We start from the raw sequence: 72,089 nt of genomic DNA on the forward strand, positions 1-72,089 counted from the left end.
TCAGACTTTGGAGAGGTTGACTTATCCAAACATGACTTAAATTGACCACTCATCATCGACGAATCCAAGCAATGACAACTTCTGCGAGATTCACATGGCGGTGCACAGTATTCGCTTGTCCAGATCACAACATTATACAAGGAGAGGTGGTGGTCACTGGGGCATCCAACAAAAGACAGGGATGACCACGAAAATCTAGCATGCAGGACCTTGTGATGAACAAGGGCATCTATCAATCAATCAAGCAAGGGGATATACTGCCCTCTGTCAAATGACGATTTGGGGGGATTTTTATTATTTTTTTTAACCATTTCAGTAGAAACAGAATATTCATGTTATGTAAAATAGATAGTCCCTCACTGAGTATTCCCATTTCAAAGATCCGTATCGTGGCTGGGAGTGTCGGTACCCCTGCACACAACTGAAACTGAAAAGCAGCCAAGCATCCCCGATACTTGGCCAAACGGCGTAAAATCAACTCGATCGCTGTCAATTCCTAATTTTCATTCAACTGTCTGTGCAGCTCTGATGGGATTTGACAAAGTTACAATGGTAGTGACACCGTCTTCCTCTTCCAATGAAGTACACAGAGGGTTGAGAGATTCCATACAGACTTATGGGCGTTATAATAGTGACAGGCAATATCCTGCTATCATAGTAAATGTCACTGACTTAGTCATTTTTCCTGAATTTATAAGGTATATGTTCTTTGGTAACTTTGATACAGAGTGACAACCTACATATACATCCATAAGTATAAAAGCATCTCTTTTTGTGCCTTTTGTTGGTAGCATTGTTTAACTTAATACAAGCCTACTTTGATACATTACACAGCGCGGGGCACGGTTTCACCCACATGATAATAAACGCAGATGTTTACACACTTCCCAACACATAGAGGTGGAGTACGAGATGGACCCCGTTACATAACAAAGTGGCCAAGCCCTTGGGCTGTGTCAAAGAAAGCACTGCCCCCACGCAGCAGCACTGCAGTCGTCTCACTTTCTGCCGTGGCAACACCATTAACATTAAAATAACACATCGGGCCTTCGGATTCAGGGGCGACTTGCAAATAGTTGTTCATACAACCTAATATGACAACACAACCACAGTATTTGTTCCCCCCTCTCATAATGCTGACAACATAGAGACAAGATAAAGAAATAAAAAGCACAATTTGCATTTCGCTTTGCGGCACACTTCACCACTATACATATGAACATATCCTCTGAAAGAGTACCAGACACTTTACACTGCTGTTGTAAGTCAGTGCCAAATATAATATCTTCGGGGAACTGATAGGGAAGGAAATCTAATTCTAGAAGAGAATGAAATACCTATGGGGACACTTCTATAAATGTTGCAGTGTTTTCAATTTGTTCCCGACTGTATGCTAAAATAAAAACTATATAATAATCCATCGGGCAGTCTACATTACAAACAACACGTGACTGACCCTCTTCTTCCATACAAACGTGCGCCTCTCTCTCTCTAGTGTGCCAGACAAAATTCAAATACTCATACCTGTCTAGTAGGATCAATACCCAATTTACAATCATATAAGAACACAATGGCGAGGAGCCTGTACACTGTAGCCATGCTCACTGTGCGCCATCTTGGAAAACCGTGCCATGCCAGTAATTGCATCGACAGAGCGGTGAGATTATCAACACACACACAAACCTATCTATGTAAATGTACTATTGAATCTCAGCAGAGTCATGACATTGTCGTAAAATTTGTGTAGGGGGAGGGCTCTTCCCAAAGATTGAAATGAGCCAATCGTGGACGACGCACACAGGAAAAGAGAAAACTAGTGAGCTCTACCATTATCTATCGTCCTAAAATCAGCCACTGGGGGCTTGTGTCACCACAAGATGTACATTTGAGAGCTGTACTCTCCAAGTATGATTACACGTTCAACCAAAACCTGGCTTAGCCTTCCGCGAGGATCCATAATCTAACTGTTCATCAGCATCTCTCTCTTCTCCCGTTCGAAAAAAAAACTCAGGAAATATAAAATGCCACAACGCTGTATCAGAGTTGAGAGCATTTTCTTCTCCCCCTTTCCAGACGGCAGGAATTCCAGCAAATGCATTTTTTTCCCCCTGTAGTCCGGAGGGCAAACTTCCCAACGTGGGTAGCAAAATTCGGTGCGATGTAAGTATGAAGGGGATGGGGAGGCTGTGGTGACCTATGGTGCCACGGCAGCTGCGGGGCTGGGGTTGGGTATTGGCGAAACTGTCTGGGCTGTTGGGGTCGGTATCAAGGGTGTGCCTTGGATGGTAGCGGACGGCCGTGCTTTCGAGTCGATAGCTGTCGGGAGGAAAGGGAGAGAATTCAAATTAGGCTTTACACCATGATGGACGTCATTTTGAAATAATTTACTTCATAGCAACATGCCCATGCTTGGAAGATGCTATCTCTTTGTAAATCACACAAACACAAACACACACACACACACACACAAACACACACACACACACACACACACACAAACACACACACACACACACACACACACACACACACACACACACACACACACACATATCGTTACTATTTCACAATCTGCCCCCAAATTGCCAGCAAGACTTGAATGTGTTCATATCACATGGAGACAAACAAGTCCACACAGAAGTCACCTTTCTAAGTACACTGTAAACGCTTTGGAAAATTGTCATATAAGTTTTGATGGCAGATTAAAGGAGAACTGTACGAGAAATCATCCAAGCATGTCGAGAACTCATGATTCAAATTGGTCTGTCATCTTGTCTCGAAACTCAAAAATTTGTCATATTCAACCAACTGCCGGCAAATAAGGCACTGCATCACTACCTCCCAACAAAGAATGAAATACGATGAAGTTTGAGGATGGAAGAGCTGATGAACAACATTTCAGAACATAACGATAACTGCATGATCGATCTAATGCACATGACCAGAGAAAAGCAGCAAATTCAAGTAGAGCTTGTGTTAGCATTCAGGATGACATTCAGAGTTGCAGTGAAATGAATGGATTAGTAGATATGAAGAGACATACCAAAGCATTAATTTTGAATATTTTTAAAAGGCAGTATTTCCCCTGTCATTACTCCAGCTATCAGGCATCTGTTATTTGAGGGTCATGGAGTAACCAATGATCGGGACAAGACCCTGCTACAGCCACTATAACTACTTTTACGCAGTCTATGAAGTATAGCTATACAGAGCGTATAAAAAAAAAAAGGTAATCCAACTTTGGAGGGCTTTCATTTCTTAATTGTCAGCTATGAAGAGCACAATTTTGGTTGTGAGGGAAGTGGAACTCTTCTTCTTTCCATTGATACCTAATTATGCTGACAATTGTCATGCATGACTGAGCACATGAACTTTAAAGACAACAATGACAAATTGCACTTTTTCCAAGTTTGAGTGTTATCGTGAAGGAACAATGCATGTCTCACTTATCATCATTATTGTAATAAAAATGATGATAGAAAAGAAGAAAAATAAGGAGAAGGAGAATATATAAGAATAATTACAATAATACTACCTACAATATCAAGAATGTTGTGAATTTTCAGAAACTTTTGACTGTCTACCAGTTCACTTGTATGTTCCATGAAATGACGTTAATTATGGATGGTGTGCAACATCTTGCAACTAGGAGTAGTGAGTGACAGAGTGACTGGTGACTGAACATAGTGTTGTCTGACACACTCTCCTTAAATTGATGCCCAAACGAGGCTTGACTCTACATGACGCTAAAGAAATGCTGCCAAGACATGAAAGGTTAGCAAAACATGTGATCATCTTTTGTTTTTGTTTTTTGTTTTTTGTTTTTTTGTCTCAATGACACCAATATGGAGATGAAGAAACGAGGAAATGAACTGGAGCCTAGTATTTAACCCTGCCGCTACCAGTAATCGTTCAGACTTCAATGTTGTGCCTGCTAAGTGACATATGAGCGACTTGGATGTAGTGCTTGATCAGAGTTCATTCTTGAGAAGAGCATGGTTTAGAATGCTGCTGATTTGGTTTTATGGTTAATGGAAAACAGCAATTTTTTTTTCTTTGAATATAACTCACTCAAACATTATCTCTGACCTATGGGATGATGTTCATCAAATCTCATACAGAAAGATTTCTAGGGGTGGAAAACCAGAAAGATACCACACAGGAGCCTTCATTAATTGAATTCAGTTTGACATCCCCGTGATGGGTGGATAGAGAAGTTAGATCTATTTGGCATCATTTAAAGCATGAAGATGCTTTGATCTGTCTCACTGTACACACATGACTACTTGTCACAAAATTAGAATCGTAATATACTGTCTATTTCAGTCAAATGAGCAGGTCTTCCAATGACATATTAGCAGTTTACTTTTTATGCAAGGAGCAGAACTTTTAATGGAAAAAATACAAATATCTAAAGAAATCTATCAAAACCACCATTAAGAAGCTATGAGTCAGATGCATTTTTAAAACTTTAACGTCTAATCAAATACAGCTCATCATAATTTTTTATCTTTTTTCCCTCTCAGTTATTATTCTGCTACATCTATTCCCCCCCCCCCCCCACATTCATTTGCTTTGTAATCAAACCACTATTGCACATGGGTTAGTGGATGATATTCATGCATACACATGCCCTTGCTAGAAGGTTAGAATTCCTATAATTACTGCGAGCTGGCTGAGATGAAGTGAACGCGGTCTTCCAGAAATTAATGCATTTATGGTAAAAAGTCCTCTCTTTTACCTTTACGAGCAGATGCTGAAAACAAGAGAATAAAGGCAAATTTGGTGGTGAGTTATAAGGAGTCTGGGAGAGTGAACGGGAGGGGTTTTGAAGAAGCCGAGGGTGCACAAATAAATACCAAAAGCCATGGCAAAGACAGTCATCTGGTGCTCAGTATATAGGGCGAGTGATATTGATGGGGTTTTTAATCACGGCAGCCAGATATATCGAGTACAAGTACATTGCATGCACCACAGACACATTAACAATTATCTTCATGATATTATAGATGATGCGCAAAAAGCACCAGGACTTCAGGGGCATGGGTTCAAATATATTTTAGTGTTTGCAGGCACCTCTCTTCTATCACCTTCCTGTCTTGCTCTGACAAGCAACATCGAATGCATCATTTACATGTTGACCATAGTACAGGGGCAATGGGTTTCATGTCTAAGCTAGCACTTTAGACAGCTTTCCAAACGAAACAAAACAAAAAAAAACACATATAAAAGCACTAGTGTGCTAATAGACACTACTAACTGTACATGCACATACTTCCTCCATTTGTAAAATCAAACACTACCCTCACCCCACTTCAAAAAAGAAGAAAAAACAAGAACAAAAATGACTTTCAAGATATTTAAAGTGATCTACACTGAGAGCTATGATAAATTGCTGTCAAATGCGAAGAGGTTGCGATGAAATTCGCCATCTCAATTAGCAACTGATTGAATGCTCACTGAAAGGAGAGTTTGATAATGATGTGTTCAACTCTGGCAAGTTCTGATTTGGTGCAAGGATGTAACTTGGACATCTTTTCAAAGTTCAATCCTGAATATCATATTGGCGTGTGGGGGAATGGGTGAGGGGGGAGGAGGAATTGAGGAGGGGGCTAGGGGTTGAATTTCTGATGGCGAGAATATGCTGATGAAGAGGCAACTGTCAGACATGAGGAAAAAGATAAGGGGAGAGACTACTCACATGCACTGCTTGAATTTGTGGCGTTGGTTGAGGCATTGGGCTGTGCACTCATCACCGGAGGTATGGACCTATTCTGCTCCTTCACCACCGGGTCTGCAGCATCGAAAAACAAAAACGGTCATTAAAGTCAAAGAAGCGAAAAATTATGACATCAAATCAAGCAGATGTCAGACAGGCAGATCAACAGAGATTGAAATAAATTGTCTCGCTGTGCCTGTGTATGTTACACTGCTTCAGTTCTTTAAAAACTTGCCCAAGAACACAATTTGTATTACCAACTTGCACACTGTCTTTCAAATGTTCCTTTAAAAAAAAATCCCACAAAAATTAACTTTCTTTCCTTGGGTCACACCAACTAATCAACTCAAGTACATATACACGAGTAGAATGAATGTACGCACATAGAAACACATATGTATGTCGGGGGGGGGGGGGGGGGGAGGTTGGAAAATCCAGATGTTAGGTTTTTCAATAATGGATTTGTGACAAATGGGCAGCACATAGCGTACAGCAAACTCTAAATTTATAAAATTATCAAAACAAGCAGAATTCCTCCCTGATCAGTTAGTGAGGGTGTATACTATGAAACCAGAAACATTCACAGCATGAAACTTTTGCAAATTGGTGCCGACAGCCCCTTTCCTGGTATGATACCTTCACAAATTTGTGCAGACACATACTCTCATGAGCATTTTACTTTTGTGAATCTTGAAAAATTTTCGCATGTAAAAATTTCTGTTATTACAGTATGTCTGAATAAGACGAAGGGGGTAACAGAAACAGTGGTTTCAGTGGTGGACGAGTTTCTTACAGAAATAAGGATGCTCCATGGCCTCCCTGGCAGTAAGTCTCTCTTGGTGGTCGTAACGTAAAAGCTTGTCGAGGAAGTCAAGCGCCTCCGGACTGACTAGGTGCTGGTTTTCACTGTGGACAAACCGCTCCCAGCGCTTCCTTGAATGTCTGCAAAAAAATTGCAACCAACCAGAGGAATGAAAATTGAATAATAAGGTATGGTTTATCACACAAGTGGCACTGCTTACATCAACACTGCTGTTCTAGTTGTTTTGTAGCTTTATATCCTATACCTTCTTCAATTACCCTAGAACAGTCGAGTCCTTTTACACACATTCATCGCATTGTTTAAGGGATCGTACAGTTTTGGTTGCGACCTAATTTAAGGTTTTTAACTTTTTTTGGTGACATAACGAGAAACCTCTTATGAAATATGGAATACCATGTAATTCTATGAGGAATTTAACATTTGACGAAAATTGGTTTTGAAATGACTGAGATATCCAATAAAGAGCGATTCTAATAAAGTGTGAGACCCACACGTTCGCTTTGTTTTACTTTGTTTTTGGATGCTTCAGTCATTCCAAACTCGATTTTCATCAAATAAACTTTGAATTCCTCTTAAAATGGTATGCTCTGTACCTTATTGTAAGTGTTTTCTCGGTATCTTGTGAAAAGTTAAAAGTCCAATTCTCATCTCCACCAATACTGTACTATCCCTTAACGGCCTGATCAACAGGCCTATTGGTTCTGATGACTCGTCTCAGAGCATGGCGATGATGTAAAAACACCTTTCCACAATGCCACATCGTGGCTCTTCAGTCTAATGATGTCACAGACACAGCAAGGCCACCATGGCAAATGACAAAAAATAGGACATTGCCTTGATTTGTGGTGTAGTGGTTGCTGTCGGTGAATGTATTCAGCGTGTCTGGGGGGTGGGTCTACAGCCCAGTATAGCTGTACTATTGGTAAAATGTGTATCAGCCTACAGGAGCTATATCATCTAGAACTGTTATGTAAAACACAGAAAGGGGGTTATTTGTTTGTTTTTGTTTTTTTCCAGTGTGATGCATTGTAGTTGTCATGCTTTTGTCTCAGGAGACAGTGAATGGCAACAACATATATATTACAACAGGTGGTAAAACTGGTATAACTTCACATAAAAGATCACAGTGATTTAACCAATGTTTCACAAGGTAACGATTCCAATGCATGAAACATAATTATGTATGAAACAAGTAATATAGACCATATTCTGTTTAATTAGACTGCAAATACATAGCATTTTCAAGTGTTGGTCTCAAATAGTGGCGTTTGGTAAAAATGTGACTAAGTTTATGGCCAACAGCAACATGCACCAAAGCACACTATTCTCTCCCTTTTGACTAATGGCAAATGTGCCCCAGTAGCTGCTGCGACGGACATCTCACCTTCCTAAGATGTCATTGAATCGGGGATCCAGCTCAATCTGGTACTTGTCGAGGTATTCGTAGAGTTCGTCTGTGCCCAGAACCTTGGCGATCCTCACCAGCTGGTCGTAGTTGTCATGGCCGTGGAAGAAGGGCTCCTTGCGAAAGATCATACTGGCTAGCATGCAGCCCAAACTCCACATGTCTAGTGAGTAGTCGTAGAGCTAGGGTGAAGGGAAGACAGGTGCACGGAAAGTAAGAGAAAATTACTCGGGATAAGTATTTGTCTACTATTGCACAGATTGATAAACAGTGTGTCTCTAAAAAAAGTAAACCCAACTTCAACGGCAAATTTTCAGAAAACTACAAAATATTTACACATCATTTTTTCATGGTTAGATAGTCCAATAAGTCCTCTGTCCAATGATACCACGTAGGTTATGTAACTCTCATGCATGACTGAGCATGGTTCAACTTAGTGAATGGGCGTGAAATCATCACTGTGGCAAGTTCCGTGATCAGCATACTTTCTCACATTGTACCAGATGGCTCTTTTTGTTGGAGGCTGCCTGTCGGGAAACTGCATCCAAAAAGCGTCTTGAACTTCCACGAAACTTTTTGTTTCCTGGTATCGAGTTACCAGGAATACTCTCTGCTATATTGTCAACTGTACCATGTTTGGAAAGCATGTGAAGTGTGAATGTGTCAGGAACAACCTTTGCTGAAGTTGTTATGTAATCATAGGCCTAACATGTGACAAAAATTTAACTTCAAATATGCTCTGAATACATGACAATAGCAAGAAATAACTTGCCACAGTGATGATTTCACACCCATTCACTAAGTTGAATCATGCTCAGTCATGCATGAGAATTACATAACCTACATGGTATCATTGGATAGAGGACTTATTTGACTATCTAACCATGAAAAAATAATGTGCAAATATTTTATAGTTTTCTGAAAATTTGCTGTTGAAGTTGGGTTTACTTTTTTTAGAGACACACTGTACAGTGTAATATGCTCATTGATAAGTATAAGGTGATATGTCATCCCCCAAGGCTCAATATGAAATTGATGCAAAATGCTACTACAGTAGTGTGTGAGTAGTTGCAATGCCTGAGGAATTGATAAGAAACAGTGTTACCAATTTGTCTACTTCTGACACTGACAATGACAAGCTACTACAGCAACTATTGCTACTACTTCTACTACTGCTATACTACTACTTCTACTATTACTACTACTACTTACTACTACTGCTACTACTATTGTTAATACTACTTCTACTACTTCTTATGCTATTCCTCCATTTCTTTACTCCGACTACCACTTCTACTATGAAATGAAAAAAAAAAATAGATGAAGAAGAAGAGAGAGAGGAGATAAAATGATATGTCATATCATGAACATCAATACTAATATATATGGATTAATACACTGATGAAAAACAGAAAATGAATACAATCCTGAGCCATGTTCAAGCACGGTACCTGGTAGTCAACAAGTAACTCAGGGCCCTTGAAGTATCTTGACGCTACTCTCACGTTGTACTCTTGGCCTGGGTGGTAGAACTCTGCGAGACCCCAGTCTATCAACCGGAGCTACAGGAAGGAACACAACCAAAGTCGGTGGTTATTCATTTTGTGCATATTACCATTGCATGAATAGTTTTTCTTTTCTTTTTTTTTTTGTTTATTGGGTGTTGTTGTTGTTGTTGGTTTTTTTTTTTTTTTGGGGGGGGGGGGGGGCTTGGGCTCAATTTATTTTTCGGTCTTTCGTTTTCTCCTTGTCTGATATTTCACTCATTACAGAAGGCACAAAACATTACTCCAAAGGCAAGCAACTCCTTACACAAATTTCTGCGCTGTCAAGCTTGAAGTATTTTCAGCACTTTTTTACCGTGTTTAGATGAACTTTTGTGAGATGTCTATTGATGAAACATCACAGCAGCTCACAGGTCAAACCAATATTACAGCAATTTGTCCTCTCACAAATATTCAACAGGCGATCATGTACACTGAGACCAATTCTGGAAAGGACGATTTTTATGCTAATTACAAATCTGAGATTTATATCATTTTCTTGCGTGTAATTCAAAGCCACCGTAACACCCGAAAACTTCAAACAGAAGCATTGTACGGTTCAGTTGCTACACTGCACAATGTTGCCTATCTATAGCTTACATATGACATACATTGTACATTGTAGAAAGTGTGGGTTTATGTAAGAGCATCGTATAATTTATGTGGCCAACTCCGCCGAGAGCTGTCATTGGCATCTCCAAACGCCACTTCCTGCTAGGCTGGGTAGAAACTCACTCTTCTGTTTTCGTGGTCGATCATGACGTTGTGCGGCTTGACATCTCGATGCATGATCCCCATGCTGTGACTGTAGTCTAATGCCTGGAGGAATCGAGATGGAACAGTGCATCACATATCAAAACCATCCAACAATTTGCAAATTTGCAATGCTATCAGTGTGTATTAGGTCAAAGAGTCTAAATTCTGGCAGAATAAACATCTTGACAGCCACATGATAGAACTTAATTGACACACAGCAAACAAGCCTCTCTTTTAAAGATTTGTTCAAAACAAAATGATCTTTTCAATGTAATAGATTTAATACTGCATGCGAAATATTTCACAAATTAATCCCTGTGACAGCTAGTCAAAATGTTACAAGACTGATTTCTTACGGTCGTATAAATGTTATATAAATGGTCACATTTAAAGATCATCTCTATGACATTTTTTCTTTTTTCTTTTCAACAAGCACATCAGCTTAAGAAGTAATGCGAAGTGATATACAAACCTTCAATAGCTCGAACAGGTAGTATCTGATTTCATAGTCTTTTAATGTTTGGTACAATTGCTGTAAAGAAAATGAAACAGAAGGAAAATTGCATTACCAACGAGCAGACCAAATATTGAAAGTAAATCATCACAAGTATGCACGTTATAGGGAATAATATTCATTTGAGAGTACTTGTTCTTCACTTCTGCAATAGTCATGATTGCTTTAATATGGGGCTATTTTGTGTGTTGACCTCTTGTAAATCTACAATGGTATTTTGCCATCAATTTACGACATAATAAGCTAAAGTGAATTTTGATATTGTATCAAACAATATGTACCATGCTTCTTGAATTATTGCTTGAACTGTGTAATATGAGCCTCTGACAGAATGTCCTTTTGACCCCTTGACATAAAATCTCATCAGTTCATATTTGTCTGATGATTAGATACAGACACCAAAACATGATAGAAAGCCTCCCAAAATTTGCACACTACCACAGTGACATGAATTAAGTTTGCATTGACTCATGCAGAGGGCCCTGAACCTTTGTGAGTATATGTGTGTATGTGTGTGTGTGTGTGGGGGGGGGGGGGGGGGATGTGGGGTGGGGTGGGGGTCAAAGTTAGTGCGCACACGGTCAGGTCAATGGTACCTTGTGTTTTCATTCTTCTTCTTTTTTTTCCAGTTTTTTTTTTTTTTTTTTTGGGGGGGGGGGGGGGGGGATGAAGCCAAAAGTGTGCTCCCGCCCCTCCCATGGCCCCTGTCACGGGTGGGGATACAAAACGAAAACAGAATGTTTCCTGCACTATCATTATGCAGGCTAAGGTATCTAAAATCTCATGTTTGGCCTTCAAACTCTCACTCTTATCTCCTTCTTCCTGCACTGTAGAGAAACCTCCCCAGTATGCACTCAGCACATTGTGGTGAATTCTCTCAAGTTGATAGACAAGAGCCTCAGAGCATTAAAAGGTATAGGTGTACGCAATTCATATTTAGTATAAAAAAACATTATTGTATGTACACACCGAAACATGGATAATTATGTTCTAGTTGCTATCGGAAAGCACTGATGCCTTTAATCTTTCATTTGAAGGTGTCAAGGGATAGTGAAATCTATACTACACTGCGGCTTAAAACTGAAAGTTTGATGCATGCAACATGGTGAACACATGATCTACATGGCAATTGCATATACTGTCTCACAATGCACATTGATGACATCTCGACATTGGATCCTTCTTTCAACAGTAAGTCAAATTGCTGACATTTTTCTTGCCTTATCACCATTTTTTTTTTCCAATAAAAAGACAACTAAATTCTCCCTAAACATCTGCCTTCACTGACAATTCACTAAGTCAGGACTTTTCCTTTCGTACAGACAATGAATAACAAAAACAAAACAGAATCTAGCTGTTTTACTTTATTGTAGGGTTCAATATATCCTTGTATGTCACGAATGAGTGAAAACTACACTAACCAGATTGTTGAGCAGGGTGTGCTACCTTTACTTCAGATCCATGGCATTCACTCTTATGACAGTGTGGGGGTGGGGGGTGGGTGGGTGGGTGGGGAGGGTACTGTACCCTACCATTTTATTATGACTGTTTTTTGTCATTATCATTTCTTTCCTTTGATATTACAATGTATATATATCAGTTTGCATGATATCAGCTAGAGTTTAGATTTCCTTGGGAATCACACTTACCTTGAAATCTGTGTTGTTGACGTACTCAAATATAAGGGCTGGTGTCCGTGACTACATAGAGAGATGAGAGAGAGAGATGGAAAATATCATAAACATTACTAATTTGCTAGTATGACAAATGACACTATTCTTTGAAGTTGGTTTCTGTTTTCAAGGAGTTTGCTAGTACCTTAAAAAGGCAAGTGTTGGACTGTGTGGGGTAGGTTGCCACCTTAAAAAGGCGAGTGTTGGACTGTGTGGGGTTGTTACTCAGGCGATGTTGCTTTCATCATTTGAAAAAAATGCCACTGCACAGGTTAATCCCAAGCATAACACTCAGTCCCAAGCATAACACTCCCAAGCATAACACTCAGTGAAATATGATTCTGCATCTTGCTATGACGACAGTTGCAATAAAGCAGAGATATTAACACAACACAACATGCACACCTTAAACAAGGAAGTTACACTAATCATACTGGAAAAGGAAAAGCCTTCCTATCATTAGCATCCTCTTGGTTAATATTGCACGAGACATTTCGACCTTGTATTACTATTGCAAATGCAATGCTCTTCCACCAGCACATTGCCCTCTAGGCTAAAATGAATTGTCAATCTTGTGACAAAAAAAAAAGAGAAAAAAATAAACTTCTTGAGAAGTCTTCAATTTATCCAAATCCCTGCTGACTGGTATGTTCTCTCTATATTAAATGTAATGACAAATACTGATTCTTTTCCGTAGATAAATTATGAGTGCATCGATGTCAACTGTCATATCATATGAAAATGAATTAGTCATAGTTCAAACATCATCAACATTAAAACCATCAAGAAACAAAAGCAAAATCTAGATCTGTTAACCTTCCCAGTCTCATAACATATAACACATATGCAACTCCATAAAGCTGTTCTCACACACATTCAAAGCAACACAGACTTTCTCTCAACAGCTGAATTCCCTGAATGTGATTGGCTCAGCCTGAATTATTGTGCATAATATGCAGTTAAAGACCTCTGAAATGCATCCACAGTGCATTGTACTCAGCTAAGCCGTCCTTTGCTTTGCTAAGCAAGGACATGGTCACAAAACTTTTTTTTTCCTTAAAAAGACAAGCGAAACATACATGTAAGTCAGTGTTACAAAAGGGCAGCAATCTATAAATCAGAACTGATTTTGCATTTCAGAAATTCTTATGGGAAGGCAAGGACCACTTCATCTTAGAAAAATGTTGCAAAAAAAAGTTTCAGACCCAAGCCTACATACAAGACAATGAACAGTTACAAAAAGCAGGAAATGAACGCAGTTGAAGTACAATATCAGAGAAGCTTTCTCCTTGTTCCACATTTGCTTGGAGTATGTTTGTTTACCTGCAGTATTTCCAACTGTGCTAAGACATGCATATTTGGCCCAGCTTCTTTCAGCCCCCCATACAAACAAACAAACAAACAAACATAGTATACAACAAGAAACCATGGAAACACAGTTTCATCTATCAATCTTCAAACTATTTGGAAAGCTGATACTACCTCGACAAAGTAAAATTGAGTCTTGAATTCCAGTGATAAAGGTACAAACAAACTGAATCTTGATGTTTTAACCTCTGGTTTTTGGGCACTCCACTCCACTGACAAATAACAGCAGTAGATAATAACACCAATAAATGACAAAATAAGTAAATGAGAACTAGAAATGTTGCTACAGCGACTGGTTATACCCCCGCCAAACAACATTTCATAAGCTTTGGTCAAAACAACATTTCATAAGCTTTGGTAAAAAACTGAGGAAGTAGTTAAATCCGCAAGATCTTTCCTTGATCTTCTGCCATTAATATGCCGTTACCATGGCAACGTACTTTCGGGTACTGTCGAAAAATGTGTCTTGCACATCTACAACCAAAGGCACACATCTGTACCAAGTTTCATGGAAATTGGGCAAAAACTGAGGAAGTAGTTTGCAACACAAAATTTTCCATCATTTTGGCTCATAATATGTAAGCTGTTACCATGGCAACATACTTTTTGTCACTGTCAAGAAATGTGTCATGCTGACCTATATCCTAAGACAAACATTCAATATGAATTCCATGAAAATTGGAAGAACACTGATGAAGCAGTTTTGCCATGAAGCATTTTGCCCTATATTTTACCAATAACATGCCGTTACCATGGCAACGCACTTTTTGCCACTGCGGAAAATGTGTCTTGCACATTAACATATTCAGATGAACATCTGTACCTAATTTCATAAAAATTGATCAAAAACTGTGGGAGGAGTTCGCGACGCAAGATTTGTACCCATTTTTGCCCATAATATGCCGTTACCATGGCAACGTACTTTTGGGTACTGTCAAAAAATATGTCTTGCACATCTACAACTGAAGGCACACATCTGTGCCAAGTTTTATGGGAATCGGTTGAAAACTGAGGAAGTAGTTCGCGACGCAAGATTTGCAACACCGACGCCCGACCGACCGCCCGACCGTCCGCTGATTCCTATATACCCCCTTCAAACTTCGTTTGGCGGGGGTATAAATATTGAATTTACCAATATAATGACTGAACTGTAAGTCTTAAACTGTCTCTAATTCAAAATACTCTTTGAAAATCACAGCAGAATCTAGAACAGAGGATATGATGTGCTTACTTATTCTTTTTTTTTTGAAATACATACTGTTAACGAAGCTGACAATCAATCAATTGCTATCTCTTTGTCTAGTGACAAAGAATCATTTTGTCTTTGCCCCCACAAAAGTTACATTCTTATTCATTTTTGGCTTTTGCCAAGTTACACCACCATATATCAATAAAAAGGATATGACCAGGTATGGTGTTGTTGACCTATACATGTCTTGGGAGAATATGAATGCATTCAAGACTATTCAATTTTATATACCTCATAAGTGAGATTCGTATCACTGATTGGTCAAAAGTATATCACGTGACAAGGTGTAGTCCCGTCTATCTTGCCTTAGGGTTTTCATGTAAGTGATAGAAAGGCAAAACCCTCATGATAGAAAGGCAAACCCCTCGTGATAGAAAGGCAAAACCCTCGTGATAGAATTCGTAAACCCTCCGCGACTTTTGTACACATAACAAGTACACTAGACTTCGCGCGCGGTGTCCGCAACCCCTCCACCCCACCCAAGGACGTTCACTACGCGCATCGTATAAACACATGCAAAATCATCGCACTAGCGCACAGACTGCAGGCATGTTTCAACGTGGCATGGTGATCGAGCGCTCCTCCGTGATTTGAAGTGAGCTGGATCAAAGATCGTACACTTTGCAATTAGAATTTCTTAGGATCCCGAAGCAGAGACAAATCTCAGCATGTCGGAAATATCGAATTAAAACACGAGCGACGGGAAACTGGATGTATACTGTAATCTTCTGCCAAGATTTTATGCAGGAGCTCGCCGAAGGCCGTGTGAGTGAGTACAATGTACCGTGCGTACTGGGCAGTGTACGAAATGCACAAAAACCATGCAAGCAAGCGCAGGCTGTGGCCTGATTTTAGGGCTAACGTTTAGGCGTAACAGTTAGAATTTACTTCGTATTTGCCTAGCCCTAGATCTTGGTTAAGTCTTAAACGATGAGGTATATAAAACAAATATTAACTGCTCTGTATTCGGATGGTGGTGGAAATTATCACTCCCTTGGTGCTTTTCATACCGACCCTTCCATCACCCCTCGGCTAACGCCTCGGGGTGATAGAAGGGTCGGTATGAAAAGCACCTCGGGAATGATAATTTCCACCATCATCCTCATGAGCAGTCAATATTTGTATACTATCTTTAGGGAAACAATTTCACCTGCTGACTAATAGCAGGTCAGAGATTCTCCTCTCAGTACCAAACTTACACTCAGCCATTAACCTCGTACAGTTTGTACCCATCCCTTCTCATTAGGAAAAATGATTATCAAGAATGTCCTCCCAATTCATATCATATAGATTTTAACTCTGAAACTGCTGGAACTAGTAAATAAATAATCAACATTGGTGAAGGTGATGGGACAAACTATCACTTCCGAGGCCATCTGGATGTAGCAATCTTTCTGAAGCGCAGCTGTGGAAAGACAGCGTACACATTCAGATTGCCAAGGAAGTGATAGTTTGTCTCATTGCCTGAAACTAAAAGTTGACTATTTGCTTTATATTCCACATCTAGGGTCCTAGATATTCCCACTTTATTCCACATCTGAAACTGTTTTAGCTGTCTTAGGGTATCCTCAGGGCTTAGGCTACATAGTTTACTTTTAGTATGCGCGTAGATGACAAAACAACAAATTTGCTCCGCGCCCCACGCGTGGCACTGAATTAAAAGTGCGTTGCACTGTGGTCTATCACTTGACCCAGGTCAAGTGATAGACCACAGTGCAACACACTTTTATTTCGCACGTACTCAAAAGTGTAAGTTATATTACGCGTTAGGAATGTGTGGACTATTAGAGATCAGCGAAACAAAATGACTATCATCATAGAGTGTAATGAACTTTTCTTCTCAGGTGATGTGCTAGGCAAAACTACGCTTTATCATGTGATCAGCTGTTGACCAATCCTATAGCAAGATTCTTATTATGTGGAATATAATGCTTTTTATCCTGTCCGTGCCTTTCAAGATCGTACTGAGCCAACTTTTCTGTCATGTTTAAAATGCACGAACCAGCTGATGAATATATTCATTGTTTGAGTGTACTATGCAGATGTACATGAATCATGTACCAATTATGCATGTTTTGTGTGTAATATGTTAATGTACAATAGAGCAGGAATCAATGTGTCATACATTTGTACTCTTTAATCAATCAGCCTGTTTCACTTTGGTGAGGGATGTGCCAGTTTGAATCAGTGCGATTTTGTGTATGGTCGCTCCTAGATCTTTTTTTTTTGGGGGGGGGGGGGGAGAGGAAGGGGATTTTTTTTTTTTTTAAATATCTGATCAATTTGATTATGCAACAAAAACTGAGGAGCTACTTTTAAAAGATGACAGTATGCCACCCCTGTACATGCAAATATATGGTTGAGGACTCTCCTAGGTGTCAAGGACAGATTATAGTATCAAAAAGAACAAAAATGATGACTGACTTAAAGGGACTGTACAGTACTGGTTGAGGTAGGGATTCATGTTTTGAACATTCCGAATGAGATAATGAAAAGCCTCTTATGAAATATGAAAGAGCATGTAATTTCAAGAAGGATTCAACGTTTATTTGATGAAAATAGGTTTTCAAATGGCTGAGATATCCAAAAAAGTGCTAATGATAAAAGGCGACATGCCACAACTTTATTAGGATCTCTTTGTTTCACCTTGTTTTTGGATATCTCAGCCATTTCAAAACCGATTTTCATCGAATAAACTTGATACCCCTTAGAACTGCATGCACTTTGACATCTCATAGAATGGTTTCTGAATATCTCGCAAAACGTTAAAAGCTAAATCTTCACCTCGACCAGAACTGTACACACCCTTTAAGGGTTCTTTGAGGTGGCCTTATTTCTTCATTTTTTTTTTTTTAAAGATGCTGCTTCACAAATATAACAGCTTTGTTCATACAATGCACCATGAACTACTCATTTGATCTTGTGAATTCCCCTTCATTTTCAACACCAGTTTTACAGGTATTCAAATGTGTGCTTACAAGAAGAATGATAAATCGCCTTTTCTAACAAAGTCATGCCTCCCGCAGTTTGATGTCTGCAGTTATCACTACTAAATCTGAAACTCTACCTTTTCTAAAATGCAAAGCTGATTAAAATTCCCCTTAGCCCACACCGATACAGACCCACAATCCCATTCTTTGCACATCAATGTTCCCGCTCACATGAAAAAAAATAGTTATTCAGGAACATTCCGATGCTTAAGAATAATCCCAATACTACACTCCTTTTTTTTTCTGTGCTCAAGGTTCAATACTCTTTCCAGCAAAAATGATTTGACTGGCTGCTCTGTACAACTAGCATGCTACGGGCACAGTGAAGTAATCAGCATCAAGAGCAACAACCATCATGCGATAACTCCCCATGGCACCGTATGGCAATTTCATATTGGTGGAATACCTTTTGGTAAGGACTGATATGTTAGGAATGTGATCACACAGCACTTGGTAACTGTACTACTGCGGGATGAGGGTGTTAGCATGCTACACAGAGTGCTAGTGTGCCCAGCCTGTGCAAAGCCTTTGTGTACACTGTAGTTCAGCATGGGGAGTTGATCTGAGCTACCTTTACCATTTCCTATGACAACACAACAACATCCCACTGGCCTATACATTATGATATCAATGCACAAATACTGGAAGAGTTTTACCACATTATGGCTTCACCCAAATCCAGTGGAAGATCATATCAATCACAGCTAATCCCCAGATGCATCAAAGAAGACTTGCACTCTGATTCATTGACAAACTAACTTTGTGATGATTACTCCTGAAATATTTGGTATACGAACATTTGGTGTGCATGCAAATAAAGCTAAATCCATAATCCCTTCTGACAACAGCATAGAAAAGTTACAACCTGCTGAATCAAGGTAACACTTAAAGCTCTTTAAGTACTGACTGTAAAACACAAAAGTTACGTTAAGACGACGATCCTTAACCTCAGGGTTAAAGGACAAGTTCACCTTCATAAACATAAGGATTGAGAGAATGCAGCAATATCAGTAGAACACATCAGTGAAAGTTTGAGGAAAATTGGACTATCGATGCAAAAGTTATGATTTTTTTAAATTTTTGTGTTGGAACCGCTGGATGAGGAGACTACTACAGCTTGTGGTTTCATATGCGTACAACAGTATAAAGAAAATGTAAAGAAAATTCAACATATTTTCACTTTTTTTGCATAATAAAAGAACACACTTGACTTGCCTCTTTCTAAAGGCAGGGGGAATAATATTACCCATAACATATGTCGGTAACGAGTCAAGGGAATGTGTACTTTTTTCAAAAGATGGAATTTTGTGAAATTCTCTTTATATTTTCCTTGTAAATATTGTTGTACGCATGTGACATCTAAGTTATTCATACATTGCAGTAGTCTTCTCATCCAGCGGTTACTGCACAAAAACTTCAAAAATTCATAACTTTTGAACGGATTGTCCGATTTTCCTCAAACTTTCAATGATGTGTTCTACTAATATTGCCACATTCTCTCAATCCTTATGTTTATGAAGGTGAACTTGTCCTTTAAGCTCCTGCCCCCCCTCCCCAATAACTACAAGTGAGTCCCACTCGATAATAAAACCACAAAACCGAAAGTTTCGCGGTGACCCCAACACAAGTGGCGCTCGCGCGGGCATGCCATCAACCAGGAAAATTGAAATCTGAATATGAAGGAAAATGGCGGTGGTTAAACGGACGGTGATTTCGCTTGCCCTCAGTTACGAGTACGAATCATCGGTGGATTCTGAGGACTTCCTTGTAAACTTACACTTGGCTCTCTCTCTCGATCAAGCAAACCATATACAACTAATGTCCGCGAATCTGGCGATGTTGTTGCTGTGCGTCATAGGATGTTCACTTCGCACCCATGTGTAGTGTATTTATGTTTGGGAGGTTGACTCGGAAACAGAGGGAAATTGTGAGGCTGGAGTTCACGGAGAGGTAACGCTTAACTTCGAGTTCATTGATTTTTGTGTCCACACGGTGCTTAACTAGGAGTGGGGACCCTCCACGGCTCGTGGTTAGAGCACTAAACCTGAGATATCTCGTGGCTCTTCACAACATGGAGCTAACCTCGAGGTTGGCTAACTACGAGTGCGTCTACATGGTCTGTAACTAGGAGCTTAACCTCGAGGTTAAGGATTGTCGTCTGAATGTAACTAAAGACTTGTACACAGTGGTCCCCTTCCTAAACATAAATCTGATCAGACATCGTGTTAGCTATGCTATCTTCAGTTTATCAAAAAGCACAATTGGCTAGGTACATAATATACATTGTATAGCTGCATACACTCAAGTTAAAAACACCTATTGAATTCCTTAAACTTTAATTTTGCATATTCAGCTTTGAAGCTATTCGTTGCAATTACAATATTAGTCAAACTTTGATCAGACTGCTTGCAAATTAGGATATGAAAACGAAAAGTCCTATTGATTTGTCAAAATATTGTTTGTCTTTATTAGATAAAAGAATAAATCACACAAACTGGTTGTGTGTTTGTTGATGACAATTGTTCTCTAATTTCTATATTTTGGACTGAAACTTATGAATTGAATAATGGCTATAAGACCTGAAAATCATATGCTTTATTACGGATAAATACAATACATGGTTATCACTTTTGACATTGTTATGCACTCAAGAATAAATTCACATACAACTCTTATTTTATATCTAATATTACTGATAGTGATTATTGGAGCTCGTAGATTTCACAAAAACATGCACAATTTTCTGAAGTCTCCTTTCTCTAAAATCAGTAGGTCACCGAAACATTCTATCCCAAGGATGGAATGCAGTGAACAAGTATCATCAACACATCAATCACTCACTTCAAGCAAGTGGTACACACTGGTTTCAAAGTCCGATTAGCAATTCTCTTTTATTGGGGCTTAAAAGTAAAGTCCAATTTTGATACTGTACGGACATCTGATTACTGTTTGTCAGCCTGCATTTTTGTATAAACAAAAACACTGTCAGATATTTCTAACTACATGCTTGAGGTATACAATGTACTTGTTTAAATGAAACCATATTTCATGGTGAAAAAAACAAAAACAATTGATGGTGACTGCGCTTCGATAATTAATCTATTGTGCAATTTTAGTTTGACTGCACTGTGAGGTGTCTTCGATCATCCATGCACATTCACGCATTTACAGGCTTCTCAGAAAGGGTAGGGAAAAAAGGGGGATTAGGAGTGTAAGAGGAGAAATGAAATAGTGTAAATATTTTATTGATCTCTCATATCTATCAGGTATGTGTAAAGTTCAATGTGTCATTCTATAATGACACACTGAACAAAGGAAAATCAGCTCCGTCAACAGTTTTACACGTTTTAATCCAAACACCCGCACATATTTACGATTCAGCTTATAAAACACAACAAACAGAAAGCAGTGTACAATCTACACAATGTATGTGACGGTTAACAATGCCTGCATCACTATAAAATAATGGACTATAGCTATTGCTCTACTTTAGTTCTTGGACCTAAAACAACTATGAAACGTTTAAGATGTCTTCAAGTCCTGATAGGAGTTTGAGCTTCAGGAGAGGTGCCTACACAAAGTACATTTGCAGCATGTTGTGACATACTGTATACGCCATACATTTCGCTAGTCTAAATTTTCGCAAATTGGGACTTCCCGACAATTTCGCAAGTGGTTAAATTCGCGATCGTGGAGTCCTGTACTGAACGGAGAAATGTATACGCATACGTCACATTCATATCGGCATCAGAGTTAATATTTTTGCATGTTTTTAATTTCGCAAATAGCAGCTGACTTGCGAAATTCGCGAAAATAAAAACCTCGCGAAATATTTGGCGTATACAGTACTCGAGCACCTGTGTGACAGTTCTCTCAGCACATCCATTATTTAGAGATGGGGTGATAAACAAGTCAACATTTTGATGGCAGTGCAACACATTAATCACACCTGAAAAACTTCATACAACCTCCCCTGCATTTTCAGTCATGAATGATATTGATAGACATGCACAGTCTGTGCTTCAGTGGTAGAGATTATGACGTATTGTTATCATTTCTTGTAGCATTGCTAACCTGGAACAATATCATCTACTTTATAGATTTCTTTCTTTGTTGTTGTTGTTGTTGTTTGTTTTTTTCCAAATCCCCTCACGGAATAAAGATTTAAATACTGTATAAGCTGTTATTTTCGCGAGGGTTAAATTTTTGCGAATTTCGCGAATCTCAGTTGGATCGCGAATTTAACAACACGCGAAAATGTCTCCATGCCCTAGGGTAATAGCACATTTACAAATATGTTAGCGTTGGCGTCAATTCGCGAAAACAACATCTCACGAAAATGTCTATGACCTCCTCATTTGCGAAAATATCTGTGCATGAAAATAACAGCGTATACAGTAGTTTGTTAGCAAAGAGCACAACTACACCGGGGCTGCTAAAATTCACACGTCAGAATCACAAAGGTTTCATGGAGCTATCAGGAAGACACTTGTGTGTTACATCAGGGAGGTGGGCACCTCCCTGGTTACATGCATCTTAATGGGCAGTGATAATATTTCCAAATAAGGGAAGCTTTTTTGTTCTCTTATGAGGACATGAATAGGTGATTAAATTTTCAGGGAGCCTCATTATTGCAACATCAGCAAGGCTTAGCAGGTTTGCTCTGAAAACAAACAGGAGAGAGAAGAGCTGTGGGTTGGAGCCGCAGACACTCTTTACATATCAAATTTCATAGCATCAGCTTGCAGATCAAGTCAGATCAGTTTTCAACATCCACATCTCCATCACTCAAACGTGAACCGCACTCACCACTGGGTCTTTGACGATAGCTTGGAGGGCTATGATGTTGGGACCGCCTCGGAGGTTTTCCAGGATCTTGATCTCCCTCTTGATCTTCTTCTTTTTCACGGGCTATTGCGAAACATTCAGAAATTTTCAAACAAAAATTACTAGTCTGCATCAGACAAAATGAATCTATCACGCATGTCTTGTATGTATGGTACTTTTTTCTCTCCCCCCCCCCCCCCCCCCCCCTCCACTGGGATATTTTTTATTCTACATCAAACATATATTCATCTAAATGATGAACATATATTCATCAAACATATATTTATGTGAGCACATAATACATCATATTTCAAACAAAGCACTTTGAAAAACAGGCAATGTCAATGTCTTGTATGTATGGTACTTGTTCAAAGTTTTTCAAAACTTTTACCAGACACAAATCGACAACTCTTTCGAACTACCTCATTTGAATTTCATTTTAAAGATGCCAAATAAAGTGAGATACCTGATATATAACAAGTCAATTTTGCAGGTCCAGTTCATGTCACATTTGTTTGTTTTTATCCCTGATATAACATTCCGAAAAAACAAGGAAATTTCAGTGGTGCAAAGACAATTTTGCAGGTCTAGTTCATTTTGCATTTGTTTGTATTTATTCCTGATATAATAAAATACCAAATATTACAAGGAGATTTCAGAAGTATCAACTCAGTTTGTTATGAGGTTCCCCTCTATTGGTCAAACAGGTGTCAAGAAGCCTGTTTGATATTTATTATGACTATGTTTCTTATACCATCTATCAAGCATATTATGACCGTAGCAAGCATGGGCCTTCTGAGTAGATTCACATATCATTTGTAAGGGGTTGTGACTATGTCTTTACATGGCTTTATTTGGATGGAGGAATATCAATTGGCAGTTTGCATTTAACACAATATCAGCAAGACATTTACTACACTGTGCTTCCTGCCCTTCTGCTCCTATGCTGCCACAGCAAGCCCAGTGTAGTGCAAGGGATTGTGCGGGAATACAACATACAAAGCATCTATCATTTCTTTGCTCCAGATTGAGTTTCAAATTGTAATAGGAAGAGTCATTGTGAGTCATGATGAAGTGGATATTAATATTGCACAAGAAGTATTGTGTATCATAGGCACGGTTCACGACCAGATCACAGTACAAATGCATGCCTCGCTCAATGTAATACGACACACAAAGTATGTTATCATGCCTTCCCAATGACTACCACCAGGATGCGTGTCAATACTCGGGCTTTTCAGCCTTCAGGACGTTATGTCACGTGGTTGGAACTCACCTTCAGGATTTTTATCACACACTTCTCATTGCTTGTGATGTTGACTGCCTCGAACACCTCGCTGTACTTGCCGCGGCCGAGCTTCCGCACGATCTGGTAGTCGTCTTGTTGCCTGCAGCAGCATTGGAAGAGAAAGAGGAGGCTCGCAATAATGGCGGCAAGATGGAGGCCGTAACCGGCAGGGCCCATGACAGCTGCCATGTCACTGCACTGCGGCGGCGAGTCTCAGTGCAGCAAGCAGGCACCGGGGAGGGACAGCACTCCCTGATGACTGCTGCCTATCTACTGGGGGCAGCATCCCAAGAATGCCTGCCACAGCTAGGCTAGTCATGATATGGACACTTTGACACTAGGGGGCCCCCGAGGCAAACTGCACTAATTGACCATCGCCCTTTTACTTCTCCTAGAAAGCTAACTGACACCCATAACAAGGCTGAAACACAATGAGGACTAAGGTAATACATCGTCGGGTGCCCGTGCATTGGCCGCTAACTCAATACAATTTGTATTGCGTTAGCGGCCAATGCACGGGCACCCGACGACATGTCCTATGTATGATGAGAAGACCTATTGTATATTAGCATCCGACAGCATGTACCATAATATTATGTGGGTTTAGCACAGAATATGACAAAGCCAAGCATGCATTCCATGATAACATCTCACAATAGTTTTGCATGCACTGACTGTATGTGTTATATCCCAATACCGGTAGGTGGAAGAGCAGTGATCCCTGTTGAAATCGGAGACTGAATAGGATATTATGTTTTTCTTTCATACCGCTCTCTGATACATGACACACGTATTCAAAACAAACCATAATCTAGTCCATTGTACGAGGTCATTGTACAGATATTGGACTGCATGTCACAGCAATTCACATCGTACAATGAGAAGCTATGGAGAAGCTTTGGAATGAAATGATTGGAGGGGACGAATCTGAGCAAAACGTGACTGATATCACAACTGAAATACATTAATCATCAGAATATTAATCGTAATCTAAAACTGGGCATTTCCAAGGAAAAAGGTTACTTTTTCAGGGATATCAGGTTATTTTCTGTTTCCAATGGGCAAAGTGGTCTCAAGCACTTTTCAAATAATCCTTCTTATGGCATTTCAAACCGGCATTTCTAAACGCATTTGAAAACACTGTTGCATTTACAAACTATCACCCCAAAATGCCTCGAACTCAGTTAGGATCATGAATTGTGGAATTGATTCTGTCTTTAGAAAATTTTTAGATAAATGAACCCATAGAAATTTACTCAAAATCTTCACAAAACTTGTGATAATGGTACCATGTATGTACATGTATTGAAACCTACCTAAAAAAACAACACCCATAATAAATAAACCCACAAGATGCTCATACATTCTTAGATTCATAATCTCCATGCAAGGTTCAACTTGAACTGCTGCTTTTATTTCTGATTACTCAGCCACACATTCATGTCATGTTCTAGCATACAGCTGTACTTTTAAAATCTATTGATCCTACACAAAGAGAGAGAGAGAGAGAGAGAGAGAGAGAGAGAAAAAAAAAAAGATCTTACCATGAGGTACTGTACAAGCTTTGCTCAGTTTAAAATTCTGTCAAAATAACAAATCCATAATGCAGTGGACCTACAGATACAATACAAGATTTTGCTAGGCTATTGAGTGCAAGAAAGTGGCCAATACTGTTATCACATTGGAAGATTAAACGACAAGTTCACCTTCATAGACATGTGGGTTGAGTGAATGCAGCAATATTAGTGGAACACATCAGTGAAAGTTTGGGGAAAATCCAACAATCTGTTCAAAAGTTATGCATTTTTAAAGTGTCTGCGCAAGCACTGCTGGATGAGAAGACTACTACAGCATATGATGTCAGATGCGTACAACGATATAAGGAAAATAAAAAGAGAATTTCACAAAACTTTACTTTTTGAAGAAAGTGCACATTTCTTAAGTATGTTACTGACGTATATTAAGGGTAATACTATTACCCCTGCCTTCTAAAAGAGAGAAGATGAGTGACCTTTTGTTATGAGAGAAAAGTGAAAATATGTTGAATTTTCTTTACACTTTCCCTATATCGCTGTACACATGTGACATCACAAGCTACACTGTATGGTAGTCTTCTCATCCAGCCGTGACTGAGCAGAAACTTAAAAAAATCATAACATTTGAACGGATTGTCCGATTTTCCTCTAACTCTTACTGATGTATTCTACTAATATTTCTGCATTCACTCAACCCTTCACATCTATGAAGGTGGACTTGTCCTTTAAGCTTATGAAATGCACAAAGAAAGAATGAGAGGAGAAACTGGAAAACTGAACTGTAGAGTTTGTTGCAACTGAAAAACCCTGAATCATATCATCTTTTAGGTTATCCTTATCACTAATTGTACCAGCAGATGAAACGATACTAGTGCTAATAATTTCTTGAAATGACTCAATGCCAACATTTCTTACGACATCATGGTTCTAATTTCCACTGTGAGATCAGTTTTGCAATTAGCACATGGCTTAACTGAAATTCCTTTGATTGGCTACTATGCTCCTGTAAAAAAAATCATAGTTTGGCCTTGGACATTTCTGATGCCTTTTCTATTACTTCTATTTCTTAATACTGTCTCATAACAACAGGTTTGTAGGATTCTTGGCTAGCAGCCTCGGTATGCCAGTGAATACGCACAATCAGAGATTTTAACACAATGTGCGCATGAAATCATGATCTGTAGGTGAATTTCCAATGCTTTTTCTGCCACCAAAAGGAGGAAATTTAGAAAAAGTAATTGTGGGGACCCAAACAGGATGTGAACGGGGATGTGAAACATGATTTTATACTTTGTAATATTTTCATAGCAATTTTGAAAAAATAGTACATCATAGAGAATTTGACTGCCAAAATCGGATGCATGCAAGGACAAGAAACTATTCGAGGTACTTTCTTTTGTTTTATTTTTACTTGGCCTTAAGTAGTTCAGATTGACATTGCTTCTTAGGATGAGAGTGCCAACAGAATGGAATGAATACACACTAGTATCATGCTATTACTGTCAAAAGCTAAGGACACACACAGCCTCACCCACAGACTAGGAGCTACCCTATACTCGTAGCAGAGCATGACACATACAAATTTGTACTCTGAGTACAGTTCATCGCAATGCACAGGTCCTTATTACTTCATGCATGTTTCACACAACTAGCAGAAATCTAAGACTTAAAATCATGAAGTAATGAAAGAACACCATGATGGTATTGTCAATAAAACATAATTACCAGTACATGCACTGTCATAAAAAAAATCTGTATGTACACTTTGCAGATAGTTTAATGTGTCTTTCCAAAGGTTTAAAATAACAGCAGGACGTACATGAATATACAAGTGTACGGGTATGTCTTATACACCTTCCTTCTTTATTTTTATCTGCACATGCATGCTATATATGCGTGCATGATTAACAAGGGAGGAATGCTTTCACTGGCACATCACATTAGAAGAACTGAGCCCATAGCACTGGCATGCCATATGGTCAATAATCTAATGTTACTGTTACACATGTAATCATTTCATCACCAGGAACCCAAATTTTTTATCATATGGTGGCTAAAAATAGGTGGAATAGTGTGTTCGAAAAAAAAAAAAACCCGGAATAAACAAACATCAGGAAATAAAATTAACATAACACGTTCAACAACATCCCCTCAGTGATGAAGAAACACTCAAGTGATGAGGTCGTTCACATTACGACACATTGATGCACCGTGTGTGACCATAACTATGAAAAAAAGTAGACCCAATAATACGACTGCTACCGTCATATAATTTTCTTGTACAGACTGTGATGTCTACAAACAGATTTAACATTTTCTGTCCTGGCAGATGTAAAGAGATACAGATGTGATGCTTTTGAGTATTATATAAAAAAAAAAAAAAACAACTCTCACATTAAAGGAAAAAAAGTGAGACGAATGACACTAATTGTCCTTTTATAGCATGTTTCAGGACTCCATTTAACTTCTTTAGAATTTAGATACAGTACTTTTAATGTCCATACAGTAGTTTCACACACTTCAACTGATGATCTGCCGCCTACAGCATCACACTGCTTGAATTCTCCTCTGAAAATAATAACGGGAGTTTCCTTTCATTCAAACAGGCACAGCTACTGTTGTATTACACTGTACACGTATACTGCATGAGAGCTTCATCCAATAGATACAATATGACCTTCCCTCGAACAATCCATTTCTAATTTATGAAGGGAGATGGCTAACGCTCTGAAGATGACAGCACACTTACTGCGCTAGTCATGAACCTCTTTGTTGTGGCTGCTGTTGCCAGGTTCTCAGACCACCTTGGTGTGGATTTGTGGATTCCATTTTAGTACAAGACAAGACGGTTTATTGTCACCTCGTCTACAGCCACTTCGTCTATTTTCCAATTGGTCTACTGGCATATCGTCTATTACCGATTAGTCTAATACCCATTTGGTCTACATCTCGTTTTGTCCAGTACCCATATTGTCTAATAGCCACTTTGCCTACTACCCGTATTGTCTAATACCCAACTCGTCTAAGGAGCATTTCGTCTACAAATCAATTGATCTAATAGCCAAATCGTCTACACTCACAATGTCTATTTGCCATGTCGTCTAATATTTATTTTGTCTACTACTAGTTAGTCTACTCCCACCTCGTCTACAAGTCATTCAGTCTACATTCACTTTGTCTAGTTATCATATCGTCCAACCCTAGTTTGTCCATACCCAATATGGTCTATACCCATCTGGTCTACTCCTAACTCGTCTACTCCCAATTGGTCTACTCCCAATTGGTCTACTCCCAACTGGTCTACTTCCAACTGGTCTACTCCCAATTGGTCTACTCCCAACTCGTCTACTCCCAATTGGTCTACTCCCAATTGGTCTACTCTCTACTTGTCTACTCCCAACTGGTCTACTCCCAATTGGTCTACTCCCAACTCGTCTACTCCCAACTCGTCTCCTCCCAATTGGTCTACTCCCAGCAACTCGTCTACTCCCAATTGGTGTACTCCCAACTGATATAGTTTTACTCTCAACAATTTACCCAAACTGATCATTTCCATCTGGTCATGCTTATAATGAATATACCACTTTGTCTAGTGTCCAGTCCGTCTCACTGTCATGAACTATTCATATTAAACCTGCCCTTGATTAGCACAAAAATCAATATTACTATTAGACTATTCTAGTTGTTAATTATTCCGCACATGCTGAATATAAAGACATACTAATCAATGGTGAGACATGACTATCCAGTCTACATTCTGGCCGTAAAATAACTAAATAATGATAAACTAGCTCAGTTACAATCCTCCATCACAAACGAATTGTCAGTCATACGTAACAGAATTACATTTCGACCGACCACCCCAGTCCACCCGTACCTCCATGTAGTTTGCAGGCACAAACCCTTGTTGGTCGTAGAGGAGTCTGCGCCAAGACTACTATATGCACCACTTCGGCACTGTCCCATAGGCCCTGTGTTGTAGCTTCTCCCAACAGCCTTTGAGTCCAGAAACACCTTTTCATGTTTATTAGGCAGAGCTTCATTCTGATAGGATTGTCATGGTAACCGTGATTGACATGATATGGGGGCCTGTCTGGCTAACCCCCACTGAGATAAAGGTCAACTGAGTAGAAAGCCAGATGGTGGTTTGAACTGTTATGTAACACCTCGGAATGTACTTTCTAGAGCAAGAAATGCTCCATTCTGTCTGCAATGAGAGATCTCCTTGCATGAGGAACCAAGGAACTATCCCAGCCATTCCCTTTCTGTTTATTCGTTTTCTTCTTTTCTCTCTTTTCAAGCTCTCACTAGATCTTTTTTCTTTCTGTCCGTCTGTCTACTCTTCATAATTACTGAATCATGTCAAGACCAACATGATTTTTCCCTCTATTTTCACCTTTCTCTCAATAAATCTCTTTATGAAAGAAATACTACAAAAGGCCTAAATCATTCTCTGTTTTTGTACATTGAAAATTCACTCCCCATTTGCATTAATAGCTGAACAAGTTTGTAGGTTTTTGTTGTGTTTTTTTTATATCAGTCTACCTTACATGTATAGTTTTCTTGGCCTCTGGCCGACATACTTATCCAATGTGTCATATAACTCCTTCTTTCATATTTCTATAATATTTCATGAAGGGCTATACAAGATTGTACAAAACTACTGATATGTCTATACGAGCCTAACCTTTATCTGTTTAAGAAAAAAAAAAGATAATAGCTATAATAAGCTTTTACATTGTATGTGACATTCTGATTTAATTGTGAATGCGAGTTTACATATATATAAAAACCCAAGTTAATTCACCTATTTATGCATGGTGCCTGCTTATCATGCATTTTATCAAATTCGCCTTCTTGGAAGTTTGAGATAAATCTACTAAGGCTTATTCATCTACAGTAATAGATTACTATACTTAATGATTTGGTGACTTTTCCCTTCAGGCCTACGTAATGTCTTGTCGTGCTATTGCTAATGCGTTGTACATGTACCAAAGCAAAATCTCAACGAAATAGTTTGCCAATAGGCCCATAGGAGCTGAGATATAAGATTAGCTTTAACCTGGATCAATCCATTCAAGTAAAAATCTGACACCAATGTCAAATTTATAATTGTCATGCATTCAAACTGTTTTAGCTGATGATTAGTCAATAAGTATGGTTCATGTATCTTACGAATAATGTGGATAATATTATAGAGCCTAATAACAAAGTTATGAATTTTTGAAGTTATAACTTGCTCTTTATCTAACTTTCCTCAAACGGTCACTGATGTGTTTATTGTTCTAATAATGTTGCTGAATTCTCTCAATCCACATGTATTTCAATGTGAACTTGACTTTTACGATATCATCAAAATATTTTTTGCGATTGTTTGATATTTCAATTAAACAGTTTTATGTTGTCATAAAGCCATGACCCTGATAACTGTAGTATTATATATGTTGTAATGCTTTTGGCTAATTTGGGGAGTAACAGAAAAGAGATTAGATATGTTTTGATGATATCGTAAAAGTAAGTACTGCGCAAGTTCACGTTGAAATCATGTGGATTGAGAGAATTCAGCAACATTATTAGAACATATCAGTGACAGTTTGAGCAAAATTAGAAAAAGAAAAAGTTATGAATTTTTGAAGTTTCTATAGCCAGGTCAAAATATCAAGGTCCCACACATAATGTGGGCTACATTGCCAAGGAATATACGCCCATTTTTTTTTTAACAGAGAATATTACAGTTTAAAGAACAATAGCCTACCTACATTTCTTTCAAAAACAACAACAGAAGTTCATTGAAATGTAAACAAACAAGCAAAAATGTGTTGCTCAGAAAATAATAAGAATGTACCACAGAGGACTGGCAGCAACAATACATGCAATACAGACTAGAACTATCACTAAATGTGATTAATACCCCATGGACCTCAAACTGAGGGAGTTAGGTCAATACACAATGCTTCTGTATGCTTTTTATCAGAAATAAAAAAGTTGCTACCATGGCAATGCGTTATTTAACATTGACAAAGATGTGTTTTTCAATATGCATATCTAAAATCTATAATGGTTTACCAAAATGTGCTAAATCTAAAGCTATAACAACATTCTCAAAACTGAGGAAAATAGCGTAAGCAATGTTTTTGTTTGATTGATTTTTATTCAAAAAGTTAATTATTTCTGTGGCAAATACTGTCTGTCCCTGACGAAAGAAGTGAATATTTTTTAATGAAAAATGCCGTTACAATGGCAACACGGATTTTCCATACTCCAAAGATTGAATTTAAGTATCAACATGCTATATAGTGGTCACATGTACCGAATATCAAATCAAATGTTCAAAGAATGAGGGAGTAAGCTCTAATATATATATATATATATATATATATATATATATATATATGTATATATATATATGTTTGTTGATAAGGTAGTCCACGTGTTGGCAAGATAAAAAGAAAAGTAACAAAGCTGCAACAAAGTTCATGCTGTATTCACCAACGGTTTATTTCTTCAACAGTATCAACACTTGAGAAAGGGCGGCGAGACGCTCGAAAATTTGTGTGAAGAAATAAACCGTTGGTGAATACAGCATGAACTTTGTTGCAGCTTTGTTACTTTTCTTTATATATATATATAATTATATATAATTATAATATAGAAAAAGGATGTTGCCATGGGATCCCATTGTTTGATATTGACGAAAGAAATACTTTGAGCAATTGAATTTGTATTGGTATTATGTGTCAAATCTCAAGTCAAATCCTACAAACTGCTGGGTTTAGCTATTAAAAATCAACTAACAATTTGTATGATGTTTAATTTTAAAAAAATGCTGTTATCACGTCAATACATTGACCAGCAATGACAAGAGATGAAGTTTGCATGTCTTCACTTTACAGTAGCGGCCACATATATGCGACATTTCAATTCTAATGCTCAATAAGTGAGGGAGTTAGATCAATCCACATAATTCTGTAATTGTAAGATAATACTCATGTCATGGCAACAGACAGACTGAAAACCACACACATACACACGCACACACACACACACACACACACAACTGTCTTGCTAAAATGAAATAGTTTAGTCTCTCAACTTGCAAATCAATTGTTCAAAAAGTGAGCAGTTTGTTCCACAAAATTTTGTATGTTTTTTTAAATGAAAATGCTGCTACCATGGCAAACACTGTTGACAATGACAAAAGCTAAAATTCTACAATGGCGGCCTCAATGTCATGTGCCAAATTTCAAGTCTAATGCTCAAAAATCGAGGGAGATACAAAGTGTAGGTCAGTTCATGTGATTTTGTATTTATCCATAAAAATATTGTTTAATGGAAAGAGGCATATTGAAAATTCTATATGTATCATATCTAAGTGTTGTCAAAAGTCGATTAGACATCACGGTCCGGATACATGGAACACTCTTCCTGAAGAGTTGAAACAGTGTGCCTCCTTGTTTTCATTCAAAGCAAACTTAAAGAAGCATATTTTATCACAGTATACTTCAAATACGAATTAAGCCCGAATAATTTATATGACTCATGTTGGTCTCCCGATAGTAGCAACATCGTAAGTCATTCCCTCTTCCAGCAAACCAATTTTATCATTCCAAATCCCAGCCTATCTGCCCCTGTGCACTCTCAAGCACTCGCACGCACATTCACCACCTTCACACATGAGAGTTTATTTTCCCCTGCTATCCTCGCAGCAGAATTTGTATTGTTTACCAATTTACCTACCTATCTTTTCCTCGGGCCGGCCATCTTTTCAAGCAATGCTTACAATGGCGGCCCTCTCCATTATCATTTCCTAAATATAATATTGTTATTGTAATCCCAGCTGCATAGACATGCATACTGTAATATCATTAATTTCCTTTTATATCATTGTTTATGCAAGTCAAACGACTCTGTTTCAAATATACTTTGTATATTTCCCATGTTCACGATTATTCAGTTTATGTATATTGATTTGCAGAAAATAAAGTATCTATCAAACAAACAAAACAAATAACATTAGGCCAACTATAGAGTGGTCATAATTCCCAAATTGCAACTCAAATCCAAAAATACAACTGAGCAAAAAGTTTGATCCACAAAATTGTAAATGATTCAAAAAAATATGAATGATGTTGTAAATCATGGCAAAACATTGGACGACAGTGACAAATATTACGTTGTTGCCAACATACTGCAGGTTCATTTCCAAAAAGCACTTAATTAGATTATTACAGCTATGACACAGTAGATTCAACTCATTTTGAGTGAACACATAACAACTAAGTATTAGCTCTTTCAGTGTTTTGCAATTAATAAAGATGGAAAAAAATTGATGGCAACCAGCAAATGATTTTAACTAGTATAGAATAGAGAATTGCAATCAATTGCAAGTTATGATCAACTGCAGCATCCAGGAGATTTTACATTGATATCTATCAGTATCACAAGTTTTAAAAGATGTATGGATACATACATTCACTCTGGAAATGTATTGTTTTATCAGACCAATGAATAGGGAGGAATTTACAGTGAATTTGAAACACTGTCGGAACTTACTAGGAGAGAGATCAAACTAGGGAGAGAAGTTATACAGAAGACCATCTCTGACTCCACTTATTAAAAATTCCTCCTGGAAGTAGAAAACCTCTTAGAAGTAAAATGTTTTTCTGGGTCTGGTTCCTGCATAGGCACAAGAACTGTTCTTTGCTTTTCAGCATTGATTTTCTCAAAATTAAGGTTTCATTCAGAACCTACACATAATGAAATTCAAGGGTATCAATTTTAGATTGTCATATACACTAGGTTGGTATACACTTACAATGAACCTAGGTTTGTGTTAGGGCCCATGAGTACATAGTATACCAGCGAGAAAAAGAAAACAAGTAGGTGTTAAAGGATGGTAATTTTGGTTGAGATGATGATTCAGCTTTTGACATTTTGCAAGATAGAAAGTACTCGAGATATTATTATCAAACAGAAGTTAAAATTCTATTTGATGAAAGTCGGATTTGGAAATATCCAAAAACAAAGTAAAGCAAGGTGGTCCATATAAAAGAAATTTCCCACATTTCATTAGGACCACTCTGTTTTGGGATATCTCGACCATCTCAAATTTGATTTTCGTCTCTTAGAATAATATGTAAGCTCTTTTGATAAGGGGAATCTCATGAATTGTTGCAAAAAGTTATAACATGCCTTGAAATCTTGTTCAGAATAGTAAATAATGCCCCCAAAATATCTCATTACATTTTAGTCATTTCATGGTTTACACGTGAATGAATCCACATATATCTGCATAATATATTACTGGTTTACAGAAGAGCCAGATTAAGGGGGAAAGATGACAATACGGACTACTGTGCAGAGTAGGAAGAAAAGGTCACCTGATACACCCCTTGGAATTTGGTGCACTGGTATAAGGGTTGTCTGACCAGGGAGGTCACCTCCCTGGTCTGACCAGTGTTGTTTTTATTTCACCCATGGACTGGTGATATCTGCCTAATCTGCCTTTCTAATTATCCAGTTACTGGGTGCTGCCAGACAAGTCCCAAGAGATGGTGATGGACATTGGAAAGCAACCAATCACATGGGTGGAGTTTGATTTTCACCGTGAGAAACTGATTTTAGAAGTCTGTACAAACCCTTGTTGGGAGAGGCTGCAGTGCAGTGGTACGTGTATAATTAGTCTTGGCACATGCAGACTCCTATTACGACCAACAAGGGTTTGTGCCTGCAAACTAACCTCCATGCGCGTTCATGCATGCATGCAGCGATCTTGGCGGGATGCGATTTTTTTTTGAAATTGCCAATTGTGTCACTTGAGCAAAGACTATCAGTGTGCTGGCTGGTTTTTGTACGCATGCGCGTGGACTTCGTTAGGTTCCTCGCGAAACGTGTATTGAGTACATTGCAGGCTAGTAAATTATTCATCTCAGTAGTAGCTATATATTGTACATGAATCATATTTTTGTGCATATGTTTCAACCTTTTTTGTGCATTTAACCGTTTACATACATCAGTACGTGGCAGACAGAATAAAGAATACTGATAATGTACTTCTAAAGTGTTCATTTTCATTTTTACCATACTTATGATTGTGTATCAAAGTTGAATGGATGGAGTGTTGGAGTTTGGACATATAAATGCTGCATGATTGCTTCTGATATAAATTACACATCCACCACAAAAATAACACAGCAAGTTTTTCACACTGTGACATTATCTTTTTTTCCTAAAAAAGTGTCATAATTAGAACATAAAAATTTAAAATTCAAATGGGGCACCAAGAGTGTTCAACCTATTTCACTGGGAAAAAAGAAACTGGATGAAGTAGACTTAAATAACAAAAAAAAAACTATAACTAGTAGTAGACCAGTTGGGAGTAGACTAGTTGGTAGTAGACGAGTTGGCAGTAGACGAGTTGGGTGTAGACTAGTTGGGAGTAGACGAGTTGGGAGTAGACCAATTGGGAGTAGACGAGTTGGGAGTAGACCAATTGGGAGTAGACGAGTTGGGAGTAGACGAGTTGGGAGTAGACCAATTGGGAGTAGACGAGTTGGGAGTAGACCAATTGGGAGTAGACGAGTTGGGAGTAGACCAATTGGGAGTAGACGAGTTGGGTGTAGACGAGTTGGGAGTAGACCAATTGGGAGTAGACGAGTTGGGAGTAGACTGACTGGTTATTAGACTAATTGACTATTAGACAAGGTGGTTGTAGACTAATTGGCTATTAGACAAAATGAAGTGTAGACTATTTTATTCATAGACCTAATGATTAATAGACGAAATGGTCAATAGACATAATGGGTGTTAGACGAAATGTGACTTAGACAAATTGGACTATAGATAAAATGGCTAGTAGACGAAATGACAATTAGACTAATTGGCATATAGACAAAATGGTTGGTAGACGAGTTGGTAGTAGACGAAGTGGGTTTAGACGAGATGGCATTAGACTAGGTGGACAGTGGACAGGGTGGGTGTAGACGAGGTGCCAATTTACCGACAAGACATGCCTCTAGAGTTTTTATTGTACAAGTGCAGATATTCCCATATTACTTTCATGATCATCATTGTCACTTTCATTACCCCCATCATATCATTAGTAGTATAATCAGTAGAAGTAATGGTATTCTTATCAACATCATTATTATCAGTTATGAATTATAATCATTATAAGATCATTATTAGGTTGCAATGTTGTTATGATTGATTAGCATAGTCAGTTTCGGGATATCTACATTTGTAGTCATATGTAGCTCCGTACACTGATATACCTAGGTACTGCTAAAAAATTTGCAAAATCCAGGCAAACTGAACACCACTTTCATACACTGCACCTTGCATTGCCATCAAGAGAACAAGTTATCACTCCTACCAAAGACTTTGAAAATGGTGCTTACTACAACTAGTATTTCTGACTTTGAGCAAGAATTAAAATTGCAGGATTGGCTTTACTTAAAATCATATAGAACCATAAATCAAACAAAGAAAGCTTAAATGAAAGATGAGAGGGCCATAAAAATGTTCCTTACACATGTATCTACTTTTGCATTTGAACAGATTAATTTCATTCAAACAAGCTGCCAGAAATGACCATAGTGAAGATACAGTCAACCTTACCTACATGTGTAATTGTTGAATCTATTTGGACTAAAGAAATAGCTTAGACTTGAGAAAATTCCACTTATGAAGAATTAAAATCAAGAGAATAAAAAGAGAAGAGGACTGGAAAAGACCTTCAACTTAGGCGAATCACAAATGCAAGGGCGACCTTATAGGGGAAATCCGAAACTAGTCTGATAAAAAAGAGCAAAATGTTACCAGTTCAACAGTAAAAATTTTGACTGAAATTGGATGAAAAATAAGGAAGTTACATGTATGAAATTTTGAAGTTTTGCTTATTTCTGCAAAGCAGTTTGTATACAGTGGATATATGAATATAGTATGCAAATGAGTGAGCTGACCATGTCATAACCTCACAATTTTCCATTGATCATGTACAACTACACAAAAATGACAAAAATTCAATGTTTCTGTGACTGAAATCTGGAACATGACGTTATTCCTGGTTGAATACCTTCAGAATAGTGATCAGTTAGATATATGAGGATTTGAATCTCAGGTATAATTGCGTTTGAATGAAAAACTGGAAATTGCACAATCTTATGTACAAATATGGCAAGTTGCGAGGGAATGACATGCTCACTTTGTCATTTGCATTACATTCATATTGACCGTTCAAGAACTTTTCCTAAAAAATTAGCAAAACTTCAAAATGTCATAACTTCTTTATTTTTCACCCGATTTCGATCAAAATTATACCGTTGAACTCAAAATATTTTACTCTTTGTTTTCAGACTACAGTAACTTATATTTGGACTGAATTTCCCCTTTAAGCCAGGCTGGCTATATTTTGAGGTCATAAAACTACGAGCTAATGTGGGATGACTAGAAGGTTCCTTGGTATAACAAATAAACTATGATGCTCTTTATCATTGGTAATAAAAAACACAATCAAGTGAAATGCTGATTGGGTTTGTTGCTCAACTATGGAAGAAGGTCACATTCTAGGTACAGTATATCACATGCGAATTTATGAAGTACAGTGTATATTTGTTTAAAAGATGTTTGTATTTGCAGTCAAAACATAAAACATACACAACATACATTTTTGTATCATATGAAAGGATAGTCATAGTCTCTTATTGCTCCTTTATCCCCCATGCTCCCCAAATCCAGGGACTTATTAGATAATTTTGGGAAGGTTATAATTCCATTAAATTGTACAAGAGTTTATGTTGGAACTACAGGACTGAAGTGAGAAAAGAATATCATCCACACAATCAAGTCCCCCTGATAGTGCACTTTGCAATTAATTTCAGACATCACTGCAATCAGTGTTTGGTTTTGACATATGGATTTCCACAAGAAGGGTTCATAGAATGATGATTTTGTTATTCGTACCTACATGTAATGGATCAGATAATCAGTGGGCATGAGATTTCCAAAAAAAGCATTTGTCAAGGAGACAGAGACACAAACAACATTCCGAGTAAAACGTACAAACTGACAGAGCTACAACCCGAGGAAAAAGTGCTCAAGTACACACAATGTGATCTCAGTAGATGTGTGCCATTGCCCGATTACGGTATTGTTCTTATATCATAATACATGTATGAGCAGTCAGGCTTGACAAATGACAGCTTTAATGTTATAAATGCTCCAGTGTTTTTTGATTGTCTACAATGTGGCATGAACTACCGCATAATTCATGACTTCCTAATGCTGACGTTTTGTGCCGCCCCTGCAATCAGATCCAAACAGCTTTGTAACTCAACAAGACTCCTACAGCTACATGGAACAAGTCAGACATTTGGTTATGAAATTTCTACTTTTAAGCACAAATTCCTCATGCTTGGTATTTAAACAGATTCTGCAGATTGGAAATATTTGCATCATACAGTACAGCTTGGGGTACAGTGAAACCCCATTATAACTAGGTTCGTGGGACCGGCGATAATACCTCGTTACAACTGTACACATCAAAAACACAGAAAAACATAAGCACGACATCATAATATACCCATCAATCAAACTTTAGAACATCCTTTGTGTTGTTGTTACACAATTATGGATCATTATTATTAGACAATAAAGGGAAATTATTTGTGACTTGATGTAAAAAAAAAAAGAGATGAAAAATAAAATAGGAGTTGAAATGCGTAAATTCTTAATTTTTCTTCCAAAAATCTCTTCGCATAATAGTTGCACATTATGTTCTTGAGAAGTAGGCCTATTCGGCAGAATCATATTCGTGATTCTTTCTACACCTACTGTATGTCTTCCTCTTGTATTGAACCATTCTGAAAGAATGATGTTTTTTCGTTTGTGAAATACAGTGTACAGTGTAAAAAAATGACAATGAACAAAATCAGATTGTATGCAAAACGCAGTTCGAAATAGAGTAACATACATGCACTGTTTATCTAACTTGCGAGGTATGTTACGCTGTTGGTGCCCAGCGGGAATGCGATGATTTCATGAATCATTTCGGCTGTAATCCTACAAAATGTATGATCGTTGCGACTGAAGGGATTGAAAAATGTGTTCTTTATTTTCTTCCGAAAATCTCTTGGCGTTTTGTACACCCGTTCTTGAAAAATATGCGAAAAGGTTGAATTTAGAAGGTTGTGATCCTTTTTCAGCAAATCTGTACTTCATAGACCATTCTGAAAGAAAGAAAAATCATTGTGAAATGCAGTGTTAAATGATAATGAACAAACCCATGCAGATCTAGATTCTGCGTTTGTTTCTTTTTCTGAACACCGACTTAATTAAGTAGAATGTAATGCGCTATTTTTACACTACTGTCACCCAGCGGGATCGCGATAATTTCATTAACCATTTCGGCTTTAATCATGCACACTCATAAGATATCCATAATTATTATAATTTGTTACATGATAATGAACAAACCCAGATCTCGGCTCAAAATGTTAAATGCGTTTGTTTCTTTTTCTAAATACTGACTCAATTAAGTAGATTAACATGCGTTATTCAACTATTTTTACGCTACTGTCACCCGGCAGGATCGCTTTGATTTCATTAATTATTTTGGCTTTAATCATACACTCATATTTACTAGCCAGCAAAACAACTGGAAGTCGAACTAAAAATGGAAAGGATATAATGATGAGTTGCACACGTATTCCAATTGTCCATTTTGGCCATGAGTGTCGCTACATGAAAAGTTTTTGAATGCGTTTTTTTTTTCGTTGCGGTGCGATGACTTGATATCACGCACGCGTATCTTGCGAAAAATAACAATAGTAGGAACACCGGTAGGTATTTCTGTGTCTTATCGCGTGGTTTAGAAGAAAATATGAACGGTACTCTGCAAAATGGGAAAGAGACATGGATAGCGTGAATTCGGTTTTCAATGTTTCATTTGTCGCGTTTGAAAGCGGCAAGTCAAGAAATGGAACCTCGCGAAAAAGAAAATGGAATGATTATGTTCAATAACTTTTAGGAACATCGGAAGGTAATCCTGTTGCTTACTAGTATGGCATGGTTTAGAAGTAACATGGAAGGAACGGCACTCGATTATTCGTCACTGATAATGGGCGGTAAAGAAGGATAACGGCGGGACTGAAACATGTTTGTTTCCGACTCTTCCTGCTTCAGGTAGTGCATGTAGAGAGACGGCATGGGGATTGTATACATCCACAGTGCACTTGTGTGTGTTACTGCCTTCAGCAGACTCTGTAAAACGGGGATAGTGTGAATTCACTTTTCAATGTTTCGTTTGTCACGTATTTGAAAATGGCAGGTCAAGAAATGGAACCTTGTTGTATCGGATCAAATTGCTTATGTTTTTCTTTATCATGACGCACCAAAAATGTCCTCGTAATAACCGGAATCTCATTATAACCGAACTCGATATAACCGATTCGTTCTGCCACAGGTATAGACGCAAAGAAAAACGGGACCGACACGATCACCTCGTTATAAGCGGTTCCTCATTATAATCGAACTTGTTGTATAACGGTGTTTCACTGTACTACCCATATGCAAAGCATTATTGTAGAGCCCTGTCACAGATGCATTATGAGATAGCTTGGTAGCACTGTCAGTTCCAGATGTCTGGCTCATGTCTTCATCCACATACAATAAAATGCAATTAATGCACACATTGCATTCATTACTACAATTTGTACTCTTTACCTCAGTTTGAATTTGGCACAAAAAGAGCTCAAAGGTTTTCAATTTGATTGATTTGCGACCATTAGAGTTATGGGTCATCACTATGATGCTGCAATGGACTGGTCACACGACAAGCAGAGATAATCTTCAAAAATATCCCTGGATGAAAGATGAAGCGTGGGTTGATTGGTTAGTAAGCCTTACCCCAAGGTGTTTCTTTCTCCACTCGTCCCAGTCACAGGGCTCAGTGAATGAATTAATAAACTAGAAAAGCATTCTGAGAGCGCAGACCTCCGCCAAGCATGCAAATCACTTTCACCACTGATCTTGTTCTTCCGTAGAGATGTCAGTGATTTCCACCCATACGTACAAATACGTATGGGTGGAAATCATAGCATTGTGTGCTGAAAGTTGCCAGATTTCCCAATATAGAAGCCTTTGTTACGTCATAAACACTCAGCTGCACGGCGCGCCTCACCCCAGCAGAAACTACTGTAGAGCATGCACTTTAGTCCCCGCAGGCAAACCTCAAATACGCGCAGCCTGAACTCCCTAGTTCACTGACCCTACCTGCCAAAATATCAAAAATCCTTCATAAATTCCCCCCAAATTTTTGGATCACTACCAAAAGTTAATCGTTTGGTACTTGTGTCATTCTCAACCTTTCCTGCAAGTTTCATCCCAATCCGTTCACTACTTTTTGAGTTATTTTGCACACGGACAAACTAACTAACAAACGAACTACGTGTAACTAACTAACAAACCAACGGTAACAAAAACATAACCTCCTCCCTTGGCGGAGGTAATAAATGAATGAATATTAACACTTTACTAGCATGTTTATGATGCTTTCACAGCCCAGTGGTACCATGTTACAGTTGTAGTTTCTGTGGGCATTCCTCTCAAGTCCAAAATGCTTTCAGCCTAGGAACTGACAAGTTACAAATGGAAGTCATAAAAATAAAAAAGATAACACAGCAATAACAGAAAAAACAACAACACAAAAGCTAAAGTCAACGCTACATTTAGTATACATGCTAAATTTGGTACATTGCAATCGCGATGTAGTACATCCCCACAGCTGTTAGCTTCACGGTATGCAATGTGTACATATTGCTCTCGCGTGTATTCAATGTTGTTAATAGCGCGCCAGTCTTCGAGTGAGATTCAGCCTAAATCTGACTCCACTTTGGTGCCGAGCCACTCCTCAATGCATTTAACAGGGCTGGGTGGGATGCATTTTAGTTTAGGCAGTGTACAACCAGGAACAGAGCATTCAATCATTGGTCAAGGTACATGGTGTACACTGTGCATTGCTGGTACCATGCACAACAAATTTGTCATAATACTGTACAGTACAGAACTAGTGTAAAATATAAAATGTGCAGGTGTACATAGTAACCTTATCATAAAAGAAGAACAATTATTTAGAAAAAAATAAAAAAATCACATAAAAAGACATCAAACCAGGGCATATCCATCAGGTTCAATCAAGTTTTACATACCCCCCCCCCCCCAAAAAAAAAGTTACTATTAAAGCTATGCAAGTATTCAAGGTGCAACAGCTGGACCTACAGTCAGGACAGTTTCTGCTAGGGTGATATGAAGGGACTGTACAGTACTGGTTGAGGCAAGGATTCAGCTTGTAACATTTTACGAGATATTTAGAAACTACTCAATGAAATGTTAAACAGCATACAATTCTAAGGGGGATCAAAAGTTTATTTGATGAAAACCGGTTTTGAAAAGACGGAGATACTGTATCTAAAAACAAGGGAAAGCAAAAAGATCCTAATAAAAGCCGTAGCCTGTCAATTTGATTAGGATCACCTCTTGGATATATCTCAGCCATTTCAAGACCATTTTTTATCTATATATTTTATATTGAATCCTTCTTGAGATTACATGCTCTTTCATATTTCATAGGAGGTTTGTCATTATCTCGCCAAAAATGTTGAAAACCTGAATCCTCACCTCAACCAGTACTGTACAGTCCCTTTAAACACAACATGTACAATGTGCTTTACCCACTGTCTTCATTATACAGTGTACAGTCACACTGCATGCACAACTTTGTATGTGATATATCTGCTCTTTGAAGATGAGAAGCTGTCTTTGTCAATGCTTTTTAATGAAAGTAATTACAGAGTCATGAAGACATTCACTTTTTTTTTAGTCAAGTATCAGCAGAAGTCATAAACAAGCTCACAGTGTACTCATGCCTTTATGTAAATGTTTGTGAAGATAGTGAGATTCTACTAACTTTAAATTTCATTGAATGCTTTGGACCACTTTTAACGATGACCAAGACATGTACCAGTTAGAATATCACATAACCACAACAAGTCTATTGAAAGCTGGAATTACAATCACAAGTTGTCACTCTAAGCTGTTCAAGCTTGTTTTGTTGTACCATGCCAAAACATATCATGTATGTTCTACGCTGAATGACAGGACCTCCCAATAAGGCTTTACTTCAGTGACGTACAATATATGAATACTCCTACATTGCAATTTCTATAAAATTCTACAACAAATCTTTCCCTTATCATTATGTGGAATCTGAGATAGCAAAAAAAAAAAAAAGAAAAAAAAAAAAAAGAGCATTAGTGAAGCACTCACTTACAGGTATGAAAAAAAAATTAGACAATGTTTAATTGTATGAAACTTTTTTTTTCTTTCGCAAATTTCATGTGCCATTTTTCCACCAAAAGCAATATTTATATAACATGAAAAGAGCACTGTAGTTCTCCCATAACTGAAAGGTATGGAGCACACTATTTTTCTTAGCATACATTGTATCTCAGCACCTAGTGAAGGAACATATAATTTTACACAAAGATTAAGATTTTTTTTTTGTATGTTTTCTTAACTTATATTGCATACTGTAAGTTTCATGTTGCTTCCATAACATCTCAAATCATTGCAGAGTTCCTATCTTGAGAGGGACATTAATATTCAAATACTAAGTATTCATATTTTAAAAAAAAATATATATATTGTCTGACTTTCCTTAAACTTTCACCGTTTCAATAATCTTTCAGCATATACTGAATTATACAATTTTAACACGAGGTGCAAGAAAGTTCATGTTTTGTCAAAAGTGAAGGGTAGAGTCAGATGAATAATTTCTTTGACCTATACACCCAGTGATCATACTGGGTCATGTGGCCTGTTACAAATATTTGCAAGGGTAGCTGGCACAGCATGGCTTTAGTTAGATCTGTGACGGCCTATGGACACTGTCTATATTGCAATACTAAAAATCATCCCCTAAATTTTAGATAATAAACTGTATGCCTTTAAATATTAGACCCTTTCATTCAAAATATCAAAGAGGTTAATCAGGTAGAATCAGCCAAATTTAATGGTACAATGCTAGCTTGACTGTAGCCAAGATAATTCATTTGAATGATTCAAAGGTATGCTCTATTCTGAAAATGTGCAATCATATAAAAATTGTATGTACAACCCATCAGTAAGGAGATAATGTATCAGCAGGGCTCGACATTCGCGGCGGCTCTGGGCTACTAAAAAGTAATGCTGAGCGACCAAATTTCCAATCTTGGTTTGGTATCCAACATAATTACTTGTACAAGTTGTAGTCTCATGTATGGGTGTGTGCATGTGTGCGTGTCTGTGTGTATGTACAGATTGTATGTGCATAAAATTGAGTTATACCACACCACGCCAAGTCACGCATGTGTCTCACTAACACACATGGGTCTGCACACCATTTTTCATGCACATAGGTTTAGATCTGTAGGTTTAGTGTGAGACCTAAATCGCTGGACATCACCTACTGTATGTACTCAACAATAGCATGCGAGTGGCGTGGTGGTGTATATTGTACTAGCAAGCCACACACATACCTTACAAAATACAAAGTAAGGAGAAAAACATTACATGTAGGAAACATAGCAGTAGCAAGGCCAATCCTAAAAACTGTTCAATGGTTCCTTACACTTAGAAATTAGAAATATGCTTAGAAAGCAATATTCAAACATTATTTCTGCACAGAGTGGAAGTGGGGGGGGGGGGGGGGTAACACATCAAGTCACATGGTTCAAACAATGGGCTTCTTCCCAAAATATCTATAGTAGATCTAGACTCTTCATCTACCTTTTAGTTTCCTTTTTAACCCTTTCGTGACCAACAGCCCGTTAACTTACTGGGCTCCACACTCCAAATTCCTCATTCAGCCAATAAAACTCCTTCCACTCAAATTCATCGCAAGCCCTGACTCGCTGTGGTTCGTGAGTATAACGTAATTACGTGTGAGTCTATGGGAGAGCTGCAGTACTGCAAGTTTAGCTACTATCAATTCTGATTTTCTAGACTAATATTTATTTTTCTATAATCTCTAGAATAAAATAAAGCCGATAGTGTGAAAATATGATTACCGTAGTTATGGGTAAACTCAGCCTAGCGGGTTAACTCGGCCCCCAGTGCGCGCGTTGCAAGTGGCAGAGTTTACCCATAACTATGGTATCAGAGAAAATCTCTACAGGAAGATTTCTCATTCCTGGTTTCTGAGAAGATGTATTCTCGACTTGAAAAGCACTTTGCATTGAGCACACTGCTACACAAATGTAGATAGTGGTCCTGGCAGATGGGTCTCAGGGATGCCAAGTTCAAAAACATTTTATGAGTGAGATTTTCATGACTCGGCATCTCGGCATGCGAATGTGCGCGCGAGCGAGGGTGTGGGAGGGGTTCCCCCCCCCCCCCATGGCCTCCCACGGTAGGGAGCTTTTACAATTTTTAGCTCTTAATGGTGCGATCAGGTGCATACTTAAGTGACTATTTTTTACTTATTCTGAAAGACAAAAGGGAAATATACCTTCAATTGCAACTATCACTTTAATCTTTTGAGCTATGCTCATTATTATAGGCCCAAGTTGCAGACTTCGCCAGATGCGTGAGAAAAATGGGTGCCATGCGTGAGATCGTGAGATGGCCCCTAAATGCTTGAGTCTCACGCAGAATGCGTGAGACTTGGTACAATGTAGCTCTGGGGTCTGCACAATAGAATGTGGTCGCAAAAGGGTTAATATTACTCAACTCCCAACTTATTGAATACAAGTAACATCATGACCTGGGGCCCGTTTCATAAAACTTGTCATCAGTGACAAGTTGTCATAGATGTGACAAGCTACTGAAATCCTAGCATCTGATTGGCTGAGAGCAAATTTGTCATAGAAATGTGGCAGTTGTCACTGATTGATAACAAGTTTTATGAAATGGGCCCCAGATTGTATACAAGATCTATCTAGTATCTAGTATAGAAATAGCGCACGGCACGGAGTGCGATAGTGTAAGTGCAGTGCACGCGAGGTTTCTTTAGATTGGTAATTGGTGCCACCTCAGTGTACGAGCCGCTAGGCGAGTACGCAGTGCGCACCATCTGAAGAAACCGAGCGTCCACTGCACTTACATTGTCGCACAACGGAACAAGTGTGCTATTTCTTTTATAAAATAGCGGTTTTCGATGTATAACCCCCCCTAAAAAAATAGAAACAGCATTATACACAATGAATGATAGACAAATTTCGGCAACACAATAACGCCAGGTAACCGCAGTCTAAAGGCGGCCTCACACTGCGATTCTTGCGATACGATGTCATGTAGCATCGCAAGCGTTCAGTACATTTAATTACGTTAGATGAATGAAACCTGAACTCAACGCATCCCTGCAACTTCACGTGCGTGGTACCACTTTTTTTGCGCGACATCTGCACTCCCGTGCAGTGTGCAAAAAAAGTTGAATGCCACGTGACGCGTTTTGACCAATTACCACGCTTGAAATCCGCTAGCTATTTCATAAATTGTTAGATACAGTGCACAACATTCAAATGAACATAGGTAAAAAAAATTCCGGTTACAAGATAGAAATTCAGGCCCCAACATTATTCACTCTCGTTTTTTATTTGTCCGGTTAAAACAAAATTTCGATTTATATAGCTTTTTATTATAGGTCTATTCCATAGAAACTGCTCTATACGAAAGAAACCTAGACTCTGTTAGATGTCTACCAGTCCTGAGGACTTTGCTATCAAATTTCACGGGAATCAACTGAAATAGTAATAGATCTCGACAGTCCGAATGCAGTTTTAACTGTCACAAACAGTAATTTGCTCATGTTATGTTGGAGAGTATAACTGGAACTTACACTAGAGACAGAGACAGAGTCAAGAAAATGACAAGACATGCACAGAAGACTTGGGTGTTGGATTGGAATTGGATTTCATGAACAGTTATCCTAAGTAGTAGTGACATAAAATTAAATTTTGGGGCCTACGCTACGCACACTGTTTTCACTATTTTTTCTGTTTTGCATTATCATAATTCTTCTTTTCTCTTACCCCCATTCAACAACATGGGACTCATAGTCCCAATATTCTCTCGGTCTGTGTGAGTTTACATCAGCATAAACTCTTGCTCTGCTCATACTGGTCATCTTGGAGTTGGGTTTTGATTCCACTAAATTCGCCACACTGGAGCTTACACTGTGCCCAAACAAGTGAGGCACGAACGGCGCTGGATTGAATAAATTGCGACCAACTCTTGCAGTTGGATCCACTGGAGAGCTCGACACTCGTGACGATGTACTACCTCTGAGAAGCTTTTTAGCTCCCCGAGAAGCACAAAGGATCGGTTGACGCAAAATGATCCACTCAAATCGCGCCCCAGATGAAGAATTATATGAAGATTCACACGACTTAGTAACTTTCCTTCCTCCGACTTTCGGGGCCGCCTCGTGCTCAGACAGAGTCAATGCACTGCCCCCTCTCTGTCTGTGCAAGTGTAGAGAAGCAGTTCTGTACAGAAAATACACAGGACAATCACACCCCGCCTTTACAGAACAATAATTTCAGCACAATATTCAGTCATGGTACGGCACTGCTGGTCACAGGGTGTCGAAAGTTCACCACTTCAGCATTTCAATATCAAGTATTTAATGCTCCGTTTTGATCAAAGTTGCTGGCAAACAGTACAGTGTCATCAATATTGTGGAAGAAATTCGCAGCTTTATCACAAGATGGCGAGAGATGACCTCAACGTACCCGACAGCACCTCCATCATGAAAAAATTGCATTTACTAGTAGTTAGCGAGTCGATCAGGGTTTGCGCGCGCGAGCGTCTCCCTGCGCGAGGCCGCCCAACTAGCTCTCAATATTTGCATTCATAGTGCACTGAATGCAGTGAGATTCAATAGCGCGGCATGGCTTGGCCGCCGGATACACGTACGTTATTACGTGAAATCGTAGAGGTATGTGTAAAACTTACTAGTACTTGGTACAGGTACCATTGCAGTACAAAAGTCTGTATCTCGGATGCTTTGAATGATAAACAACCGTGCATGCTACTTTTTTTTTCTTTCGGTCTTAGTAATTGCGATATTTAGTGTATGATTATTATTGTGGTAGACTAATCCTTCCTTAATTATTCTCGTGGTACAAAATCAGCGTACATGGAGAGCAAAGCGGCAAGTTTTTCTATTAGCCTTGCGATATACGCCAGTACTCCTAATCTAGTCTCTTTTCTTTCTCGTGATACCGCTTTGTCTCTCTCTTTTTTTTCTTTCTTTCTAGGGGCTCGAACAGAAAGATATATAATCAATAGAGTAACAAAAAGGAAGCAGAAATTCAAAAGCAGATATAGAGATTAGAGAGAACATAAACTTATTCTTCTATTCATGAAAGGCACAAGACGAGGATTTTCTGGCTAAACAAAGCTCCTCATATTAAAAGAAGAATAAAAACAAACTCACAAAAACAACAAGAGACAAACAAACAAACAAACAAAAACAAACATTAAAACTTAAGATAGCGTTCAATAGCTGTAAAAAAATAGTATTGTCTTATACGATCTACAAAGAACGAGGTGGGATTTAAAGCTCCGGGATCCGGGGTTGAAAAACTTGATTTTGGTCCGGGTCGCGTGCGGGTCATCCCTTCACAGCAGCCTCTTTGGGTGCCCCCCCCCCCCCCCCCCCCATCCCTCCGTGTCTTGTGGCTACCTAGTGCACTCCCGTTATAACGAACACGTTTTTAACGAAATTCCGGTTACAACGAAGTGAAGAATTCAGGTCGCAACGTTATTCGATTTATGCATTTTTTTTTTTATTTATTCGGTTATAACGACATTTCGATATAACGAAAGAAAACTGCCGGTCCCTATCGAGGACTTCGTTATGAAGGGAGTCCACTGTCTTTTGTAAAGCGCACATGTTCACATTTCTGTCACTAAATTCTGTGTTCATAATACATGGCACTTCAGAAAAGATTGGAAAAATCACAATTCAGTATGCAAACATGACAACAGGGGCAGGGAAGAAGACAAAAAAAAAACACCCTCAAAAACAAACAAACAAACAAACAAACAAACACATACCAGATAACGAACACATTTCTTTTTTTTTGTCTGAACATTATGGATTGCAGTTACCCTCATTGTGAGAGGAACGAAATATACGTTTGATTTTAAGTTTGGATTTGAATATTTCTGCGTATGCCGCAGTTGACATGCAGTTGGCGTAACTGAATAGGTATTTGATTCCACAGTTTTGGTCCTATAACGGAGAAAGCACGACCCCCTCATCCTTTTTTATTCTGGGTGTTTGCATGGAGTAACAGTGCATGCATCTGATGATGAACGTATAGACTTCGCATCGGGTTGTATTTGGGGATATAGAGTCAGGCATGCAGGTCGATGCGGCGGAAAGAAAGTGAACTGACTGGAATGATGTATACCAATAGAAGAAATGTTAAGGGACAAGTTCACCTTCATGTTCATGTGGATTGAGTGAATGCAACAATATTATAGCAGAACACATCAGTGAAAGTTTGAGGAAAATCCGACAGTCCGTTCAAAAGTTATGATTTTTTTAAGTATCTGCGCAATTACTGCTGGGTCAGAAGACTACTACAGTGTGTGATGTCACATGCGTACAACGATATAATGAAAAAAAAAGAGAATTTCACAAAATTTTACTTTTTGAATAAAGCGCACATTTCTTTGACTTGTTACTGATGTTTTCCCCCTTGCCTTCTGAAAGAGGGAAGTCGAGTGTTCTTTTGTTATGCGAGAAAAGTGAAATTAAGGTGAAGTTTCTTTATACTTTCTTTATACCGTTGTACTCATGTGACATCACAAGCTATAGTAGTCTTCTCATGCATCCAGCCATGACTGAGCAGAAACTTTAAAAATTCATAACTTTTGAACGGATTGTCGGATTTTCCTCAAACTCTCACTGATGTGTTCTTCTAATAAGCCAGTTCGGGTTCCAGTTTGAGCATGAGCAGAAAAAGGTCATTTGTATACCGAGAGACAGGTTGGTTTTTAATTTCAGTTAGATAAGTATCTGTAATGCTATGATTATTCATGGATCCTTATAAATGGTGCCTGCCAGTACATCCACCTGACAGCATGCCTGGTATTTGGCAATGCTAACAGAAAAGTTTGTTAATGTATTCAAAACAACTCAATGAAATAGCTGCTTCCCAAAGTGTTGATTGATGAACCATTCTGGTCACTTCATCTACACAGGTTCATTCTTTGTTAGAATATGAGTTCCATAAATTGCTATGTTGGGCAAGCTGCTACTTTATGTCACTTTGAATTGAGTGAAGTGCCTAACCAACTGATTAAAATGAAAGGTCATTTGTACCCATGTGCACATGAGCTATCTCCGAACTGGCTTATATTGCTGCATTCACTCAATTTATGAAGATGAACTTGTCCTTTAAAGATGATTCTTGGTCCCTCTCTCCCTCTCTCTCTACTATGTAAATGAAAGCAAAAGTGAGAAAAACGGGGTCGTCTCTTTTGAAGTTTCATTTATTTTCATTATTCGTTCTCTTAAGTAATTTCTGAGGGTCCCATCGTTATACAAGCTTTGCTTTTTCATAGGACCATCCATTTCTATTCCCATCCTTATTTAATTTGTACTATGCATAATAACAGATGTACTACACATCTAAAAAAAAAATACAATTATGTTTTCTTCATTTTGTTAATCGTTATCAGATGTATTTTGTTAATTTACGTTTTTGCAATTGTTACAGATATGTTCTATACTTATACATTGTATAAACTTTTGTGTTTATTTGATGGAAATGAAAATAAATTCAAACTTTGAACTTTGACCAGAAATGATGAAATGTGATATCGCATATACACCTTCAGCTAAACACTGTGCACTATATAGCTGGCAAGAACTCGCTTGCAAAGGAAGAATAAACCTGATCAATGCAACTATAAGTTTTCAAAAGGAACCGGGGTATGAGGGGGCCGAGGGCGGGGGACCAGGAATGCTGTGCCCAGCCCCCCCCCCCCCCTTGAACCCACAAATGTAAAAACGCCCACAAATGTAAAAACGCCCACAAATATGAAAATACATCGCCCACAAAATGTAAAAAATTTCAACCACAAATGTAAAAACGACAGCGCCCACAAATGTAAAAAACGCCCACTAATGTAGTAAAAAATTCAACATCAACCACAAATGTAAAAAAAATTTACATTTGTGGTTGACGTATTTCTACTAAGTGGGCGTTTAAGTAGACCCTTATTTTGGCGTCTTACCTACTACTAGACGCGAGCTACTTAATTGCATGTATTCCGTGTACTGTGACCTGTCGAAGCCCATCCGTTTTCAGTTACGAGCGACATACGGGGACTGGAGCTCTAAAACTAAGGCCTTGTCACATCGTGTCTATACATAGGGAAGCCTGCGGGTTGACTTGCGGGGAGTTTTTTTTTTTTTTTTTTTTTTCCTCCGGAGCTCCCCGCAGTGTTGGCCCGCACTAGTACCCGGAGATGCGCACGCAAGTCTGATTTGCCAGTGTCACTGGTCATCTGCGTGCATGTTGAGGGTCAGTTACTGCCTCTCTGCTGGCTAGTTGAGAGTATAGACATTCTGTATGACTTTCTGCCATTTCAAATTACTTCAGAGGGATTCCTTTGCAGATAAGTCAGTCCTCACCCGCCGCCCAGAAACAGAAACTTGCACTACGTTGCAGGAATATATATATATATATATATATATATATATATATATATATATATATATACACGCACACACACGCACACACACACACACACACTCACACACACAGAAGACAAGCATGTTATCACAGTGGGATACATGCAACGATACTCCATGGCAGGTCGGCATGCAAATAGCAGGTAAGTGGCACGCGTCTAGCAGGTAAAACGCAAGTACGAAACTCGATCTTTAAAGGGATGGTACAGTTTTGGTGGAGATGAAAATTTTGCTCTAACTTTTTTGCGAGATACCAAGAAAACACTTATGAAATAGTACAGAGCATACCATTAAAAGAGGAACTTAAAGTTTATTTGATAAAAATCGGGTTTGGAATAGCTGAAACATTCAAAAACAAAGTAAAACAAAACGATCGTAACTTAAAGTGTGGGTCCCACACTTTATTAGGATCGCTCTATTTTGGATATCTCGGCCATTTCAAAACCAATTTTCATCAAATAAACATTGAATCTCTCTTGGAATTACATGCTCTATCATATTTCAGAAGAGTCTTCTCACTATCTCACCAAAAAATGATAAAAACCTGAAGTTAAGTCTCAACCAAAACTATATGATCCCTTTAACATTTGTTGTCCACCCGCAGAAATAGTGCTCGTACTCGCAACAAGTACAGTAACTTGCCCGGAGGTGCAGCTGCCCGCCGGAAAGGTGTGACACGCAGCACACCGTAACACACAGACAGACACACACACACACACATCTCCCCCGCCGAACTCTCCACGAATACCCACACACACGTACTCATCTCCGATATTTTACAAGAAGTGCACTGCTATCCTAGAGAAGTGAGTCTACTGTATTTATATCAACGTACTATAGTACTTGTCGTTTTTACATTTGTGGGCGACGTTTGAAATCATTTCTACATTAGTGGGCGTTTTCTACATTAGTGGGCGATGTTAAATGTTTACATTTGTGGTCGATTTTCTACATTTATGGGCGATGTATTTTTACATTTGTGGGCGTTTTTACATTAGTGGGCGTTTTTACATTTGTGGGTTTAACACCCCCACCACCTCCACCAGATGACCCCAGTCTCCCAAAGGGTAAAATTCGAAAATACACACACACACACACACACACACACACACACACACACACACACACACACACACACACACACACACACACACACACACACACACACACACATACACACACACAACACTTTTTTTTGTTTTATATTCTTTATTTGAGTTTAGTTCAATATCAGGCCCATGTTGAAAGTGCACGAAACTAATATGAACGACAACATAAAAAAAGCAACTGTATTCTTCTTTCTTGTGCTGCTAAATCATTTTTGCCAACATACAGTATATAAAATATTTTTTTTTCTTTCAAATCGTAACATGTTTATATAAGAGAAATTACATAACTCTCAGAAAAAGCTATCTTGATTAACCTATCAAACCAATCCATATCTGCTTTATATTACACACACGCACAACACACACACACACACACACACACACACACACACACACACACACACACACACACACACACAACCAACCAACCTATAGGACTTTCCATGTGCCACTGATTGGGAAAATTACACGCAAACCCAAAGAGCTATGTGGATTGAGTGAAAGCAGCAACATCAGTAGAACACATCAGTGAAAGTTTGAAAAAAATCGGACAATCGATGCAAATGTTATGAATTTTCAAAGTTTTGGTGTTGGAACCGCTGGATGAAGAGACTGCTAGAGGTTATGACGTATCGGTGGACAACAATATAAAGAAAATATAAAGAGAATTCCACACACACAATTCAATCAACTCGATACTGACATGTATGTTATGTGTAGCAATTATTCCCCCTGCTTTCTGAAAGCGGCTAGTCAAGTGTTCTTTCATAATGCTAGAAAAGTGATTTTTTATAGAATTTTCTTTATATTTTCTTTATATTGTTGTAGTCCACTCATACGTCATAGCCTCTAGTAGTCTCCTCTTCCAGCAGTTCCAACACCAAAATTTTAAAAATTCATAACTTTTGCATCGATTGTCCGATTTTCCTCGAACTTTCACTGATGTGTTCTACTATATGTTGCTGCTTTCACCCAATCCACATTGCTCTTTGGGTTTGCGTTCCCTTCAAGCATGCAATATCCACAGTGAATGGACGAGGTTTTTGTCCATATTTTTGTTGTATTAATATTATTAATTATCAGTTGCCATGGAACAGTCAAGATTTGTGCTTATTCTTGGCAATCGTTCTGCATGGAAATTAAGATGTAACGCATGTGATTACATATACTACGGATTTAATGACGGAAATATTGTTGAAAATAGTCATAGTATTGGTAATGCAATAACAAATTGTATAACGTTAATGAAATTGCTGAGAATTATATTGATGCACTTATCTTATCATATCATATATTTTAGATCTACAAGCAGGGAACTGTGCCACTCTGTTTTCAAAAAGAAGAAAAAAGAAAAAGAAAGAAGAACTAACATTCAAGTTCATCAATCCGGGAAAACTTTGAAGTCTGCAACAATTTCTTTTGGATAATGATGTAGGTCGCAAATCACACTTTTGTATATAACGTAACGAGATGTGGATCCCCTCACTTTATCTCAATTTCATTCCTTGAGCATGCAATTTACAATATCTAAGTAACGGTGCGTGGGGTGCATGCATCAATGTCTATTGCCTATTGCTATCATTGAAATCAATTGTGCTAAATATAGTTACTACCCTGTGCTGTGCTGCATAATATATAGACCATAATATATAGACCAAACTAATCTCCCACCACATTTACATCCTACATATTCTTCGGCGAGGCCGCAACTGTGAAGGTCTGTATCAGTAGTGATGTTGAATCCGTCTTCCAGTCCTGCTCAAATTTCATTTTGGTCGAATCGATCTTACAGTGACATAAGAAATAAAAAGAAGTTATATTTTCCATATTTACTATGGCTTTACAATGTATCCCAATGCGGCTCGATTTTGAATTTGAGAGCACATACTCAACTCGAATCTCTTGCATGGTCTAAGATCTTCTTCTTTTTTTAACGAAATCACGTAGGAAATTAACAAAATATATGAAAAATAACTATATAGGCCTAAAAATAAGATTGCATACTTAATATCAGGAATATTGCTCAGGCATGTATAGATAATGCATTGCACGATTTGAACTCATGCAGTGTGCAATCGACTGACAACATGTTATCTGCTATTACCAGTATCTTTGTTATCTGCAAATGAAAGAAACCGTGATGAATTTCTATAATAAAGAGCAAAGAATAAGGGATTATTAGAACAGTGAGTGGGTAATGCAGTGGACCTGCTCTGCCATTTACAACAAAATGACCCGGCATACATGCAATTATCAATTTCTTTTCAATCGCAATTGATGTCCAAAACTCAATCAAGAAAATAAATCTATAGCAGGGCTCGACATTATTTGTTTTCTCCCGTGGCCACCGTTAGGGCTATGAAATCAGAAATCTTAGTTGCCCGAAAAAAAAAGGTGAAGTGCCCCCTCAAAACACACACACACATGTTACAATCCCGATCGAGCCATCAGAAATAGCCGTTTTCGAAATTTGGTAGCCTGACATAAAATTTTATATACAGTGAGAAGAATCGTGCGATGAACGAATATTTGAAGATGATTTGGGTACAAAACTTTTTTTTTTCCCGACATGAGTCTTCCCAGATCATATAGGCGTATTCCCCGAAGGACCACATGGATATAGTGACACGGCATTTGCTCCTGCGACAATTATTGCTCTGCTCTTATTTTCTCAAAGACTATAACCGGGGGGCCAAAAGCTAAAAACAGAGGTCGAGTTGCACTCTCTCTACAAACTAAGTAGACCATGTTTATTTTCAAGTTTTTATTGTAACAAACAACATTCCACTGGTCTACCTCAAAAAATTTGTTGCGAAAGCCTCCAAATCCAAGATGGCGTCCAAGATGGCCGCCATATTTACTGAATTTGTTATTTAAATGATAGAATTCGATAGAAACGTCAGATTTCAACAAATGTGATGTCATATGAAAGAGAATAACATTTTCTACAAGTTGATACCATTTTTGTGGGTTATTGTGATAATTGGATTGAGATTTTAAGGAAAAAACACTCATTTTTTGATATTTTTCTGATAAAAGGAAAATCATGAAAATGCTTGATTCAGCATAAATCAAAGAAAGACTGAAGGATTATCTTGAAACGTTTCAAGAATTTTGTTTGGCATATAATTATTATTTGGAGAAAATTAGGGGTCAGTAACATTTTCGGTTCAGGAGTTATAATGTCTCAAACTTGAAAACTCACTATGTAAAAATGGCCACTTTAGTTGTGACCAACACCTTGTTGTTCTTAAAATAGTCTGCGCGCACTAAGACTACTACACGCACCACTGGCACTGGCGCTTGTAGCAGTGCCAGTGGTGCGTGTAGTAGTCTTGACAAATGCAGACTTTTTCTTTGACAGACAAGGGTTTGTCTGCAAACTAACTTTTCATACCAAGTGGTAGCTCAGGTGATACTGATCGCTATTACTTTAAAGTAGATTGTTCTGAAGCAGATGAGATGAAGCAAAAAAAAAAAATTCAAATAGAGGTAGTAGCTTGAAACTTGGCACCAATCTTGTTATAGATAGTTTAAGACAGAATTTAGATCAACCGCTCAAAAAAGAAAAAATCAAGATGACAGCCATCAAAGTTGACAGAGTGTATTGCGCCAAATTAAATGTATTATTTCGTTTTTTAAACAAATTTGTCTGTTGTGCTATCTTAAACCGTCTTAAGTTTTTATGGACACATTTTTTAAACCAGTGATATTCCACTCTCCGAAAAAGAAAAAAAAAACAAATCGAGTGGAAGTTTTTACTTTTGATGTGAGGAGTGAATAAGAGAAAACGGTGAATTTAGAGTGAAATTGTAGTGACTTTTAAGTGAAAATGTTCATTTTCACTCATTTTAGAGTGACCTTAGGCAGAGCTCCACACTAACTTTTATAATTATTTGGTGGCCCAAAGGCAAATATCCGACCTTTTTTGGTGGTCCGATAAGGCCACCAAATTCTTCATTTCTGACATTTTGGTGGCCCGACGTGCATTTATTGTGGTCCCGGGCCACCGGACCACCGTTAGTGTCGAGCCCTGCCTTAGGGATCATTCGTCACTCTTCGAGTGATCCCCGAGGTCACTCTAAAATGAATGAAAATGAACATTTTCACTCTCGAGTGATCCTGATATCTAATATAGGAAAGCATCTACCAATGGCATAAGTTCAGAACAATTGTGACACTATAACCCACATGAAATCAGCCTAAAAACAATGTAAGAAAAATCTGATGACGGAAAATACAGTTTCAGCATGCTTGTTTGTAAATGTGAATATACAGCATGAATAATCAATTTGGACAATTTTATTTCTAACAATATACTGAAAAGTAATTTCGCACAACACATTTAAATGCAAAGTTGAGAAATTGCCGCCATGTTGGATTTTTTTTTTTTTTTTTGGGGGGGGGGTCGGATCAGAAGGGCTTTCAAGGACATCTACGGATCAGACATTATTACACATAAACCATCATCATTCACGTTTCTACAACAGCAGAGTAACATACAAATAAACAAGCATATCTTTGATACTGAAGCATTTCTTTTTTTATCAAAGATTGGGCCTTACCCAAACACTGGAATGAGCTCCACCCCCCCCCCCCCCCCAAAAAAAAGACCCTCAATATGGTTTACACTAGTACAATATCGTTCGGATGTATAGAAACATGTAATAGACAGCAATTTAACGAAGAAGATTAAAAAAACATATCAAATTATAAGTTATAAGTTGAGATTTAACTTTGACGCAACACACTAAACGTATTGTTTACCATTGGGAGAGATATCACATTCGATTTATATGTGCAGGTTATAGTTGTATTACAAAACATTCTACCATGTAAAAAAATTATAATAAAGCCTAAAAGATACGGAGATATCACCATTTCTTTTCAAGAAACCATAACCATGATAACTGTTGACATAAAAAACATTCTTATCAGATCTATTTAGTATATCTAACAATATTTAGCATTAATTATACTAATTTAAGTTTGTACATTAATCCCTAACTCACAGTTTAGAACTAGTTTGAGGAATTAAGTAAAGCTGGGTTTTTTTTACGTGCACAATGGTAACTGCCTTGAACGACAACCTCGATTAATTACCGCCATCTTGAATTTTGTGTGCATACTATTTTTATCGTTAAATATTACACATTGGCAAAATTTGTGCCAAATTTTAAGCTCCTATCTCTTTTTGGAAAATACTTTCTGTTCAATCTTATCTGCCTCAGAACAATCTACTATGATGAAATGCTACAGTAATAGCGACCAGCGTCACCTACCACTTGGCATGAAAAGTTAGTTTGCAGGTACTTGCAAGTCACTAGACCATTACAGTATTACATGTGACCATGTAAACACATTGTAAGCAAAATTTATAATGCATAAATATAATTTTTTTCAAGTTTTAGATGTTAACTTGTCAACAGTGTATGATATTGCCTGTAATTCCAGAAATATGAATTATGTCTCAATCTCAGTAAATCTCAATCTCAATCGCAGGTTTCAAAATAATTCTTCAGTTCTTCTTTGATAAATACCAAATCATGCATTTTTACATTTCTTCCTTTTTTCAAAACAATATAAAAATATGGATCCCCCAAAAAGAGAAGCAAACAACCCCCCCAATTTCTCACAATACACAGCTAAAGTGGTATCAACTTTTAAAAAGTTTTACTCTCCTTCATGTGACATCAAATTTGTTGCAATCCAATGTCTCTATCAAATTTTATGTTTGAAATGTTAATTTCAATAAAATGGTGGCCTTGTTGGTCCGCATCTGTACTTTGCAACAAATCTACTGAGGTGTACTTACGGAACATTGCTTAGTATGCTTAATATTATGTATGGTCTTGTTTATAGAGAGAGTGGAACTCGAAAAGTAAGCACGATCTTGGATTTGACCCTCTGTGACGTCTTTGGGAACAAATGCGTGTTAATAACATATTATGTAAAATGGGATTTCAAGTTTGAGACATTATAACTCCTGAACCAAATACAATACTGACCTCTAATTTTCTCCAAATATTGATTATATGGGAAAGATGTTAATTTCTGCATGGTTTTCATAAACATTTTTAATCTTTTTTTTTTTACTTTTTAGAGAAATATTCATGGTGCATTCTGAAAAATGTCTCCATAAAAACCTAAGATGGTTTGAAATGGCATTAAAATGTTCAGAATATATAAAAACCATATAAATAGACAGCAAAACAGACAAAATTGTATCAAAATCGAAATTATACATTTACTTTGGTGCAATACACTATGTCAGCTTTGATGGCCTGCAATCTTGAATTTTTTGAGTGATTGATCCAAATTTTGTTTTAAACTCTCTCTAGCAAGGTTGTTTCAAGCTTCTACCTCTATTTGAAAGATGTTTTTTGCTTCATCTCATCTGCTTCAGAACAATCGACTTTGAAATAATAGCAATCAGCGTCACCTGAGCTACCACTTGGTATGAAAAGTTAGTTTGCAGGCACAAACCCTTGTTTGTCAAAGAAAAAGTCCGCGTTTGCCAAGACTACTACACGCAGCACCGGCACTGCTACAAGCGCCAGTAGCAGTGGTGCGTGTAGTAGTCTTGGCGCGCGCAGGCTTTTTTTACGACCAACAAGGTCTTGTCACAACTAAAGTGGCCATTTTTACATAGTGAGTTTTCAAGTTTGAGACATTATAACTCCTGAACCAAAAACGGTACTGACCCCTTATTTTCTTCAAATATTCATTATATGTCAAACAAAATTCTTGAAACGTTTCAAGATAATCCTTCAGTCTTTCTTTGATTTATGCTGAATCAAGCATTTTCATGATTTCCCTTTTATCAGAAAAATATCAAAAAATGAGTGTTTTTTCCTTAAAATCTCAATCCAGTTATCACAATAACCCACAAAAATGGTATCAACTTGTAGAAAATGTTATTCTCTTTCACATGACATCAAATTTATTGAAATCTGATGTTTCAATCAAATTCTATCTTTCAAATAACAAATTCAGTAAATATGGCGGCCATCTTGGACGCCATCTTGGATTTGGAGGCTTTCGCAACAAATTTTTTGAGGTAGACCAGTGGAATGTTGTTTGTTACAATAAAAAATTGAAAATAAGCATGGTCTACTTAGTTTGTAGAGAGAGTGCAACTCACTCGTTAAGTAAGCGACTTTTTGGGGTTTGGCCCTCCGGTTACTAGGGCTAGGGCTAGGGTTGAGATAGGGTTTTAGGTTTAGTGTGATGTCAAACCCACATCAAGGATGGTAGGCAAAAGACACATTGTAGCTTTCAAATTACATTATCATGTTTAGGCCTATATTTTTGTTATGTACTTCATATTGATGTTTATCAGTCCTCTGATTACCAAGCAAGGAATGAACGACAAATGCCTTAGAGAAAAGTAGGGTATTACAGAAATCTCACGTGGCCTTTCAACATCATTTCCATTCATTATTCGTCAGTGACCATGTGGAAGGATTGCGGAGATGATTGCGAAATGGTTGGATGATGAATGCACTATTGTGATTTAAATTGTAGCATATCCCAGAATGATTCAGTGTTTGAAAAAAAAATGCAAACGAACAGAGGTCGATGCTCTTGTACGGATTGCGGGATGTTTAGGAAAGTGCGTCCACTTTTGTTTGTTTGTTTGGTTTTTAATTCTTAAGTTCTGTGAAACCCGGAAGTAACATGAAATAGTAATGGATTTCCTATCAAGGCTTCATATGAGCGAAAATAATCGGTTGATCTGTCACTTTTAATTACCTCCAACGAACAACTGTTTTCTTTTCTTGTTCATCTTTTCCCCTTGGTTGTATCTTTCATGCAGAACAGGTGTAATATTGCATCGGGCGTTCACACACTGACCCACCCCTCCACCAGTGGCCGCCGGTGTTGGTGGTGGTGGTGGTGGTGGTGATGGTGGGGGTACGTATCTAGGGTTTGGTCTATCATAGCAACCAGAGCGTGTTGACAAAATGGGCTGCCATAACGAGCGCGTACGGACGCTGACGCTCTTCCCTGTGGGATTTTCAAGCTCGTTGGTGGCCAAAAATATACGCGCGCATACACAGCATAATAGTGCGGGACTGTAGCTAACTAACTCGAGTGAATTCTGATACGTGTACTAGTATGAGAATTGAAATGCATGGAAAAGATGGTGTATTTTGTATACGGACATTACATTGGAACTCATACTACCGACCAGTTGCTTTCTAGCAGCATCAACGTACCCCGCGCCGTGCCTGCAATACACACACGTCTGCAAAAATAGTCTTGAAAATCTGCAACCGATCAGCGTCACCAGGGTCGAGGACTGATTCACAATTTCTAGTTGTTTTCTGGTAGGCCTACACTCATCTGATTATTGCTATCGTAAAATAAAAACAGAACATTATGGCGGATAATGAAAGCGTCACCACATCTTCCCACGATCCTCAAGATGACCCTCTCCACAACTTTACGGACGAAGAACTGGCTCAGTTGTTGGAGGAACTTCAGTAAGTTGTTCTCAATTTATGTATTTTGCCCCACATAATCTTAGTGATGCAGCAGTTACCCTAAATTAGGGGTCTACCCCTAGTAAACGTAGATCCTTGAAATTTGTGGCTATGACTCCTGTTGACAGAGATTTGGAGGTTTGATTTACTGATGAAAGATGCTGATTAATCAGACAGGTCTAACGTTACAACAATTTACATATCAGTCCGGGAAACCCGCTCATGAGGACCGCCCCCGCGTACGAGGATGGTCCCTCCTCATGAGGACCTCCCCCCGCCTCATGAGGCCCCCCGGGGAACGCCTCATGAGGCCCCCCATTCACTTCTTATTCATCTCACATCTGACGTATAAATTGTCGCAACTTTGCACGGTGATTTTTTGTTACACACACATGTCCACTATCCATAATGAAAAGAAGAAAAAATCCTGTCTGTTTTTTTTTTTTAAATCGAGTGTTAATCACCCGATGCAGAGCGCCCATCAAAACACGGGCGCCAGCGCGTTCGCACAATGCAAGACTGCCGCACCTAGCGGCCTGATCCGACTAAATATTTTCGATGCTTTTTTCTGCGGCTCTCACCTCTCCGCGCACGAATTAGCCTCGTGAAGCTGAAGTCTGACATCTTTTTACACAAATTCGTAACGAGAAAAATTAAATCAGTACTAACCTGATCTTGTCCATATATTCCAAATTACTATTCCACACTGATAGAGTAGGTGGGTAGATGACATACTCCAGTTTGTTAGCAAAATAATCACTTTGTAGGTATGACGAGTTCACTTTCTTCGTCAATTCTGCTCACGATTCCGCCGCCCGCTTACCGTTTGGGCGCTTTCTCTGGAATCATCCCGCGACGCGACGTACGTCGCATCACATCACGCATCCAGCACATACCAGTCTGGTACTTAGTATGTGCTGGATGCGTGATGTGATGCGACGTACGTCGCGTCGCGGGATGATTCCAGAAAAAGCGCCCAAACGGCGGAATCGTGGGCGGAATTGACGAAGAAAGTGAACTCGTCATACCTACAAAGTGATTATTTTGCTAACAAACTGGAGTATGTCATCTACCCACCTACTCTATCAGTGTGGAATAGTAATTTGGAATATATGGACAAGATCAGGTTAGTACTGATTTAATTTTTCTCGTTACGAATTTGTGTAAAAAGATGTCAGACTTCAGCTTCACGAGGCTGATTCGTGCGCGGAGAGGTGAGAGCCGCAGAAAAAAGCATCGAAAATATTTAGTCGGATCAGGCCGCTAGGTGCGGCAGTCTTGCATTGTGCGAACGCGCTGGCGCCCGTGTTTTGATGGGCGCTCTGCATCGGGTGATTAAAACTCGATTAAAAAAAAAAAAAACAGACAGGATTTTTTCTTCTTTTCATCATGGATAGCGGACATGTGTGTGTAACAAAAAATCACCGTGCAAAGTTGCGACAATTTATACGTCAGATGTGAGATGAATAAGAAGTGAATGGGGGGCCTCATGAGGCGTTCCCCGGGGGGCCTCATGAGGCGGGGGGAGGTCCTCATGAGGAGGGACCATCCTCGTACGCGGGGGCGGTCCTCATGAGCGGGTTTCCCGGACTGATATGCACATTGTGATGATTTATGTAAAGACAATAAAAATAGTATAAAATACACTTGGAAGTTAGACTGTATCCGTAGGCGGGCATGTAGTCTGTAGGATACTTCACAAAGAGAAATCTCTTTTGAAGTCGTCTGTTTGAAAGTGTTATTCAACTGTTAATTTGATCAGTAAAACTACCCCTCTCTTCCCCCCCCCCCCCAAAAAAAAAAAAAAAAAAATGGCTGTTGGGATCAGTGTCACTCTCGACTTTAGCCCATCCATTTGAGGTCATTGATAAATCATCAATCATCTGATTTCCTACATCCTATAAGTATTATCGTACAGCTTTACATTTGTGCAAACTGCAGTGTGGTTTTCAAAACAAATTTTAACAAGAACCGGACCCAATCCATGGCCCATGTGACTTAACACCATAATTGAATAAACTTGGGTTCACATAAAAACATTACGGGTCGATGGTGTTTTTTATATGGACATTTATGGATATATGTTGTCACTGTATCTCAAAGATAAATGAACAGGAATGGCAAGATCATTACCGATGCATCAGATTAATTGATTAATATTGATATCAATTAATATTGCAATAAACCCTTTGTGCTTTGATTAGGGGTTTTGTGTATCGACATGTCAACAATAGACAGAAAATGAGCAAGCTGTATCCACACTTACTCTGTCATGTTTGTTATTTTTGCTTATTTCAATTAATGACAGGATTGGCAACAGAGCACTGCAAAATGAAACTGGCATGTTTGAGAAGTATCTGAAGCGTGTGGAGCCCAACATCACATCCATGGCGACCGTGGCGCCGACACCCAGCCAGTCAACCCACGACACCAGGGTGATGCGCAAGCGTAGCAAGTCCAAGGGCAGTGGAATCGACAAGCACTTGAAGCTTTCATCAGAACAGAAGTGCGACATTGCCCAGCGAGAAATTGAGGAACTTAGAGAGGAAATTGAGAAGCTCAAAGAGGAATCCGAAAAAGTTCTTGATAATTACAAGGTATGATGGGTCTCCATTTGAAAAGTTACGACATGCTTGTTTAATTTGTAGTCAGTATTTCCTTTTCAGGCATTTATCATCACTTAAATTATGATGATGTTGTGAGAGCTAAGGCTAAAATCAGTCTAGCAGGCTTATTTAAATGGTAAGACTGCAAAATTTCTGTCCTTTAGAAAATGCATTTTTAGATTTAAAAAAAAAATGATTTTATGTTTGCACAAAGTCTATAAATCAATGCAGTCTTCGTTAGGACACATGGTTTGAATTTGATGAAAATCTGCTGGTTTCCTTCTAATATGATGGTAGTATTACTCATGTATTGCTTGTATTGCATGTATTGCACCTTTGTCACACTTTCATGAAACATGACAATATAATAAAACAAATATTTAATCATAGTGATATAAGAGGATTTTTTTTCTTTTTCTGTTCACTTTTTTTTTTGTTCAGGCCATCATGGAGGAATCGGACACAAGGTTTGCCGAGCTCAAGAAATCCCGCTACGAGTTTGAGCGAGACATCCTGAAGGGATCCGTTAATGACAGGACAAAGAAGGTCGTGGCAGAGAAGGTCGTCCGGTACTATGAAGAGAAGCAGAGATCGAGAGATGCCCTGATCGAGAAACTCAGACTGAAGAATTCCACCCTGAAAGTGCAGAAAAAGAAACTCCATCTTCAACTGAAGCAGGTATTCCAAAAGTGTTCTATTGTGAAGCCTGAAGAGTGCATGTGGGCACATTGGCAAGTCTGCATGTCATCTTCACTGAAACTTAAATTGAAATATATATCAATCTGTGGTACCCGGTAATCTATCAGAAACCTTTGTGCTTGAAAAATCTACCCCTGGAATACTTTCGCATCGTGATATCTAATGAGTGAAAAGAGCATAAGCTGATCAAATTTAGAAGATGGCAATCAACTCATATCAGTAACAGGAAGACCTGCTTTATGTGCCAATACATTGATTTCATCCTCTTTATGGACTTTTTTATCAAGTGGTTTCATTAGCATGGCTCTGTGGCTTAAATCAATATACAACTTTCTTTTTTTTTCTTTTTCTTTTTTAAAGTATAGTGGACTATTTATTGGCGTATTGTCCAGTGATATACAAGTGACACCCTCATGCAATATGTTTAACAGTCAAAATAAAAAGATAAAGAGGTCTGTGTCTAATATTGACATCAGTAAAACCATAAACAACAGGATAAACTCATTTTGGCTTTTAGGCTCTGAACCCCCCCCCCCAAAAAAAAAAAAAAAAAAAATTAAAAAAAATAAATAAAAAATAAAAAATAACGACAACAACACACACTAAAAAAACAAACCCAAAATCACCACCGTAACTGGTATGCATGTGCAGGTAACACAAAATCAATTGTGACTTTGACCATTCTCCATTCATTTTGGGCATACCTATTGACTATGTGCATCAGAGGATATGCCCCTCACGACATTTGTATTACTGCATTGGACTCTGCAGGTGGTTGGAAGAGTGAGGATTCACATTCCAGAACATGGAAGCCAGGCTTATGCAAATTTCTTCATGATTTATAGAAACAATAGCAAACCAAAACCAGGTTTGCGACAGATATCTCGTGTTTTTTTTGCTTGCTTATTTGTTTGTCTGTTTGGGTTTTTTTTATATTTTGGCTAGAAAGAGGAAATGGGTGAGGTTCTTCACGAGGTGGACTTCCAGCAGCTGAAGATAGAGAACAGCCAGTATCTGGAGAAGATTGATGAGAGGAACCAGGACCTGCTCAGGCTCAAGCTCATGGCAGGAAACACACTTCAGGTCCTCAACTCATACAAGGTAGGAACCAACATGCCAGCTGCCTGGGACAGTGTACTCCCGTTATAACGAGAACGGTTGTAACAAAATTTTTGTTAAAACAAAATGAAATTTAAGGTCCTAAATTTTAATCTACATCTGTATGTACTTTACTGTTCGACAACAACAACAACAACAGCAACAACAACAACAACAACAACAACAACAACAACAACAACAACAACAACAACAACAAGTCAATCTTCTTGACTTTGTTACAACGGGAGTCACCTGTATCAACTTTGTATGTGAAGATGATACTGCATAAGAGAAGAATTCTTTGTACAGTAGTGTGTGTTCCGAGGGTCCATTCTCTATATTTTCTTTCCCATGTTTTGAGCTCTTGCCACTTGTTGCTCATGTCTTCTTAGATACACCTCTACCCTTTACTGTGCAACACCATGGCCACAACCCTGACCCATTTAGAAGTACTTTCTCTTTGTCTCTCTCTCTCTCTCTGTATCCTATTCATTGTCGTGAACTATTCCCTTCCCCTGTAATTGCTAGGGAATGTCTTCTGAACTCATGCAGGGGTCAAGTGCAATGCTATTCTGCCTGGACAGGCAGCTGTACAATGTCCAAAAAAAGAAAAGAAAAAAGAAACAAAAAGAGGAGATAGTCATATGATCAGCAAGTGTGTTTGTTTGATTGATTTTTGTTCCTGCACTGTAAGTATGCCACTGCAGATTTCAAACAGTGTCACAGTGTCCATGAGTGTTAAACCTTTCTGTACTTAAAAGACGGCAGGTGATTGGTAAATGAGAATTGCTCAGATCACAATTGATATTATGTACATTGGGCTGTTTTGGACTGGAATACACCATTGTTTCAAAGAATTCAGAGTGATTACAAATTCATCATGCATCATTTTCAATCAATGCCTCCCATCCTCAATTAACTGTTCAAATCCCATATTATGATGGTTGTTAAACACAGATCCGATAAAATGTAAGAGTAGTCACAGTTTTTTATGTTTTGTTTAATCTCCGCAGAAAAAGCTCCAGACGCTGACGATGGAGTCAGACCGTCTCAAGAGTGAGATATCATCCAGAAATGAGCTGCTGTCGAGGATTGATACAGAAACCGAGACAGTGGAGGAGGTATGGGACTAATCTCTTTTGCAAGTGATAAGGACGTTCTTGCTCTAAGGAGCCAATTGATGTCCTTCAAACCTTGAAACTCCTGTACAAGGAGGCTGCTGTTTCATCTCATAGGCAGTTGAGTTTTTACTCGGCTGCACTTCTCTTCTGCTTGTGATGTGAACACTACATGTAATATTTTCATGATGTGCGTTCAAGCTTCTGTCAGTCTGAGCATTGAGCTAGAGTTTTATGTGCTGAACGTGAAGGGACAATGGGACAATGGGGGAGGGGGGGGGGGTGCATTGTGTAAATTTCACACAGATAGGTCCTCTCCAATAGCATGTACACTTTATGAATTCATTATGAATTGATGATTTGTCCGGTACTCTGGTAGTCCTTTTTCATGTTAGCAAGTGCACATTGCTTTAGACTGAGGTTATCATTGAAATTCTTTTTGTATCGCTTAAGCATAACACCATATTTGAGCTTCTTTCCACCCGACAAATGTGTTTAACTTGATGTAAGATGTGGTTGTGTAATTACTAAAGTGCAAGTCTTTGACACAAATTCAGAATCCGAAACTTGACTTCTCTCATGCACTATACTCAACTATGATGTTGCCATCATCGTCATCATTGCTTGAATTGTAGATAGGAGTATTTAACTTTAGAAGTTCCTGGACTAGGGAATTTTCCTGACATGTGATAAACCTCTTCTCATGCACACGTGTGCTCTGTCTTGCAGGAGAGAGCTTCTGCAGAAGAGCTGAATCGGAGACTACGGCAGCAGCTGGAGGACTACAAGGTGCCGGACGTGGTGGAGTATGTGCAGGAGAAAGCAGACCTCTATGAGCTCCAGAAGACTGTGAAGAGCTGGGAGAGGAAGGTGGAAATAGCAGAGGTAGGTTCACGGAGCTGACTCCCAGTCAGAGCTGCAAGGGCTATTGATGCATTCACTCAAGTATCGTACACAAAATGGCTCACTGAAGACAGAGACCAAACAAGTCATACCCGTCACATACCTTTAATATGATACCCTCCATCATCATTTGTGTTTGTGTATTGTTCATGTAGGTGTGGGAGTGTGGTCATTTTCTTGAGTGGCATGATCATATGTCATTAGCATTTACTATTGTAGATGATGATTCTATGAGTAGTTATTCTGATCAATGGCCTTTTTTGAGGTTGTGGGTGCAATGGTAAAAGACAGAGCCTGCTAGAAAGGTCCTTTTCCTTAAATGTTGCAGGAGTCAAGTTCCGCCTTTTGGTGTTATTCACTTGAATACTGTATATCTTGGCAGATGCATTTCCTCCACTTAATAAGTAATTAACTGTAAAATCAGAAAAACAAAGTAAGAAGTCCTAATGTCATTACATGGTGCTTGTATATATCTCTTTGATCAACCTTCAACTGGATCAGATCATATCATAAAAAAAAGAAAACAGAGACAAATGCCTGAGCAAATGTATAGACAGGATGGACAATAGTGTAACTGACAACAAGGTTTTAGGTTACTAGTGTGTGTTCAGCAAGCTGCTATGCTTTGTTCATGTATCAAGTATTTCTTCAGTAAATTATAGGTGGTTAGTGTGTGATACAATAATGTCACTTGATCTCTGGGAGTGTTTATTCCATTTGACAGCTGTTATCATGTTCATGCCTTCCTATTCTCATGTCGTACATCATGGTTGAATGTCCACATGCACCATTTGTCATTCTGTCTGTCTGTTACAACAGCTGCAATGTCTTCACATTGACAGTAATAACATGAGCTGCTGGTTTTGCGATTTTCTGTTTCAGATGGCACTGAAGACACATCGAAAGACATGGCAACAAATGAGGATGTCCAGTGAAAACCAGCAGTGGGTCATGAGCTAGGACCGACGAGCAAGGAAGCAGAAATTATATCTCACTGAATGGACGTTGTGATACCAGTTTCCACTAAGCTAGCACTGGACCACAACTCCTTGCCGGTTCTTTTTACTGGCATTCATGATTTACATGAAACTCTAACAAATTGTATTCTGTAGGAAACCCTGAAACTCCTGATTTCATAGCCTAATATATATCAGTTGATTTGTGCGACTATGGCTTGGCATGGCAGAGATATTTGATGGACCAAATGTCATTCTACAAATGACTTTTTTCAGACGAGGGTAGATGTGTGTGATGACTGATAAAAATTGTATTCAAACTGTATTCCGTCCAATGTCAGCCTTGTGTCCTGTCTAAGAGAGTGCCATATTCACTTGAGAGACAGTGCCTCAGAGTCACTACCGTCATCATCATGCCTTGATGTTTTGTTTATGTAACCTTTGCAACAGGTTTGAAGAAAGTTGAGAAAACTTGATATATGTATCCATTTTAAATGATATATATTTGGTAGCTGACAGCTGTCTTGACAGAAAAAAAAAAACTGCCATGATTTAATAGAGATATGCACAAAAGTAACCTGACTTTGCAAAGAGCACACAAACACTCTGATTGTGGTTGTGTTAGTGTGATAAACATAGGTCCACGATGCTTTCAGATATGGAAAGCATCTTTATGTTGTGCAGATATTGTTCATGCTCTTGATTTGAATAATCTGTGGAATGAAGAAAGGTATAACCTTCACTCATATTGGAAAAGTTATAACCCAAAGACTATATTTAATGTCTGTGAAAGTACTGGTACGTATTGTGTCACCATGTTCTTTAAGTATGACATTAAAAAAAATGTAATCTTAGTGGAACAGTTACTGCTACCAAAATATGTAAATATTTGTACAGTCTAAGATACGAATAGATCTGACTGGTTGTATAGATATATTTCAAAGCTTACAAATAATCTGAATATCCTGTTCACACAAGGCCGTATGCTGTCTTGTGGGTCTGTTATTAAACTGAAACTGATGTTTCACAATTTGAAATTTGTTATTTGAGTTGTCTGTTCTATTTCTTTATTACCTCATCATAACGAGTTCTTGAAGCAAAACTTTATGTGTGATATGCTGTGGTTGCAAGAGGCCTGTGGAAAGACTTGACTCTGAATTACAAAGCGACAGGGGATAGTTCTCATACTCTTCATTAGTCCATTGCCTGGACTGTTTTGTGTGATCATTTACCGCGCGCACACACCGCTACAGCACGCGTATGTCCCACCGTACGCTCGTGTATTATTTGCCACGCACGCACGCATCTCGACCTCCAAAACAGTCCAGTCTCGTTTGCCAAGTCTCCCCGAAATATTTCGGAAAAAATTGGCCCCACCCCCACCCGCTCATTCATTTCGAGCATCCTGATTGGTCGATGAGATCGCGTCCAGCAGGCAATTTGCGGGATCGAAAAAAGTCGATCGATCTCTAATCTTGTAGTCTTATTGCAAACAGGTACATTGCATTTAGCAATATAACATACATATTTTACGCCAATATTGGTATTAATCTCAACATATATTATTGGCATTTCAAAATTATTTTTCTTTTTATTAAAAATTGCTCAAATAGTATATCTTAGAGATCATAAGAGGAGAATGAAATTAGAACGTACATAAACCGTGCGTAAGATTAAGACTAACTTCTTCTCGTTTCCATAACTGTTATAAATTAAATTATAAATATCACAATTATCAACATTTTGGATCTATTTTTCGACAAAAAAAAATAATGATTTAAAAAAGTAATAATTAAAAATTGATAAATACGTGTAGAAAAAATATTTGCCCATTTAGAGAATCGTGACCTATCATACATGTCAATTTCGAGGTGGCTTTTACTTCTCGATCGGGGATCCCCCGGATCGCGTGTACACCATACAGCTTGTGCAATGTGCTTTTCGTATTGATTCCGAGTCTTGCGTTTTCCGACCAAAATCTGTGCAGCATTTCAAGTATTTCCTCCAAATCTTGTTTACATGATCAATGGATGTCAACATCAGCGTCTCTGCGTCGCTTTTCTGACAGTGATAATGAGAAGAGCATTCAATGCAATGTGCTACTGAGAAGCTTGGATTCGTTGACGGTTTTGTATGGGGAGCAGCAGCAGAACTAACCCCGTCGCGGGGCGCTGTAACACAGTAGGCCCTACGTATTTGTAATGAAAATTGTTTTTTAGAGAATTCATATGATTGTTTTAAAACAAGAATCCACTGTGGGTGTTTTTCCTCCTTAAGGTTTGTAATGGTGAGTGGTTGGTACATTGGTTTCTGGTCCACCTAAATTTTTGCAATTCCATGCTACATATACAATAATTTTCTTTTTATCACTGCAATTACTGACTGTACCTTGCTCTTATTCATAGAAGCAAATGCAATGTACATTTTGTACACACCTACTTTTCATACTGTACTTTGTTTTTTAGGCATGAATATTTTCATTTCATTGGACATTTTGATGGGTACATATCGTAATTACAAGTGATAAGATTATGGAAAAGTTGAAATATTTTAGTTCAAGGTTGTGTTTTTGTGATGTAGTGGACTACATGTATGTACATGTATGTACATACAGACCATGCCAAGTGGGGATGGGCTGTGTGTTTTGGGTGTTTCGTTGGGTGTTTGA

General features: G+C 38.4%; 2 protein-coding genes across 2 annotated transcripts; one reads left to right on the forward strand and one right to left on the reverse strand.

Moving 5' to 3' along the window:
• Window positions 1–417: 417 nt before the first annotated feature.
• On the reverse strand, window positions 418–48,482 carry LOC139737198 (casein kinase II subunit alpha). Its single transcript, XM_071647878.1, has 11 exons — window positions 47,759–48,482; window positions 24,145–24,256; window positions 22,851–22,952; window positions 12,411–12,461; window positions 10,720–10,779; window positions 10,227–10,310; window positions 9,399–9,509; window positions 7,927–8,129; window positions 6,513–6,661; window positions 5,702–5,794; window positions 418–2,316 (listed from the first exon to the last, which is right to left on the reverse strand). The coding sequence occupies exons 1-11, from the start codon at window positions 47,851–47,853 to the stop codon at window positions 2,195–2,197; spliced, it is 1,182 nt and encodes a 393-aa protein (XP_071503979.1). The 5' UTR covers window positions 47,854–48,482; the 3' UTR covers window positions 418–2,194.
• Window positions 48,483–61,937: 13,455 nt separating this feature from the next.
• LOC139736843 (cilia- and flagella-associated protein 263-like) lies at window positions 61,938–69,747 on the forward strand. Its single transcript, XM_071647509.1, has 7 exons — window positions 61,938–62,041; window positions 64,350–64,638; window positions 65,089–65,325; window positions 66,292–66,447; window positions 67,458–67,565; window positions 68,292–68,447; window positions 69,348–69,747. The coding sequence occupies exons 1-7, from the start codon at window positions 61,938–61,940 to the stop codon at window positions 69,423–69,425; spliced, it is 1,128 nt and encodes a 375-aa protein (XP_071503610.1). The 3' UTR covers window positions 69,426–69,747.
• The last annotated feature ends 2,342 nt before the right edge of the window (window positions 69,748–72,089 follow it).

Source organism: Diadema antillarum, unplaced genomic scaffold, assembly GCF_040938485.1.
Source record: "Diadema antillarum isolate AM-2024a unplaced genomic scaffold, OU_Dant_1.0 scf00000028, whole genome shotgun sequence".
Classification (NCBI taxonomy): Eukaryota; Metazoa; Echinodermata; class Echinoidea; order Diadematoida; family Diadematidae; genus Diadema; species Diadema antillarum.

Bases quoted from the DNA above. Each gene is read 5' to 3' on its own strand.
- LOC139736843 (XM_071647509.1), top strand. From the start codon at position 61,938: ATGGCGGATAATGAAAGCGTCACCACATCTTCCCACGATCCTCAAGAT. The intron at 64,639-65,088 runs GTATGATGGGTC...TTTTTTGTTCAG, and splicing joins AAGTTCTTGATAATTACAAG to GCCATCATGGAGGAATCGGA. The intron at 68,448-69,347 runs GTAGGTTCACGG...TTTCTGTTTCAG, and splicing joins GGAAGGTGGAAATAGCAGAG to ATGGCACTGAAGACACATCG.
- LOC139737198 (XM_071647878.1), bottom strand. From the start codon at position 47,853: ATGACCAGTATGAGCAGAGCAAGAGTTTATGCTGATGTAAACTCACAC. The intron at 10,780-12,410 runs GTAAGTGTGATT...TTTTCTTTACAG, and splicing joins TCAACAACACAGATTTCAAG to CAATTGTACCAAACATTAAA. The intron at 2,317-5,701 runs GTGAGTAGTCTC...TCCTCCCGACAG, and splicing joins CACAAATTCAAGCAGTGCAT to CTATCGACTCGAAAGCACGG.